The sequence below is a fragment of the Arvicanthis niloticus genome, chromosome 29, assembly GCF_011762505.2.
Source record: "Arvicanthis niloticus isolate mArvNil1 chromosome 29, mArvNil1.pat.X, whole genome shotgun sequence".
Taxonomy (NCBI): Eukaryota; Metazoa; Chordata; class Mammalia; order Rodentia; family Muridae; genus Arvicanthis; species Arvicanthis niloticus.
In genome coordinates, this window is record NC_133437.1 from 11,666,449 (window position 1) to 11,738,537 (window position 72,089).

Genomic DNA, 72,089 nt, shown 5'->3' on the forward strand with positions numbered 1-72,089 from the left:
GCCTAAGAACTTGAGACTAGACAAACCATAATTCTAGGGTAAGACATACTACCATTTTTCTGATAAGGGAGCATAGCATCAAAATGATTCATAATGATATTGTTATACTAATACAATTTTATATTGATTAACTGAAATCTAACAAAGCTTCTTATAGTAGAGGATAATTAACATCAAGACTCCAAATTAGATAACATTTATTGAGCAAGAGACTTTGAGAGTTCTCATCTTTGAATGGGATGTCTTTATCACTCTTCTCCCTTCAAGGTTCATGGACTATATGGAAGGTGGGACAGAAAGATTGCAGGATCCAGTGGTGGTGGGCAATTTTAATGAGATAGCGTTTTTTCAGACCCAGACATTAAAACGAAGAGATACATATGAACTCATAAACTGTGACAGAATACACAAAGCCTACAAAGGTTCAAACCAGGGAAAATCTCAGCATGAAGGAGGGGCATTACTAGAAAGTACCGCATCCATTGTACCTCAGTCAAGAATGTAATTTTTAGAATTCCTCTACATCATGTACTTTTCTTTAATAAAGTAAAAGAAATAAATCATGAAGTTAATTTTTTCAGCCAATCACTTCTTAGCACGTAGGCTGTATTGGAGTGTGTTTGATATAACATTGTCACTTTGTTGAAGAAAGCTGATTTTTTTTCCTCTCTCAATAGCTATTAGTTGGAAATAGCTTCTTGGCTAATGGTCAAATTCAGAGTTTCATGTATAGTTCACAAATATTCTACTGAATAAATTACTCAATTGAAAAAAATGTAATTTTCACCTATAATATTAACTGCTTGCATAGAGAAACATTTTATAATCTCTGCTCTATGTCAGAATTCTTTTCATCCCAATTGTAGTAACCTCATACAACTAATGCAATTCTACTAATGCCAAATGCAAAAAAAATGACAAATTTTTAAAGATAAACTTTTAAACCAAAACTTACAAAAATATTAAACAATATGCATACATATAAATCTTATTCAGTTTTAAGAAAAAGGTGAAACAAAATTTGCAGGTAATAGATGGATTTGAAAAGCATATTATAATGAGGTATCACAATATCAGAAAAAAATTAAATTAAATGTTCTCCATCATATGTGGATCCAAGTCTATAATATATACATGTAGATATATAACAGACTGAAGGCCAAAAATAGTTGATGAGAAAATATGAATTACAGGTAAAAAAAAAAAAAAAAGGAAGTCACCCAGGGACTAAACCACGAACCAAAGAGTACACAGGGGGTACTCATGGCTCCAGCTGGATATGTAGCAGACGACTGCCTTACCTGGCATCACTGGGAGGGGAGCCCCTTGGTTCTGTGGAAGCTTGATAACACAATATAGGGAAATGATAGGGCTCTGAGGCAGGAGTGGGTGGGCAGGTGGGAGAGTACCCTCAGAAACAGGGGAAAGGAGGAGGAACTAGGGGGCTTCTGGAGTTGAAATTGGGAAGGGGGATAACATTTGACATGTAAATAAATAAAATAACCAATAAAAAAGAAAGGAAGTTATGAAATAAAATGTACAACTAATTGTTTTTCTAGTTTTAAATCTGTCATAGATTTTTCTTATTTTTTAAAAACCTCAGATAAGTATATAAAAATAAAATTATTAAGAAATCTTGAAACCTCATGGCATCAATATGGTTATTCTAACTGCACAGAAGTTCACTGACCTGTAGAGTATGACATTGGCTACATGTTTGAGTGACTACCTTATAGCTGTTCAATAGTTTTATTTGTAAGGGCATTACAATACACCAAAACAACTTAATCAAATAATAACAAAATATTTATATATTATCCATTTTCTTTCACTGTTCAATAGAGTGTGAATTATTCTCATGATTTTATCTTCTCTACAGGTTGGCTTGAGTCTATGTTTTGTTTTTACAATTGATAACAGAACTCTATCTTATGTAAAAATCTTTTTTTGATGATTTATTTATTACTAGGTCTATGTATAGATATCTCACTTTACAACTGTTTATGTCTGAAATTCTTAATCTTCTATTAAAAATGAAAATGTTGGCTGCAATCAAGAGATTATACTTCATTACAAAATCAAATCCTTCTTTACTATCTTTTGCATATTTCTCTCATTTGCATTTCCTCTGCCCCTATAAAGACTGTGGTCCTTATATGTATTGCCTGTGGGTGATTTTTCAGAAGCAATTTCTATCAAAGTCAAAAGCAATTTATCTCTAAACAACTCCTGCCCCAAGTGGTTGCTTCATCCAGTGGTAGGACAGTGACTACCCAAAACTGCTTTGTCTGAAAATTATCAGTTTAAGCTCTAAACATAATGACAAAAAATTACATTATAATTATTTCTGCCAGAGAACTTAGCTGCCAGTTAAGTATATTTTTCACAGTCTACTTTCTACTGAAATGGAACAATTTTAGTCTCAAAGAATATCTAAGTGCCTTCATAACTGATTCTTAGTTTTTAAGTAACTGGACACAAATATAGCAAGAACTGCTTTTGAATATACACAGTTATATCTTTCCATATCATTACAAATGGATGTGCCTAACAATCAAACTGTGCAGCAAAGAAAATATAAACTAAGTTTTTTCAGCCTCCATTTGAAAAGTAGCTTACTTAAGTTTATTTTATGTACACTGGTATTTTGCCCATATGTGTGACAAAGTCAAATCCTTGGAATAGGTTTTACAGAGAGTTGTCAGCTGCCATGTGTGTGCTGGGAATTAAACCCCGGTCCTTTGGAAGAGCAGCCACTTAAACACTGATCTATTTCTCCAGCCTGCCTCCTCCTCCTTTTTTTTTTTTTTTAATAAATTAGATTATTTACTTTATATCTTGACCGCAGTTTACTCTCCCTCTTCTCATCACAGTCCTTGCTCTCCACATTCGTGCCTCTGAATCTTCCCCTACATTTACTTTCATAAAAGAGGAGGCCGCCCATAGATATCAAGCCAGCCTTGGCATATCAAGTTGTAGTAAGAATCTATTAAGACTGGAAGAGGCAGCCCAGTTATGGGGAAAGAGTCCCAAAGGCAGGCCAAAAAAGCAGAGACAGATCTTGCTACCTCTGTTAGGAATTCTACAATAAGACCAAGCTGCACAATATTTACATATATACAGAGAGCCAATGGAAGTCCCATGCAAGCTCCCGGGTTGGCAGTTCAGTTTTTGTGATCCCTTATGGGCCCAGTTTATTTGATTCTATGTAATTGTGTGTGTGTGTGTGTGTGTGTGATTTTGACTCCTCTGCTTCTTACAATCTTTGCTGCCCCTGTTCTACCCAAAATCTGTTAAATGTTTGGATGTGAGGTCTCTGCATCTTTTTCCATCAGTTTCAGAGTGAAGCCTTTCTGATGACAGTTATATAAGGATCTAGTTTGAAAGTACAGCAGAATATCATTAACAGTGTCAATGGTGGGCTACCTTTCATGACATGGCTCTCAAGCTAAATCAATCAATGTTTGGCTACTGGATTCCTTGTCTGTTGTGTTCAATAACCCGGAACAGAGATGTGGACTCGGCAAAAAGGAGTACTCTGACCACTATTTGTTTTTCATATAAGTGGCCTGGAACAGCTTGAGCCATCTTTATTTATACAGAATTTCGGAATATTCAAACACATATCATTTCAGATTGTTTTTAATTATTGTCTTAGAATATCAACAAATACTTATTGAAATTCATTTTAAGTTCCCCTTATTTCCTTGTAGGCAGTAATTAACCTTTCCCCACATCTAAGCAGTATAGTATTACAATCCAAATGATTATGTCATACTTAAACACACCTAAATATTGCAAGCTAAAGTGATTTGAATATTGTATTGCAAGCCAAATGACTATGTCTAGCTAGGCATTCTAGTTTGTTCACAATCTGGCAGCAAAGATGCAGTTTCAAAGTAAAAGACAACTAGAATCCAAACAAAATTTCAATAGGAATATTACCTTATATTTTATCACCTACTAATTCAATATGATTGTAATGTATTGTAAGATGTGTTTATGTCATGATCTGTCTTAATTGTACAGTATGTTTCTGCTCTAAACAACTTTTCTATAAAGAACAGAAACTAGCAATTAACACACTTTTCCATCAACTCATACTGTTTCTATCTTTTATATAAGCACTTGCCTAAGGCAAAGATGAATCTATCCAACTTATATTCTTTTAAGAGCATAGCAAATTTCATGTACTAACTCATTTTAAGAATAAACTAATTTGCCCCCAGAAAGAACTCTTTATTGTTGTTATTTAGACTCTGTCACTTTAAACCCTATCTTATCTAAGTAAATTATGAACTTCACTTCTCTTCAATGTATTGGCATGGCATGTTTCAGTCTTCAGAAGAAGTAGTTGATATTTCCAAGCCCCTCTTCTTTTCCTGATATATTCCTATCAATTTTGAGACCATCCAATGTGGGATGTCTTTAAAGGTATTAGTCATGCATATCTTTACTTAACCTTTTCAATTATCAGATATCAATGGCTCCATCTCCAAAGTGTTCCATCTCCAAAAAATTGACACAGTTGTTCTGGTTATCATTCCCACTGGCTTTGACAAATGGGAGAAAAAATCCAAGGGACCTTGTTCCATGGAGATAATTCACAGAACATTCATGAACCTTTCCCTGAAGAGACAACATGGATCCTGCCAGTTGGCCATCCCCTCGATTTCTGCTCTAGCTATACCCATGTATATCTTGTAAGCAGGAAAAAAAAAAATGTAGGTCAAAGATTTTGTGGCTGGGTTGTTGTTCCACATCCCTCCATTGGAAAACTTGCCTAGTTACAGGAAATTGCCGGTTCAAGCTCCATATCCTTCAGTTCTATTAGTATTAACTACTGTCACAGTCATAGATTCCTGAGAGTTTCCATTGCCCAAAGTTTATAGCTCATCCCAGAGATGCACCACTAGTTCCAGTTGTCTCCCACAGCACTCTCTTCTTCTGTCCTCCCATAACTGGATACTAGTTCTGAACCCCACTCTACTGCCCCATCCATGAACCTGCCCTAAGCAACCCACAAAGTCTACTCTATTTCCCTACTTTAATAAGATTCATGCATTTCTCTTGAGCCCCACTTGTTACTTAGTTTCATTGGGTCTGTGGATTATAGTACGCTTATCATTTACCTTACAGCCAATATTCATTTATACCTGAGAATACACTAATTTGTCTTTCTGGGTTTGGGTTACCTGCACAAGATGATCTTTCCTAGATACATCTATTTGCCTGGAAAATTCATGATGCCATTGTTTTTCATAGCTGAGTAAAATTCATTGTATAAATATACCATATTTTTTATTCATTCATTGGTTTAGGGACAGTTAGGTTGTTTCCAGTTTCTGGTTACTAAGAATAAAATTTCTATGAGCATTGCTGAGTAAGCAGCCTTGTGGTATGGTGGAGCATCTTTTGAGTATTTGCCCAAGAGTTTTATGGCTGGATTCTGAGGGAGATCTATTCCCAATTTTCTGTAAAACAACCAAGGTTACTTTCAAAGTGGCTGTGCATGCTTAAACTCCCACCAGCAATGGAGGGGTGTTCCCCTTGTTCCACATTACTTGCCATAAGGTACAGTTACATGAGCTTTTGATCTTAGTCATACATAAAAGTATGAAATACAATGTCAGAGTCATCTTGGTTCATACTATCCTAATGGCAAAGGATGTTTTTTTTTAAGTACCTCACAGTCATTACAGGTTCCTCTGTTGAGAATTCTTTGTATAGATCTGTCACCCATTTTTAAAATTGTGTTATTTGGTTTATTGATATCTACTTTCTTGAATACTTTATATGTTTTAGATATCAGCTCTCTGTTGGATGTGGGGTTAATGAAGACCTTTTTTTATTCTATAGGCTGTTATTTTGTCCTGTTAATGTTGTCCTTTGTCTTTCAAGAACTTTTCAGTCTCATGAAGTCCCATTTACTAATTGGTGATTTTAGTCCTGAGCTAATGAAGTTTTACTCAGAAGGTTGTCTTCTCTGCCATTGATTTCAAGTCTATTACCCACCTTCTTTTCCATAAGTTTAGTACATCTGATTTTGTGTTGATATCTTTTATTCTTGAGCTGTGTGCAGGGTCATATATAACAATTTATTTGTATTCTTTTACAGGCATTTAGAACAGAACATTTTGTTGAAGATACTTTCTTTTTTTCCACTGAATAATTTTGGCTTCTTTGTCAAAAATCAATTATCCATAGGTATGTGGATTTATGAAACTTCATTTGATTCAGTTTATCAACTTATCTGTTTTTTATGCCAATACCATGTGAGTTTTTCTACTTTTTCTGTAATACAGCTTGAAATCAGGGATGGTGATAAACATCCTGAAATTGTTTTATGGTTCAAGATTGATTTTAGTGAAATTATTTTAACTTTCTCTCTGTTTAACTTGATGTTGCCTATCTGCTTATCGTACATTGACTTTATTATGTTGAGGTTTGTAGATGTCTTCAAGAATTTTGTCATAAAAGTGAGGTGGATTTTATGAAATGTTTCTCAGTATCTAATATGACACAATGTTATTTTCTTTCAGTTTGTGTATATGGTGAATTACACTGATATATTTTATATGTTGAACTATTTATGTATCTCTGGGATGAAGACTACTTGATCATGGGGGGAGATGTTTTGGTGGGTTGTTGCATTCAGTTTGATAATAGTTTATCGAGTATTTTTACAATAATATTCATGAGAAAACGGTCTATAATACTCTTTCCTTTTGAATCTTGTATGTTTTGGGTATCAGGTTAACTTGCCTCATAAAATGAATTTGGCAATGTTATTTTTATTTCTTTTTTGTTGAATAATTTGTGGAGTACTGATATTAAGTTTTCTTTGAAAGTCTTGTAGAATTCTGTAATACAAACCATTTCTTTGTCTTAGGTTTTTGTTGTTTGTTTGTTTTGCTTTCATTGGAGAAGAATTTTAATTATTGCTTCTATTTCCATAGGGGTTGTAGGTCTATTTATATTGTTTATCTGATCATGATTTAGCTTTGATAATAGTGTCTATCAAGACAATTGTCCATTTCTTTTAGTTTTCCAATTTTATAGAGTAGAAGTTGAAGTAAGATCTAATGTTTCTTTGGCTTTCCATGTTGTCTGTTGTTAATTTCCCTTATTTATTTCTGATTTTGTTAATTTGAAAAGTATCTCTCTGCCTTTTAATTCTTTTGACTAAGTAAGGGTTTATCTATCTCATTTTTGTCAAAAAAGCAACTTCTTTTTTCTTAATTCTTGGTACTGTTCTATTTGTACATATTTTACTGATTTCAGCTACTTCTCTTGGTTATGCTTGCTTTCTTTTTGATATGTTTTATTTTGTTATTCTGTTTTTCTTTCCTTTTACTTTTGTTATAGAGCTTTTATGTGTGTTTTTATGTTGTGTTTATGAGATCTATTAACCTCTTTGTAAATCTACTTAGTCCTCTGAACTTTCCTGCTTTTATTGTGTCCCATAAATTTGTGAATGCTGTACATTTACTTTCATTGAAGTCTAGAAAGTCTTTAATGTCTTCATTTCTTATTGAGTAGAGATGTTCAGTTTTTATGTGTTTTGAGGCTATGTGTTTTATATGTTGTTATTGAAGTTAGGATCTAATCCATGATATGGATATAGGTATGATAAGCTGAAGATTGTTGTTTAAGTTTAATATAGACTTTGTGACCAAATATATTGTCAGTTTTGGAGAATGTTCTGTGAGGTACTGAGAAGGTATAGTCTTTTTTGGTTTGGTGAAATGTTCTGTAGATATATGTTAGTCCCAATATTTCTCTACATATTTTCTGTCTGAATTACCTATCCATTGGTGAGAACAGCATGTTGAAATATTACACTATTAATGTGTGGAGGTTTGATGTGTGATTTACGCTGTATTAATGTTTCTTTTATAAATGTGGTTGCCCTTGCAGAGATACTCAGATATTCCTACTTTAAGCTTTTAATGTTATTCTTTTTTTCTGTGCATTTAGTATTTTGATTATTATATCATGGTAGGATTTTCTTTTCTGGTCCAATCTATTTGGTGTTCTGTAAGCTTCTTGTACATTTACAGGAAACTCTATTTTTTGTTGAGGTACATTTTCTTCTGTGATTTTGTTGAAAATATTTTCTATGTCTTTGAGCTGAAAATCTATTCTTTCTATTGGTCTTACTCTTATTTTGTCTTTTCATAGTGTGCCAGTTATATAGGATTTGTTTGTTTGTTTTGTCACAAACTTTTTGTACTTAGCATTTCTTTTGATGAATTGATTTGATTGAAATTGATTTGATGTATCCATTTCTTCTATTGTATCTTCTGTGTTTGAGATACTCTATTACATCTCTTGTATTGTGTTAGTGACATTTAACATCAAATGTTCCTTTTTGCTTACCTGAATTTTGTAGCTTCAGGATTGCCTCAGTTTGTGGTTTGTTTGGTTTTTTTTTATTCCTACCATTTCCATTTTCAGGTTGTGAATAATTTTTATTCATTTTTTTCATTTGTTTGATTGTATTTTTCTGTATTTCTTTATAGGATATATTGTTTTCCCTATAAAGGCCTGTATTATCTTCATAAGATTGTATTTAAGGTTATTTTCTACTGTTTCAGCTATTTTGGATTATCCAGGGCTTGTTCAAGTGAACAATTCAGTTCTGGAGGTGCAATATCCCCCTGGATGTTGATGGTTATGTTCTTAACCTGGTTCCTATTCATCCAGGTTTTGGGGTTTATATGTTTACATGCTGATTTGTGAGTTTATTTTGGTTAGAAGGGTGTTATCTGGACCTTTTCCCCTTTGGTTTCTGTTTCCTCTCTGGTCTTCTGGCCTGAGTTCCTAGTGTTCTGCCTGTCCAGTAGGGCATCTCAAATGGTATTATTTTGACATGTGACCTCTAGGGATTTGGGTGCCAATATTGCCTCTGGGTTCCCTAGAACTAGTATGGACTCCAGGAAAGCAGGCTGAATTATGGACCAGAAAAATAATATCCATGGGATGGAGTGGAATTCATTACCCTTGGGTAGCTTTATGAGTAGTTGGCAGGCAAAGGGCATGGGACATGGAGCAGGACCTTACCTGGGATCCCACAAGCCAGTAGCGCTGGTGTGGCCTCTAGGAAAACAGACTCCCTCCTTTCTTTTTAAAACTAGAATGTTAATAACCTATTTCTAATGTTACGTTTTTGTTTCCGTAATTTATTTCAACCATGTAGTTTATCCAGTTGAATTTGTTGATACCAAAACCAATGAAATCTATACAAGCTTAAAATATAAAGTATACATAAGGTAAGAATAAAATAAATAAGTCAGTATAACTTGAAAAACCTATTGTATTTTTAGAATTACATTAAATTGAGTTCATTCTTATTTAGAAAATACAATGATTAGTATAACACCTATAAATATGAATTATTTATAATTATATTTATCAAATTAATCTTTCTTTAAAGTTTTAATTTGTAAAAAATGATAGTAGATGTATCAAATATAAATTTATATTCCTATGTGAAGCAAAGTTCTTTTTAAAAAAGCATATTATTTCTGAATTTTTAATTTCATTTGCATATATTTTCCATAAATCAAAATGTACATATTTTCAATTACAAGGACATGGTGTCAAAATATTACATATTTTTTTTCTAAGTCCAGCATGACTTTCCTAGGAAATTAAGAGTTCTATGATTATAAAACTAAATTAGGTCTTTGTAACACACTTAGGAGAACTTTATTATAGTTTTCTATGTAAGATACTGAATTCACAATTAAATATAGAACAAGACAATATATTAGGAATTAGGGCTTTTGTGATCAGATGTTGAGTTTACATGGAATCAATTATATTACTTTATATATTTTCTCAATTTCTTGTGTCTGTAACAATGCAAACTGAAATGATAGCATTTCTAAAAGTCTTCTTACATTTAATTCTTTTCAGCAATAAGAAAAATATCTAAAATATAAAAAGAAAAGCTCTGAAACAAATCAAAGCACTCTAATCTATGTATCTGGAAACTTCCATAATTCTCATATTTAGAAGATTATGACAGGTTGTGTGGCTGTTTTAATAATTGATTCAGTCATCATCACTTAACGTTTATATGCAGTTAAGAATTGAAATTGACATGTCTGAAACTACTTACTATAAAAGCAGGATCTCAGTTCTACATCATTAGTGTTGGGGCCCATGAGTCACCCCACAAACCACACAAATATGTAGCTCAATCAGATAGGCATGGTTTATTGAACACATACTTTAATACTGGTCAGATCAAGGACATAGCTGAAGCTCTAATAAACAACTTTCTCTGTCAGTTTATAAAAAGAAAAAAAAAAAAACACAAAACCTAGAATGAACTTCTGCACATGAGCAAGAAGTGTTGATTGGTGATAAGCTCTGTCTCAAGTCATTTTAGATATAACAATTCATATTGACATTTTATTTGATGTGTCTTATGTAACAAAGCTTTGTGGAATTTCATAAGATCAACAAACCTCATAGTATACAGCACATCACCTTGCTCTGAGTCAGGTTATTTTTCTGTGTCAATGACTGGCAAGCATGGTACTGCAATAATAGGAAATAACTGACAGGCATGGAACAAGATGGCTATAGTTAGGCTGGGGCTAGTGTGTACGGCAGACCTCAACAATTAGATATCCTTTATTTACAATGGCTAGGAGAATATCTCATTCTTGTGAAAAAGTACTTGTGGTGTCTGAATGGTTATTAAAAATTGTTATATTTTAAGCAAGTTTTTGCAATATGTGTGTGTATGTGTGTGTGTGTGTGTTTACGTGTGTGTGTGTGAAAGGTAAATCAGCCTTATGTATATCAAAGAAATCTCTCAAACAAATAAAGTAAATTTACTTTTCTGGCACTTTTGGATGATGAAAACCAATAATATAGATAGTATTAGTATTCTTTAGTGTAATTTTTTAGTGTGTTATGGTAAAATTTTTTGAAATTATTTTCTTCTGGTAAAAATGAAAATTCTTAATATTGTTCAATTTTTCTAATCAAGAAGTTTTACTTCTAGAGTGTAAATGTATTTTTTCATTCATCTTATATAAATGTTTTCATGAAGGCCAAACTAGACCTAGTCTTAGAAGCTTCTATCCTCCTCACAATCTATTCCTGGACTAGAATATATTTAGCCTCTGAGACTGCTGAGTATAATCACCCTTTCCAGTTCTTGACTGCAAAGTGCAGATCAAATGAAGGTCTTAGACCATGAGTCAGGAGTCTAGAATCCAAGGATGTGGTAAGATACGTGCCGTTCCTACCCAGGTAATGGACACCTCTTGGGTCTCCAGCTATCTCAAAGCCAGTGGTCTAATGGAGACAAAATCATCCTATCACAGTCTTACAGATGGGTGCTAAGGGCTGAGGTACATTATAACTAGAAACAGGTTTTTTTTTGTTTGTTTGTTTTTGTTTTTTGTAAATAACACCATGTTGTGGATCAAAGTGTGATCAAATACCCTGTAATACTAAAATTTACCATAAGCAATAATTGAGTAAGTGAATTATTGTTACAGAAGAAGTAAATGAGTTAAATATTCATAGTGAAAAATATTACATAAATATACAATTACAGTCTTACATATCTAAAATGTGGCTAAATTTATATAGCCACATTTAATCATTTATGTGTAACATATAAAAATTAATTTTATGCTACTAGCAAAAGTATTCTAATATAGAAACAGAACCAAACACTATAAAGATCATGAAAATTAGAAACAATGACATAGAGAATTTACTACTGCCTTCATATAAGTTACATTTATATACCTAAGAGATGGTGAAAGAAAACAATACATAGATTTATTTCATAGTACCATATAATTTTAAGTGACATATTTAGGTAAAGTAATTCTTAATGGACATATATGAAAGAAATTAAAAGTAAATACTATGACATTCTGAGTTATGAAATCTTAAACCAGCAGACCCAGTACACATTTAGTTAAGGTACAAGGATCACTTCTAATATGAAGGCAGTCTGTGCCATACAGTGAGATATTATTTAAATCTGAAAAATTACTAGTATAACCTAACTAGAACTCTCTCCTACCAAAGACTTGGCATTTGCGATTTTATAGTTTTCTCAATGTCTTTAAACAGTGACAATTTGTAACATATTTTGATAGCCTAAAATACTTGTTGATGACCACTCTGTCAATGTTGGAACCTGCACTGCCAAAAGCCTTGGGGGCTAAATTGTTAGAGCCCATACTGTCCAAGCTGCTTTGGTACATGGGTTGGGGTTCAGCAAGAGAGAGAGAGTGAGGACAGACATAAAGAATGGAGACCAGACAAAGTGTGATTCAATCCTGTTTTATTCTTCTGTCTCTCTTCTTCTCTCTTTCCAAGTCCCTAGTTTCTACCACCAGGTCTCAGGTCCTAATTCCTAGTTCTAGTTGCTAGTCACTTTCCCAGTTCCAAGTTCTTTCTTCCAAGTGCTAAGTGCCTAATCCCTAGTTGCCTGTCTTGAGTCTCAAGTGCCTACTCCCTGTGCCTAATACTTAATAATAATCTCTTCTGTCTGCCTCTTGCCTTTTATATGTCTCACTTGTAAGCCACACCTCTAAGTCACGCCTTTAAGCTCTTAGGCCTTGTCTCTAAATCTGATCTCCAAGTCACACCCTTAAGTCACACACCTTTAAGTCTCACACACCCAAGGGAAAATCCTGGGTATCTAAAACAAGATGAGTGTGCTCAGCTGTTGCAGGCTATTGTAATCAAGTCTCTTGTCAGGATATATGGCTCAAGAGGGCTACAAGGATGATAACAGCCTACTGTCGGCTCCCCACAAATACTGTTAAGTCCTTGAGTGTACTACATGTCAACAAATCTCTTTCTATATCTTGTGTCACTAAGTTTAAGCCTAATTACTAATTTTGGCATTTAGATTTTACCGATTAATTTTATATAATGTATAAAAACCTGAAAACATAATACTCTGTTAACAATATTCTTGCAAACATTTAGAAATGTATATAGTATGAATAAAACATTTAATGTTTTATTTGTTTGAATGTGCATACATGTGTGAGCATTCTTGGATATATGTACATGTGTTATCACATGTGCTTTTCTGTTTCCCTAAAAAAATGTATTTGTAAAAGAATGGAAAAAATGACATTCCTATTAGTGCTTGTTGTTCAGACTTCATCAAGTATTCACACTTCTACCTGATAATGGATCACTTGTATGAAAGCCCAACATTATCACCTAGTAAGACATGTAACATCTGCCTCATAATAATAAGCTCATGACTCATGGTAACTTAAGAGTAGTTCATTGTCAAATATCCAATTTCCAGTAAGGCTCAATTGTAAACTAAAGGCTTTTTTCCCAAAGGATTAATATTCATCTTCAGAGAATGGTAGATCCAAGAATCTTTGCTGTGTTTCACATGGGAGGTCGTGAAATGCTCCAAGCAGCTTTTATATCCACCATTGATAATTTATATACCACCAAGTTCAATGGATCATATGGTATAACATGCAGAGCAACAATACAGCAGACTGAACTTATAAATAGCATACTAGGTACCTGAAGATGTATTAGTAAGTTCACATAAGGAAACATCATCTGCTACAGCATCTGAAATTGAAGTAACAACTTGATTTAATTTTTCTAGATTCTTTTGTAAAAAGATTTTATTCATTTTATGTACATGAGTACACTGTAGCTGACTTAAGACACACCAGAAGAGGCATCAGATCCCATTATAGATAGTCACCATGTGGTTGCTGGGAATTGAACACAGGACCTCAGGAAAAAGAATCAGTGCTCTTAACCATGGAGTCATTTCTCCAGCTCCCTGATTTAATTTTTGATAACCAACAGTCATTAGTTATGATCCATTTGTCTTCTGAAAAAGACAATTAGGAAAGTTAAATGGAGATGTGTAGAAACTACCACTCTTTCTTCTTTCCTTAACATTGGTAAAAACTCTTTGATCCCTCAAATGATGAGATAATTAATTTTGGTTGAGATTTCCTGATAAAGTCATATTATGAGATTAGAGAAATGAATAGATTAGAACAACAGGAACCCACCACAAACAAGACTTGTCTAAAATTCAACTGATTCAAGTGAACTTCATAACCCCCTACTTTAAGTTTATGGAGCAATGCTTATTCAAATATTCCAGAATCAATGTCAGTTTGGAGTCAGTGTGAAGTAGTCTCCAAATCTGATTACTCTTCCAGAAATTATAGCTATTCCTGTGTAAGACAATATTTTCCTTTGAAGAAGGATAAAAGAAAGATTAATAGTAAACCTTACTAAGAAAATATTCAATATAAATCAGACTGTAATTTCTAGCTTTCATGGCACTTACATGTTTAGGTTAAAAAATTTGTAAACTTTTTCAATATTTTTATATATTATATTAGCAAACATTTTAAAGTATTTGTGCATGATTTATAATTTTTCTTCCATTCAAAAAATTATTTTATAAGATTATATTTTTTCAATAGTTTTCAGTTATCTTTATCTATATAGTTAATTCAAAATACCTGATTCTTAAAACTTTTTAGATCTTGTAAGAAACATAAATAAAATGTGAATGAAGTAATAAAAGCAGAAGTATTAATTATTAATCACACAATATTAAGAAAATTCCCAAGCATACTGTTCATTAGAATGAACATACATTTAAGCTTACATGGTTCTTTATGTCTGATTATCTGAGATTATTTTAATTGTAAACACCCTCTTCCTTTTATAAAAAAAAAATGAGTATCTAGATTTGAGGGTGAAGCTAAACAATAGAGTAAGTCAAATGATGTATTTCTATTTCTTCCCAAAGATAAAACTAAATGTCTTATATTAAATATAACATAAATATAAAGAATCTGCAGAATGAATATATATATATATATATATATATATATATATATCTCCTATTTACAGTTGAATAATTATGGAGTGTTTATAAAGATATGAAAAATACATCACAAATAAATAGTTTATGAAGTAATACTGGCAATATTTGTTATGCAGTGTGATTTTGTGAAGGGAACATGATTTATTCATATTGAAATAGTATCATTACAAAATAGTAAATCTAAGTTTTATCAAAATACATTATGTTCAAACACAATGTGTTGCCTCATTAATAGGTCAACAAGAAAATTATAGCTTTCCCAAAAATAATGCTATTATGTCACAGGCAGTATATATATATATATATATATATATATATATATATATATATGCCTCATGTTGAATATAATCTGCTTTTGATTATTTCAATGGTCTTTGTAATAATGCTCACCTAGTAAACTATTCAAATTGAACCAGTACACAAAACAATTTTGTGTTTTGCTGAAGTCATAATGAATGTTTTATATCAAAGCAATGTATACATATAGTTTTGAACATCACCATCACTTTCAGCTCTCTGGCTTAATAATGCATGTTAACCAATTTTGGAAACTTTTGTTCTTTTTTTTTTAATTATTATTCATTCCATTTTTTTACATCACGAATGACATTCCCTCCCAGTCCCTCCCCACCTCCCACAACCCTGCCCATCTCATCTGCTCTCTTCCCCTCCCCTTTGCCTCTATGAGGGTGCTCCCGCAACCACCCACCCTCTTGCACCCCACCACTCTAGCGTTCTCCTACACTGGATCATCAAACTTCCACAGGACCAAGGACCTTCCCTCTCACTGATGTCAGTGAGATCTCAATGCTATCCTCTGCTACATATATATCTGGAGCCATGGATCCTTCCCTATAAACTCCTTGGTTGGTTGTCTAGTCCCTGGGAACTCTGGCCAACAGACATTTTTCTTCCTATAGGATTGTAATCCTCCTCTGCTTCTCCAATCCTTCATCTATGTCCACCACTGGAGTACCTTGAGCTCAGTCTGATGGTTGGCTGCAAGCATCCACATATGCATTGGTCAGGTGCTGGCAGAACATCCACACCAAGTTCCTATCAGCAATGACATTTTCTGGCAAATGTATGAAACTAGAAAATATCATCCTGAGTAAGGTAACCCAGATACAAAAGAAAACATATGGGATATACTCACTGATAAATGAATATTAGCCCAAAAGCACAGGATGCTCACGATAGAACCCTCAGACCATGTGGAGCTTAGGAGGAAAAAAGACTAGTGTGTGGATGCTTCAGTCCTATCCTGGGGAACAGGATGATCATGATAGGTGGAGGGAGGTGGGGACCTGGGAAGGAGAGAGGAGGAACAAGGAAAAAAGGGGGGAGCAGTATAAGGTATTGGAGGGGATGAAAGAGAGGTAAAAAAAGGTCAGGAAATTGAAGAAAAATATGTTGCAGTGAGGAGGAGGAACTGGGGTTAGCCCCTGGAGGGTCCCAGACGTCCCAGAAGCAAGCGGCTCCCAGGACCAAACAGGGGTAACTTTAACTGAAATGTCCAGCAAAAAGGAGAATGTGACTACCTCCATTAGATATGTATGGCCCCCGGTCGAGGGAAGAGGCCATCCATTCATTTCAAAAGTTTTTAACCAAGAAACGTTCCAAAGGAAATATAGAAACAAACAAACAAACAAACAAAAAATGGAGCAGAGAGTTAAGGAAGGGCCATCGAGGGACCACCCTACCTGGGGATCCATCCAGTCTACAGACAGCAAACTTTTGTTCTTTTTATACATTTGTCTCATCTAGGCTTCCATAGTGGGAAGGTGGGTACAAGTTCCATTATACTTTGTGTTTCCACATCTACCTCTCATTAAGAGGATACTGTTGTTTAGTTCATAGTCAAGGAGAGATAAAAATCAGAAATAAGGACTATGTACATGCTGTTCCCACAACATGGCTTTCGATTTTGGGCCTCCTTCAGGCACTTTGGGCACTTCTGCAACCACTGCAGCACCAGCGGGTAGGTCTGGAGGATTTGGAACAACGACAAATGCAGGCTCTGCTTTAAGCTTTTCTGCCCCAATAAACACAGGCAGTACAGGCCTTCTTGGTGGCATTCAGAACAAAGGTTTTGGTTTTGGTAGAGGTTTTGGCAAAACTACAGGAACTGGCACTGGTTTAGGCACTGGTTTGGGAACTAGACTTTCATTTGGAGGATTTAACACACAGCAACAGCAGCAGCAGGCTTCTTTAGGTGGTCTCTTCAGTCAGTACACACAGGTTCCTGCAAAATTCAACCAGCTCATCAACACTGCCAGTGCTCTGTCAGCTCCAACGTTTACGGGGGATGAAAGAGATGCCATTTTGGCAAAGTGGACCCAGTTGCAGGCTTTCTGGTGAGCAGGAAAAATGTATTTTAATAATATTCCTTCAGTGGAATTTACAAAGTAAAATCCTTTTTTTGCCAATTTAAGGCTGTAGGTTATACTTGTATACATAATAATAAATATGAAGATGGTCTAGTAGTTTTAATTTTCAACAAAAAAGAAATAGATATTAGAAGCCAACAACAGCAATGGGTAGAATCATTGCATAAAGTTTTGGGAGGAAACCAGGCTCTTACTGTCAATGTGGAGGGCTGTTAGGAGCCCTGTGACCGTGACAACATTCGCCATTACAAGATGGCGAGGGTATCCTGTGCTCCCACAAGTAAACACTAACTGTGCAGGTGCAAAAGGCAAAAAGCATGCCAAAGTCACTGCCCATCTCCCGGGGCATATTATTGGTAATGAGTAAGCAGCCAATCAGAAGTGAACACACCACTCTAGGGTGTATATAAGCAGTGCCTTTTTCAGGCTTGGCGTCTTTCCGCTTCTGCTGATACAAGAATAAAGCCTCGCTGTGGTAACCACCCGAACACTGCCTCACGTGTCTCTTTCGCAGGCGAAGGGGACACAGAAGGGGCTCGGAACAGAGGGCATTAATACTCTGCCTGATGAGAACACAAAGGCTCCACCTGTATAGGTGGTTGAGGATGGCTTTGCCTGGCATCAGTGGAAGTGGAGGGCCTTGGTGCCTCAAAGTTTGGATTCCCTAGTGCTGGGGAATTTGAAAGCAGGGAGGCAGGAATGGGAGGATGGTGGGAGCAGACCCTCATAGTAATAGGAGAAGGGAGGATGGGGTAAGGGATTTTGTGGGGGAATGAGAGAGGAGGTAACATTGAAAGGTTAATAAATAAAATATCCCAATTAAAAAAAAAAAAACAGATAATGGATCTGGCAATTGTAGGTAAGCAGTCGAGACCTTTTGTCAATAATTTATTACAGAGATTTTGTATAATCCTCAAGGACAAGGTATTGTGGAAGAGGCCCATGGAACTTTAAAAAGATTGGTGAGACATACTGTTGCTGAGACAAAGAATGATGCCAACATATGAATTTGCTGAGTGCCCTGACAAGGGTGACTGGAGAGCTGTATTAGATATATGTTCCTGACCCACCTTTGCTTGACTATATCCCAGATGGAACAAACTGCCTTGCCTCAAGATTTTAGACCTTGTGGGATAGAGAATCAAAAAGGGAAACTATGTACCTTGTATTCTTCTTAGAGGTGCCTAGCTATTAGTACTCAATCATGAATGAAAAAGGCTGAGAGGTGGAGAGACTTTGGGGCTGCTTGGCAAGAAGCTGACATGGACCAAGGACAAGGAAAGGGGCTGCTTGGCAGGAATATGACATTGGCCAAGGACAAAGAAGTAGGCTTAAAGCAGGAATCTGGCATTAGACTAAAACAAAGAAATAATTTCAGGTAGGAGTTTAAATCGTATACTATAACAAAGAAGTAATCTCAGGCAGGATTCTAAATTTTAGATTAGAACAAGAAAGTAGGCTTCAAACATGAAAATGACTTTGGGCTAGGACAGGGAAGTAGGCTCAGATACTTTGGTCATCCTGATAAACCTTTAGAAACTGTGATCATGGGAGTGTTCATGACTTGTTTTTTTCTTTGACTATTTGTGTTTATTGTCTTGCTTGTTCCTCGACTATTTGTATCTATTGTATTGCTAGACCTTCAGCCTAGAACTGACCTTATTACATGCATGTAATCAAAATGTTATAAAAGCATAAAGGAAGAGGGGGTATAGGATAGGGGGTTCTAGGGAGGGGAAATGGGGAAAGGGGATGACATCTGTACTGTAAATAAAATATCAAAAAAAAAAAAAAAAAAAAAACCCATACAATAGGATATAAACTTAACAAAGAAAGACTCTGTCTAATGATCAAACTGAAGTTGCCATTTACGTTGTTGAGCATTCTCTAAATGGCAACTGGAGAAGAGTTTCAGCAACAACACTGTATACGCACTTTGAGCAAGCCAACATTAAGATATAGCTGCAGCAGCTTGGTGTGACCCTTTCTATTACCAGGACAGAGCTGTCTCCTGCTCAGATCAAGCAGCTCTTACAGAAACCTCCTGCTGGTGTTGATCCTATTATTTGGGAGCAGGCCAAGGTGAATAACCTGGATTCTGAAAAGTTAATTCTTGTACCAATGGTGAGTTTCAAAGAATGATTTGAAGACGGAAGGTTCAAGATACAGATTAGATATTGTATCTGAAGGTATTAGTGAACTGCAAAAGAATCAAACTACAACTATGGTCAAAATAGTACAATAGGAAATTGATGGATCTCTCCCACAGAACCTTCCTAATCAAACAGGAAATCCAAAGGAAGAGTGGCTATGCGATCCAGGCTGATGAAGAACAGTTGCAGGTTTAGCTAGATACTGTTCAAGCGGAACCGAATGCGCCTACTCAGTTCAAAGGTTGACTGGATAAACTGATGTCCTAGATCATGATGCAGAATCATTTTGGAATTGTGAAATCTGAAGAAAATTATTACATAGACGCAAACCTATTACTAGAAATCAAGCAGCATTTGAAACAACAACAGGGAGGCCTTAGCCAGTTGATTAGCATTATAAAAGTTGACCTAGAAGATACAAAACTGGTAGAACATGGATTGAATGAAACCATTTATAGCAGAGGCAGTGTCTTTAGCCAACCACTTACAGATTTGTTCCAGAGGTTTATAAAATGTGTCTTCTTGCTACATCAGGCCTTCTTTATGATGACCACATGAACAGGGAAAAAAAAAAAAAAAAGGATCCTTTTCCTCACTGGGATGTTTCAGGCTCCTCAGAAATTACTGTATATTAACTCTGAAACGACCATTACAAAGCACTTCATAGAGAATCTTTGAAAAGTTTATATTGAAAGGTGTATTTACTCATAAAACATGATTATCCAAAGCATATACACTGTTGTTCATTTTCTAATAGTGTTAAGAGTAGTCACAGAGCCTGATGGTTATTCTCCATCCTCTTTTCCATAGCACAGACTGAGACAGAGCTACTTCCTACATAATACAACAAAGTGAAATCCATACCTGTTGGAGACTATGCTTCAGAGTATAAATGCCTTTCAGCTTTTATATCTGTGAAATCAGCTGCAGGGAGTAAAGAAAATCCCACAGTTAAAAAAAAATCAGAAATAATGTCAAAAGATGCAGGCAGTATTTTTCAGCAGTTGGGTGCTGTTTCCTCTTGTCAACTGACAGATACTCAATATTCCACTTCCATATTGGAATCCAGTTTTGTTCCCTCTCAAGTTATTTGTATGGAGTCACTGGATATTTGGGTGCCCATTTCCTGTCAGCCTAACCATGTCTGTGGACTGTACTTGTGTACTTTACTATTTTGTTACCTTCACAGGAAGTTCTCTGCTTCCCTCCAACTTTTTTAAAGAGCTTCTTTGACTAAAATAAGAGGTTATTCTGTGAACGATCATTTCAAGACAAGCCCAGTTATATTCCAGGATGCAGTTTGAACATGAAAAACCTCATTATATTACAATCCCCTGGGAAGTTGCAAGTGCTTCTAACTAGCTGTCATTCTGATTCCTGTCTATGCTTGAAATGTGTGGTTTCTGCTAATCTTTTTCAAGAAGTCCCTCCAGGTTATAAGAATTTATGTAAAAATCATATGTAAATTTTCTAATGGGTACTTCTGTGTCTCTGATATGCTCTTGGTGTTTTACTGTGCTCTTACAGTGTTTGAGAAGGAAAGTACAATTTATCACTCCACACTCAGAGAAATAGACAAAAGATGCATGCTGTATTTGTGGAGGGAATTCTTAGGGATGTCTTTTTTTTTTTTTAATACTTTTGTTATCAGTTGGCTACTTTCTCTTCTTTTCTCATGTAGATCAGATGGAACATCTAAATTAATTCGAGTTACGTGATAGTTATTTCAATAACATTTTATCATATGTTGGAAAAAAATCTAGCATTGCCACATATCACATTTTCATTATTAACTCATTATCCCTATAATAATGACTCTACATAAACACAGAGACTTTAATAATTATTGATCTCTCTGGATATTTACTTGTTAGTATTAACAATATTTTTCTATAAGTTAGAAAAAATAGTTATTTAAACTATATCTCTTTCATATTGAAGAAACATTTTTATGGTTATATATCTCATCATGAATGTTGACTGCCTATAGATAAAACTCATAAACATTCTATATTCTGTATATTTGTTTTACAGAGCTATGTTATGAAAATAATTTCATCATAATTAATGTTTTGATACATATTTTTTATATTTTAACTAATGTTTAATATCCAAAGGAGTAATATTTATAAAACAAGTGTTTTAAAACTTACCAAGTGATATTAATTTTTTGGAAAATATATGGTTATTTTAAAATATCTGTAACTATCAAATTGCTTTTGTTTGTGACTTAAGTAATGTATACAACACAGTTATGATATAGTCATGTTGTGTTTTAATGAAATAGGCTATTAAGCCCAGATGTTCATCAAGTATAGATCTAGAGATTCTACACAAATGTATTAATTTGATTAGGCTTCATCATGAAGAGATATCAAATAAGGTAATATGCCTTCTGTGATGCAAGATCAAAAACAATAAAGAAAATGGATTGCCTTACAAATGAGTAGCTTATTGCTTCAATTTCACTCTATTTGCACTGTCCTGTGAGTTTCTAATTGACCTAACCTCAGAAAAAAAAATTCGTGTATTTATCATCTAAATGATAATACTAAAGTCTTCCTTATGTATTTGTTTCTATTCTATGGTTGTGTTTATCTGGAGAACCTGCTTGATGGAACAGTTATAGCTTCCACACAGCTCTAAACTTTTGTTACTAAGTTCTATGCTGCTTCTGACCTGGGCTGTTGTAACCACACTTCTGGAGTTTACCCTCTCAATAAACTTAATATGCAGTTTATTTTATTTGGTAATTTTATGGTGTTCCTTGGTTCCTAAATGCCAGAATTTCTTTCCCTTCATAGCTACAACACTTGTATTGGGGAAACTTTTCCCGCAGCGCTATAACATTTCCACTGGGGAAGCCTTTCTTCTGCTCAGAGCTATAACATTTATATTACTGAATTAGGTTATCTGCCTCTGGAATTTGCTTTTTCAGTTTGAAAGAGTTTTCCAGGTAGCTTAAAAAATGTGATTGCATTGTCTTCACCTTCTAAATAGCTGGAATTATATGTTATTATATATATATTATATGTGCCTGCCATAAGACCTGGTTTTCTTTTCATTTATAAGACTTATATTTATTTCTTTTTTCAATTTTGTTATTTATTTATTTATTTGTTTATTTATTTATTTACATGGTACATTTTATTCTCCCATGTCTGCCCTCTAATTGTTCCACATCTTATGCTTTCTCCCCAACCCCCTGTCTCCACAAGAATGTCCTCACTCTCTACCCTCCTGACTTATAAACTCCCTGGGGCCTCCAGTCTCTTAAAAGTTAGGTGCATCATCTTTGGTTAAACACAGACTTAATAGTTCTCTGCTGTATATGTGTTGGGGGCCTCATATCAGCTAATTTCTGCTGCCTTTTTGGTGGTCGAGTGTTTGAGAGATATCAGGGTCCAGATTAATTGAGACTTCTGGTCCTCCTACAGGGTTCACCTTTTCCTCAGCTTCTTTCAGCCTTTCCCTAATTCAACCTAATTCATCCTGAGTTTTGCAGGTAAATGGATGGAACTAGAAAATATCATCCTGAGTGAGGTAACTCAGTCCCAAAATGACATGCATGGTATACACTCACTAATTAGTGGATTTTACCCGCGCCGCCCCCCAAAATGTAAGAATTTCCAAGATACATTCCATAGAATTCAAAAAACATCAACAAGCTGAAGAGCCCTAGTGAGGATGCCTCAGTCCCACCTGGGAAAGAAAAAAAAGCAATCACAACTGGGGAGGGAGGGACCTGGAAGAGAAAGTGGATCAGGGGTTGGAGGGGTCAGCAGCTTCTGTATATTGGTTGGGTGCAAATATCTGTATCTGACTCTTTCAGTTGTTTGTTGGGTCTTCTGGAAGGCAGTCAGGATAGGTTCCTTTTTGAGAGCACTCTGCGGCCTCAATAACAGTGTCAGTCCTTAGGACGTCCCCTTGTCCTAGATCCCACTTTGGACCTGTAGCTGGACCTTCTTTTCCTCAGGCACCTCTCCATTTCTATCCCTGTAGTTCTTTCAGATAAGAACAATTCTGGGTCAGAGTTTTGCCTGTGAGATGGCAACCCCCTCCATCATTTGATGTCCTGTTTTCCTGCTGGAGGTGGGCTCCATAAGTTCCTTCTCCCTACTGTAGGGCATTTCATCTAAGGTTCCTCCCTTTGAGTCCTGAGTGTCTCTCATCTCCCAGGTCTCTGGAGAATTCTGGAGGGTCTTTCCAACCTCCTCTCTCTCTGGGTTGTCTGTTTCCATTCTATATGCTGTACTTAAGGCTTCAATCCTTTTTCCTCATCCAATAGCAGATCAGGTTCCCATCTCCCTCCAACCCCCCCATCCACTTTCTCTTCCAGGTCCCTCCCTCCCCAGTTGTGATTGCTTTTTTTTCTTTCCCACGTGGGATTGAGGCATCCTCACTAGGGCTCTTCAGCTTGTGATGTTTTTTGAATTCTATGGAATGTATCTTGGAAATTCTTACATTTTGGGGGGGCAGGTAATATCCACTTATTAGTGAGTGTATACCATGCATGTCCTTTTGGGACTGAGTTACCTCACTCAGGATGATATTTTCTAGTTCCATCCATTTACCTGCAAAACTCAGGATGTCCTCCTTCTTAGTAGCTGAGTAGTATTCCATTGTGTAAGTGAACCACATTTTCTGTATCCATACTCTGTCTTCTGACATCTGGGCTGTTTCCAGATTCTGGCTATCACAAACAGGGCTGCTATAAACATAGTGGAATACGTGCTCCTGTGGCATGGTGGGGCATCTTTTGGGTCCCAAGAGTAGTATTGCTGGGTCTTCAGGTAGATCTATTTCCAATTTTCTGAGGAACATCCAGATGAATTTTCAGAGAGATTATACCAGTTTACAATCCCAGCCACAATGGAAGAGTATTCCTCTTTCTTCACATCCTCGCCAACATATGTTGTCACCTGAGATTTTGATCATACATAAAGACAAGCTTTAACATGATGGCCAGGAATAAAAGTATACCCAGGACAAAAAGGGCTAGCATGATCATAGTATCTATGCCATTCTTGAAGCCTGACCAAAATAGAAATACTGACCTGAGGCCATGAGTATTTTTATCAGCAGTATCTACAGCATCAACACTCAGCCGAGCAGCACTTTTGAAATTCATAACCTCACTATGTAAAGTTAAGATATCCAGAGAGGTGTTAGAATTTTCCCAAATACACTGCAAGTGTCTTTGAACTTTTTTCTAATTATGACTATCACTGTAAATTTTAGAACTAACATGAATTTAATGGTATTTGGCATGACACTCAAGATGGCTCCTTATCCTTAAACTCTGAACATCCTCCCAATAATTTGAATAGGATAAAGAGCATTAATCCATTTTTCCAAATGCTTATCTAAATCCTTTTGTATATTTTACACATTAGTAATATTATTTTTACAAAATGATTAACAAAAGTAGCTGTGTTAACTTCTTGTGTCAAAGCAATTGCAGAAGCTCTGTGGCACAGTGGGTAGTACATTGGACTTCTAGACAAATTAATCCATTCTTATGTACTTGTACACAGCTCAAATCCAAGTGGATTAAGGACCTTCTTATAAAACCAGATACACTAAAACTAATAGAATAGAAAGTTGGAAAGAGTATCCAATATATTATCACAGGGGAAATGTTCTGAACAGAGCACCAATGACTCATGCTCTAAGATCAAGAATTGACAAATGAGACCTTATAAAATTGCAAAGTTTTTGTAATGGAAAGGACACTGTCATTAGGACAAAATGGCCACCAACAGACTGGGAAAAGATTTTTACCGATTCTACATCCCATAGAGGGATAATATCCAATGCATACAAGGAACTCAAGAAGTTAGACTTTAGACAATCAAATAATCCTATTAAAAATTCAGTACAGAGCTAAACAAAGAATTCTCAACTGAGGAATCTCAAATGGTCATAAAGAACCTAAAGAAATGTTCAACATCCTTAGTCATCAGGGAAATTAAATCAAAACAACCCTGAGATTCCACCTCACACCAGTTAGAATTGCTAAGATCAAAATTTCAGGTGATTTCAAATGCTGGTGAGGATGTGGAGAAAGAAGAACACTCCTCCAGTGTTGGGATTTTAAGCTGAGACAAAACCTCTGGAAAGCTGTCTGGCAGTTTCTCAAAAAATTAGATATAGTATTACCTGAGGATTCAGCTATACTACTCCTGTTAAGATACTCAAACAATGTTCTAACATATAACAAGGAGAAATGCTCCACTATGTTCATAGCAGCCTTATTTATAATAACCTGAATTTGGAGAGAACCAAGATATTTTTCAAGAGAGGAATAGATAAAGAAAATGTGGTACATTTATAAAATGGAGTACTACTCAGGCATTAAAAACAGTGAATTCATTAAATTCTTAGGCAAATTGATGAAACTGGAAAATTTCATCCTGAGTGAGGTAACCTGTTGTGTCCCGAGCTGCCCCACGCTTGGGGGCCAAAAATGTTGTGGACCACTCTATCAATGTTGAAACCCACACTGCCAAAAGCCTTGGGAGCTAAACTGTTAGAGCCTGCACTGCCCCAAGCTGCTCCAGTCCGAGGGTCGGGGTTCAGCAATAGAGAGAGTAAGGATGGACACAAAGAATGGAGACCAGACAGAGTGTGATTCAATCCCGTTTATTTGTTAGTCTCTCTTCCTCGTCCAAGTCCCAAGTCTTGAGTTCCTAGTCCCTAGTTCCTAGTCCTTAGTGCCTCCAAGTTCCAAGTTACTTCTTCCAAGTTCTAAGTGCCTAATGTCTAATTCCAAGTTCTTTCTCTAAGTGCCTAGTGCCTATTACCTAATAATTCTTCTTCTGAGTTCTCTAGTCCAAGTGTCTTCTTCCTCAATGCCTAATTCCTACTAATCATATGTTGCTTGTCTTGAGTCTCAAGTGCCTACTCCAAGTGTCTAATACTTAATAATAATAATGACTAACTTCTTCTGTCTGCCTCTCATCTTTTATATGTCTCACTTTTAAGCCACGCCTTTAAATCACACCTTTAAGTCATGCCCTTAGGTCTTGTCTCTAAATCTGATCTCTAAGTCACGCCCTTAAGTCACACACTTTTAAGTCTCACATACCCAAGAGAAGATCCTGGGTATCTAAAACAGGATGTTATTAGAGTGTGCTCAGCTGTTGTAGGCTATGGTAATCAAATATTTTGTCAGGGTATATGGCTCAAGATGGCTGCAAGGATGATAGCCGCCTTCTGTTGGCTCCCACAGTAACCCAATAACAAAAGAATACACATAATATGCACTCACTGATAAGTGGATATTAGCCCAAAAGCTCACAATACCTAAGATACAATTCACAGACCACATGAAGGTCAAAAAGAAAGAAGACCAAAATATGGGTACTTCGGTCCTTCTTGGATAGAGTAACAAAATACTCATGGGAGCAAATATGGAGACAAAGTGTGGGGCAGAGACTGAAGGAGAGACCACCTGGAGACTGCCCCACCTGGGGATCCATTCCATGGGCACCAAATTCAGACACTGTTATGGACGCTAGGAAGTATATGCTGACAGGAGCCTGATATACCTGTCACCTGAGAGGTTCTTCCAGAACTTGACATATAGAGAGGCAGATGCTCACAGCTAACCATTGAACTGATCATGGGGCCCCTAATGGAGGAGTCAGAGAGAAGACTGAAGGAGATGAAGGGCCTGGTGGCCCCATGGAGAGAGCAAAAATTCAAACCAACCTGAGCTCCCAAGTTCTAAACTGCCAGTCTGGAGACACACATAGAGGAAACACATGGCTCCAGCTCTCTATGTAATTGAGGATGGCTTTGTTGGGTGTCAGTGGTTCTTTTGTCCCAGGAAGGCTGGATGCCCTAGTGTGGGGCAATTTGGGGGCAGGGAGGAGGGAATGGGTAGATGGGTGAGAGCATACTTTCATAGAAATATGAGGAGGGAGATGGGATAAGGGGTTGGGGAAATGGGAAAACAGAATAACATCTGGCAGGTAAATAAATAAAATATCCAATAAAAACAAAAGAACAAATAATAGAACTGGCTATTGCAGTGGAACATTTGAGATTTTTGTCAACAATTTAATTTTACACATACTAATGAGATTCCTTATAATTCTCAAGAACAAGGTATTGTGAGAGGGGCCCATGGAAGTTTAAAACAATATGTTCATAAAATAGAAAAGGAGGAGATGTATCCCCATACAACACACATTTATTTAAATCATGCTATATTTATTTTAAGTTTCTAAAAATTTTGGATATCAAGGAACTTTCTGCTGAGTGTCTATGGCACCCTACAGTTAAGCATACTTATACCTATGTGAAAAGGAAGGATCCACTTACTGGCATTTGACATGATCTGGATCAGGTATTTAATACTGGGAAGAGGGCATTTTGTATATTTTTTCTGCAGGATACTGTAGGAGCATGGTGGCTTCCACAGTGGTTGGTGAGACATGCTGATGATGGGACGAAGAATGATGCTGACCTGTGAGCTTGCTGAGTGCCCTGACAATGGTGATTGGGAAGCTGTATTGGACATATATTCCTGACCCATCTTTGCTTTCCTATATCCCAGATGGGGCAAGATACTTTGCCTCAAATTTTTAGACCTTGTGTGACAGAGAATCAAAAAGAGAACTTATAATGACTCTTGTATATTTCTTACATGTGATCAGATATTCAGACTCAATCATGTATTGGTCTAGAAATCAATCCAATATTGGAAATAACAGTCTTCATTTGGAAGGCTGGATCTGGACAAATTTCAGAGACATGATGTTATGTTAGCAAGAGATAAAGTTGGGACAGGAGCTGGATTTCAAATAAGTATTAGTACATGTGTTAAGCCTCTTTTCACTGTCAAGTTAAAATTACTTTGGTTTCTTCTACAGTATTTACAGTAAGTTGCATTGATTGTATACTTTCTAATTGTGTTAGTGTGTTGAAACCTGGCATGTCTGTTATAGAGGTCTATCAACCAGCTTTTTTCTTATTGCTGTAAATATTACAGAACCTTGGTTTTCTGAAAAAAAAAAACTTGTAAGTACTGGAAGAAGTGAGTTAGGCATAAGCAGAAGCAAGACGGTAATGGGCTTTATTATTGCTGGTATAACAATTTTAATTCCATTAATTTCTAGTACCACTGCTTCTTCAATTGCTTTGACACAAGAAGTTAAGACAGCTACTTTTTTTTAATTAATTAGCAAAAATATGTTACTAATGTGTTGAGTTTACAAGAGGATTTAGATAGAAATTTGGAACATTGGATTGATGCTCTTTATCCTATTCAAATTACTGGAAAGAGGACCAGAGTTTAAGAGTAAGTATTGAGTGCCATGCCAAATACCAATGAAGTTGTGTTACTTCTAAAATTCACAATGATAGTCATTATAATTAGAGAAAAGTTTAAAGATTTGATGCTGCAGATAATGCTGACAAAATTATTCATGGCTTGAGGTCAGTATTTCCATTATGGTCAAGCATCAAGAATGGCATATATATCTTGATCATATTAGCTCTTTTTGTCCTGGGAATAATTTTATTCCTGCCCATTGTGTGAAAGCTTGTCTTTTACAACATCAACATGTTGGCAGCCAAAGTACATGGCTAGAACTTGAATATGGACTCCCAGACAGAGTTATTAAGTTAACAGGCTGGCAAGCCAAGGACTGGGAAATATTCTGCACAGCGCTTTACCAACAAAAGACATAAGTGAATTGTTTTGGTAATGCATATTCCACAATAGTTAAGGAAGGCATTCTTGACAGAATGACCTAAGACAATCTCAGGCTTATTTATGAAATAAAAAAATGGGAGATGTCGAGAGCTTTTGGGGCTGCTTGGCAGGAATCTGACATTGGGCAAGGACGAGGAAATGAGCTTCTTGGCAGGAATATGACAATGACCAAGAACAAGGAAGTGGGCTTCAGGCAGGAATCTGATATTAGACTAGAACAAAGAAGTAATTTCAAGGAGGAATCTAAATATTAGGCTAGAACAAAAATAATTTCAGGCAGAAATCTAAATCTTAGGATAGTACAAGGAAGTAGACTTCAGGCATGAAAATGACTTTGATTTAGAACAGAAAAATAGCCTCAGATATTTTGGTCATCCTGATAAGCTCTTACAAATAGTGATCATGGGAATGATTATAGAACTTTGTTTGCCTTGCTTGTCTTTTAACTATTTATGTTTATTGTCTTGCTTGTTCCTTGACTATTTGCATTTATTGCATTGCTAGTTCCTCAACCTAGAACTGACCTTAGTACTTGCATGTAAATAAAATGGTATAAAAGCAAAAAGTAGGAGAAGGAATAAGATAGGGGTTACGGGGAATGGGGAAAAGGGACAACATCTGAAAAGTGAATAAATAAAATATTCAATAGAAAAAGAAAATAAAGGAAAAAGAAAAATACTTGACAGAATATGCACACCTATGGCAATTAAATAATCATCATGGTAAATAAAATAATAATTAAAATAAATAAAATATCTTCTAAAATAAAGACAAAACCTTAACTTGGATGTGAGATATATCATAGAAAATGTGAGGGCAAAAAGAAAACACAATATAAAAGGCTAGATAATGCTAAGACCTGGCTAACATCTTTCCTAATTCATCTTTTTTTCATATTGATGTACACTTTAAGACATCTTAAAATTATTTTTAGGCATTATTTATGAGTTCTAGCAGACCTATTAAACTTTATTTCTGCATGACATAAGAATGAAGAAGTCTGCAAGACACAAAGCATTTCCATTGTAGAAAAGTCACTTTATTTCAGCATATTAACCTTATAGTATAGGTATTCTGATTATATTTTTTGGCATTTGTTATGCTTCAATATTTTACATGAATTATCATGTTTTAAATTAATACAAATTGAGAAATGAAAAAAAAATCTCATTTTTGCTTTAGTTCACTGATAATTAAAGTTGGAATTATCTAAATACTATTTTATTGAGAAAACAGAAAGCAAACATGACATGATTATAAATTAATAGTACTTTTGGGTAGGCCCGACTTTTTAAAATGAGAAGCAAATATATAATATATATTTTTATTTAATATTAATTATTTATACTATATGATATACAGTATATTATATTAAAGCCAGTATATTAAATGCTTATAAATTGATACAAGTCTCAGAAAGAAAACAACAGTCTAATTTCTAGTGTCATAACTAGAGAAGTGAGGGGTGCATTCTCTAATGCAAAGTGTGAAATATTAATATACATTCTATAAATGGAGAGAAAACATCTATGTGATTTGATTCATATATTGCCTAGGTAAAATCAGGTCTCTGATGTTTCTTGGTAAAAGTAAAATACTAATTATATTATTGCCAGCTAATTGGTAAAACTGAACAGCTTTTGTATGGTATATTTAGACCATAATTCAGCCTTATCTCTAAAATGTAATTAATTAATTAATTAATATTTGTAATTCCTGTAGATTTGGAACCAAGTTTCTCCATTTGTTTTATATCTACAAGCAAACTTTCACAGTATTCTATATTTGTCACATTTCTTTTCCTTACTAGTATATTTCCCATTCAATGCTCTGATGTGAATTCACATTCTCAGAATCACTTTTTTGGCCAGTATAAGGTTTATTCTCCTAATATTCCCTGATTAGTCTTTTCTCCACTCCTTCTGTACTGTTGAAAAATAGCTTTTACCTCTTTTGTAAATTTTGCTACTCCTCACTTTCAATAAATTGTTAGAATACTTACCATGGCATACAATGTTATTCACCATCTTTCATAAAATTTCAGAATTTACCAGTTTTTTAATTTTAGAAATCATGACTATGACAAATTGTAAATTATAAAAATCTTATTTTTTTTCCAGCAGAATACAATAGATATACTGTTCTTTAGAGCTTGATCTGGTTACTAGCATAGACTATACATCATTATGTCAGGCTATGATGAAAATTCTGGTTATAAATTAAAATACATTATGGAAAAGATATACTTATACTCCATAGTTATGTCTGCCTCTCAAAAGTCCATCTCTAACCTAAAACACACAGGTAAGACATCTGCCTGCCCTAATCTCTGCCTGCTGGGCTCTGCCCTGCCCTGTTGGAGCTCCATCTTCCTTCTGGTCTTCACCTACACCTACAGCAGTCAAGAAACAGCAAACTATGCCCCACCTCACAGCTCTGCCTGCCTCCCAGGAGGACAACTATAACCCAGCACACATATCTTTACATTCTTCCTAGGAGGCCTGATCAAATTTGAAACACACAGATCCACCTGCCTCCCACGTGGCCTGCTCCAACGGTGCACACCCAGGTCAACCAAAAACAGAGATAGTCAGATAGCAAAGGTAATTGCAGGAACATAACCAACAGAAACCAATACAATAGGTACAATCAGGACCCAGATCTCCTATTTCAGCAACCCCTAATATCCTAACAAAGCTGAAGAGCAAGACTGTGACCTTAAATACCATCTCATGAATGGTGTATACATGGCAGCTTTATTCATAATATCCAGAAACTGGAAACAATGCAGATTTGCCTCAAATGAAGATGGATACAGAAAATGGAACTATGGTTCATTTACACAGTGGAATACTATCCAGCTATTAAAAGACGAGGACGTCATGAATTTTGAAGGCAAATGTGTGGAACTAGAAAATATCATCCTGAGTGAGGTAAACCAGACCTAAAAGGACAGGAATGGTATGCACTTACGGATAAGTGGATATTAGTCATAAAGTACAGAAGATCCATGATACACGCCAGAGACACAAAGGAGTTAAACACAAAGGGAAGGTCCAAGCAAAAATGCTTAAGTCAAATTTAGAAGGAGAAACAATATGGTCATAGGAGGCAGAAGTAATGAGGGAAATGGGTGAGAGAAGGGATGGATGTGGAGGGGGTGGGAAGGCATCATCAGTTGTGGGTAGAAACAGGTGAGAGACACAGAGAGCCATGAAAATGAATGCAAACCTGTAACTGTCAAGGATTGGGGGGAGGTGAATATTTAGGAAGTTCTAGAGGTCTGGGGAAGCGCCCAGGTGTCAATGCCGGCAACCTTAGCAGAGATGCCCAACAGTGGGCACCTGGAAAGTGAAGAGGCCACTTCATGTAGCCAGGCTGGACTTGCAGTGTAGGGAGGGATAAAAACACCAATCCGTCCACAAAATTTCATCCCAAAATGTGTCCTCTCTAAAAGAAATTTGAGGACAAAGTTGGAGCATAAATTGAAGGAATAGCCAACCAATAACCGATCCAATGAGCAAGCACTAATCCCTGATGCTATTAATGATACTTACTCTGTTTTGCTTGCAGACAGGAGCTGAGCATAACTGTTATTAGAGAAAGTCTTTTCAACAGCAGCTTGAAACATGAGGATACTCACATGTTGCGCCCACCTCGTCCAGCAAGGAAGACACAACTCTGGAGCTCTTCCTCAAGCAGTTTATTCAGGAATTTTGTATCTTCTTCTGACCCCCCCTGGGAGAGCCCGCCCACAGGCTAAATACTCCTGGAGCAACCTACCCCGGCAAGCTACGTGGCAGCAGCAGATAGGCACATGTAAGGGGAAGCAGCACAGATCACCAGCCTTGTCCATATTAGGACTTGTTTTTCTTAGAGAGCACTCGCCATTGGGCAGGCGGGGGGGGGGGGGCGTGGGGGGTGGGAGCCAGCACCATCTTTACAGCACATTGCAGCTCTCTACAATTCCCCCTATTTTGTTTTAAAGATGAAACAGGTGAGAGTAGGGGTCTGATCTTTGAAGCAAACATAGAAGGACATTGTACAGGCTCTCCTATAGGCTTCATTAGCCCAATTCAAGCCTGACTTGTCCCATGTCAATTTTCTCAGGGGCAGGAAGAACACTGAAAAGTGCTGGAGTAAGGGTGGCACAAACCCCCATAAATCAGACATGCTCCCCAGCGGCAATCGGCATGCCTCAAGTGCAGTGCTTAGCCTCACAACCTGAACATGACAATCTTATTCTTTCATGGCAGCCAGCCATGCTTAGGGAGAAGATCCAACTCCTACAACTATAAAGGCTTGAATGATCATGGCCACATTCCGCCTCTGCATGGCTCTCATCTTGCACATGCACCACAGGCCTAAAACACTAACTAAACCCACTATAGGGCTCAAGGCCCCAAAATCTGCCCACTCTTTTATGTGGTCCACGGCTCTGATTATCCAAGCCGCGAACTGGGTCGTGAAACTGGGGACCAGGCATGTGGAATTAACTGCCACAATGGCTATCCGCAGGTGTTTCATCAGGCCTTCAAAATCCACAGCCCAGCTTCCTGTCAAATAAGCAGACAACTGACAAGAAAAGTTAGCAGCCTGGGTATAATTATGATATTGCATGGAGGTAACACATAACCCATGAAATTTCTACTCACAGCCAGCTTGGGCAAGCTGCTACAAGGTATCTACTTATTCTTGAACAAGGTCACCTCTTTTGTTAACCAACATAAGCCCTTCTTTCAATTGGGCATTCAAGGATGCTTGCAAATCTAAAGCAATGGCAAGTTTGCCCAATGCACTCCCCCTAGCCTGGCATCCTGTCCATGGAAACAAAAGACTCTCTACAGTATAGTCCATACAAAAGAGTGCCCAATGGGGTAGACTAGGAGGCCTGGAAAAATTCTGTATAGTACTCCAGCTTCAGTCTAACCATTCTTGGCCATAATTGGCAGGCCACTATCCCTCAATCCAAGTGCCCATCATATAAGCTGTTCCAGACATGGAACCATCTGGCACATCAAACCAGGCAGCAGTCTGGTTATAAAGCATAATACAATCACTCTTATCACTTATATTTCTAACTTTTACAATGCACAAACTACCTAATAAAACAAAGCTCCTATCTTGATTAGGGCTGGCTATCTCACTATCCTTAGGCAAAAAGGGCAAATCCAAACTTCTATTACTAATAAAAAGGTGGGGATAAACTTAAGCATTATGACATATTGGCATGGGTCTCGGGAGGAATGACAGGATCCCCCAACTTTGCTCTTCTTGACTCTTCATGATCATCGTTCCCAGCAGGAACATGAGTATTCAAGAAGTGACATTTGCACACCAGCCTTTCTGGTACCCAGAGCGGTCCATCTCAGTTCTGCAGGAAAACACAAACAGAACCTGGGCCCATGCCAACACTGGATCCGGTCCATTCCATTCTCCTGTCAACACATCTTTCCATTTGATATAACCTTTTAAGGATCCATGTCGAATACTATGTCTTTTAGCCACTGAACGGCCTTCCTCACCCATTTGCAAAAAATTTAAGGTAAATAAGGCAAGGGCTATTCTGTCTCTAGGGGTGCGGCCTTGGCTCATTCCCCCTTTTTGTTTCTGTAAACATTCCTTTAGGGTGCAATGTACTCGCTCCACCATACCTTGACCTTGTGGGTTATAGGGAAGGCCATGTTTAAGTATAACTTGCATTTGAGAACAAAAGGAAACAAAAGAGTGGGCTGTATAACCAGGACCATTATCAGTTTTTAATTGTAGAGGCTTGCCCCAAGCTCCCCAGGCTTCCAGGCAATGGGATATAACATTTCTTGCCTTTTCTCCACTCAGGGGAGTTGCAAAAATAAGACCTGAACATGTATCCACAGACACATGAACATACCTTAGCTTACCAAACTCAGGGAAATGTGTAACATCCATTTGCCAAAGTTGTAATGGCAAAAGTCCTTTAGGATTGACCCCTATAGAGAGAGGATGTTGAAAAACAATACAAGTAGGGCATTGCAACACAATGGAATGAGCAGCTTCTCTAGTTATTTTAAATTTAAACTGCAACGTTTGAGCATTAACATGAAACTGAGCATGAAAATCTTTTGCTTTGCAAACTGGACTCTCCTCTTGAAGAAAGATAAATTCTCTTCTGGTGGCTTGATCTACCTCATTATTATTGTTACTCAGGGGTCCAGGGAGACCAGTGTGTGCACGTACATGTTGTACATAAAACATGTCTTTTCTTTGCCAAATCAAGGTTTGCAATTTTGATAACAAGGGATAAATGGGACTATTACTTTTAATCTTTCCCACCACTTCTATAACCTTAATTAAATTAACAACATATAATGAATCTGAAAGCAAGTTGAAAGCATCCTTATAAACTTTAAAAACTTCCAATACAATTTTGAACTCAATAATCTGAGGTGATCCAGGGGAAAATTGTATAACCACAGGATCCATGCCTCCTAACTTATAAGAACCGCATCCTGTTTTGGATATATCAGTAAAGATGGTTACTGCCCCAGTAATAGGAGCTGCTTGGGTAATCTTTGGAAAAACAATGGGATGGGCGTGATAAAAATTCATTAGTGGATGCCTTAATTTCTCCTTTATATCGACACCTTAAGATAGCCCAATTGTCAACAGTTGTGCACAAGACTTTCACTTGGTCACTATTGTAAGGGACGACAATCGTCACCAGCTCTAGGCCAAAATGATGTAAACTTTGTTGAATTCCCTCCTCTGCCAAACCTGCCACAGTGGTAGGGTAATGTTTCACTGTTTTAGCTGCTGATATCTTTGGATGTATCCACATTAGCGGCCCAGCCGGCCACAGCAGTGCCATGGGTTGCGTCAGGGTAGAAAGGACGCATAACAAAATTGGTTGTCCCAATGTACAATGCTGTAGCATGGCTTCTTGTAGCCCATTCTCTACCCTATGAAGTGCTTTTCTCCCTTCAGGGGTCAACATCCATGGAGAATCTAATGCAGGACCCCCTACTAGAATGTCAAACAAAGGTTTCAATTCATAATTTGGGATCTTCAAATAGGGCCTAATCCAATTAATATCTCCTAATAATTTCTGAAAATCATTTAAAGTTTTAAGATGATCTACTCTCAATTCAATTTTCTGAGGACGGACTTCATTGGGCCCTATTCTTGCTCCCAGGTAACTTACTACCTGCTCTTGCTGTACTTTCTCTGGGGCTATATGGAGACCATGATCCTTTAACTTTTGCACCAGATCTTGATAGGCAGTATGTAAAATTTTCTCACTTTTATGTACTAAAAGGATATCATCCATGTAATACAAGCATTTCAGGGAAGGGAAAGAATCTCTCAATGGCTGAATAGCCTCTCCTACATAAAGTTGACACATTGTGGGGCTATTTGCAATCCCCTGTGGTAAAACTACACACTCAATTCTCTGATCTGGTTCTTCTTGATTAATGGATGGCAAAGTAAAAGCAAAGTGCTCACAATCTTTGGGATGTAGAGGGATGAAAAAGAAACAGTCCTTAATATCAATTATAATTGTTGGCCAATCCTTGGGTAAAGTGGTCAACAGAGGTAAGCCCCACTGCACCACCCCCATGACCTGCATCTGCGCATTAATAACCTGAAGGTCATGTAACAATCTCCATTTTCCAGATTTCTTCTACAAAAAGAGGAATATTCCAAGGGGATACTGAAGGTCGAATATGTTTAATGGCCAACTGCTCCTTTACAAGTTCTTGTGCAGCTTGAAGCTTTTCAGAGGATAAAGGCCACTGAGGAACCCAAACTGGATCCTCTATACTCCAGGAAATGGGAATTCCCTCCTCAGTGGCCCCTAAGAAAAACCCAAACTCTGTCTTGTTTTCCTTGGGGAAGGGTGTAATAGGGACATTATGGCCTTGGAGGTAATTCCCAACACCATGAGCGGGATGCCAGCCCATACCCCTCATCATCTCTTGTGAAGCTTTGGAATACTGTCCCTCATTGGTCAACCTGAGCCTCATGTCTCTCAAAAGATCTCTGCCCCACAAACTAACTGGGAGCTCCAGAACATAAGGTTGAAAACATCCCTGATGCCCTTCCTGATCCTTCCAGGGTAACTCCCGAGCACTCATATCTGGTGTTTTGGCATAGCCCAGCCCTTGAAGAGTCTGAGCTGATTGCTGTATGGGCCAATCAGAGGGCCAGTCTTTAATGGCTATAATACTCCTGTCAGCCCCAGTGTCTAGAAGTCCCATAATCTGTTTTCCATTTACATTCAACTCAATCAAGGGGCGCTGATCCAGATCCAAAGATAAGAAAACAGTAGGGTTCCCGGAAGAGCCAAAGCCCTTCCCTCCCCGTTTCTGCTTTTGTGCTGGAAACTGGGCATGCAAGCTGGGTAATTGCAGTAGTTGCACAATGCGGTCCCCAGGAGAGATAGCAACAATCCCTCAAGGGGATGAAGCCATGATCTTGACCACTCCTTCAAAATCTGAATCTATGACATAGTCATAGTCCAGGGTGAACTATTAAGCCCTTCAAAGCTGAAGAGGATTGGCCAATCAGAAGTCCTACAGTGTTAGGTGGTAAAGGACCCTGAAGATCTGTCTCCAACAGCTGCACCCCATCTGAGTGGTCAATATGACTCTGGTGGTGCAGCAGAGGTCCAGCCCTGCAGATCCTGGTGTCGCTCTCTGTGGCTGGGAGGTTGAAAGCTCGGCAAGACTCTCTGACTGTTCTCTACTGCCCCATATATTTGAGGGCCCTGAGGTCTGAGGCCCCTCTGCCCGTTTTTTGACCGAGTACCTCCAAAGGCTGGGGCTAAAGGCTGGCCATTGATATCCTTAACAGAACGACATTCGTTGGCCCAATGATTTCCCTTTTTACACCATGGGCAGAGACCTGGCCTGCTAGGGCGTGGCTCCTCCTTCCTTCCCTTTTCAGAACATTGTCTTTTAAGGTGTCCTGTCTTGCCACAGCAGAAACAGGCTCTGCCCGGGGTACTACCTTTTCCTCTGGATAGTTGCATAACAGCAGCAGCTAATCCTATTTCTCTGCATATTTTCATCCAGGCATCAAGTCCTTTAGACTTACATGGGGTAATAGTGTTGCGACACTCCTTGGTACACTGCTCAAAAATCAATTGTTGGATAAGTGGCATCTCAGTATTAGGATCCCAAAAAATGTGTCCCGCTGCCTCTACCATGGGGGCCATGAAGTCTGAGAATGGCTCAGTGGCCCCTTGAACAATTTTAGTCAGATTTCCACCCACTTCACCTCTATTAGGCAGGGCCTTCCAGGCACGTATGGCAATGGTGCTAATTTGCTCATAGACCTGGATGGGATACCCCGTCTGGGCGCCCGCATAGTGACCATGTCCCATTATCATGTCAAAATCCCAGGCAGCATTACCCGCCTACCTGTTTAATCCTGCTTGCTGGTGAGCAAATTCCTGATAAAAAACCTTCCAATCTAGATATTGTCCAGTAGTTAGACAAGCCTTAACTGTGCTAATCCAGTCAGACGGTGTCATGCAAATGTCGGGCCAAGACCTCCAGCTGGGCAACAGTAAAAGAGGCAGCTATGCCATATGTCCTTACTGATTCTGCAAGGTTTTTTAAAACCTTAAAATCTAGAGGCTCATGATATCTCTGGCCATTTGCATCTTGAAATACTGGGAAGACCATTCTAGCTTCCCTCCACACCTCAGGGCAAAAGGTATCTGACTCTCCTTTTCCTTCAGCTTCTGCACAAGGCGGTGGAGCCGAAGGGGGGACTGGCAATGGAGGCACTTCCTCATTTTTTCCTTCCTCTTTGTGCTCTTTATGCCTTTCCCTTTTCTTGTTCCTCTTCTCCTTTTTACAATTTATGGCCTCAATCCTGGCTATGACCTCTTCTAGGTCTTCCTCGAGACTCTCCAGGTCATCCTTGGAGCTCGAGCTACTACTGTCAGACTCTCCCCCTCCTGATGTTATGGATCGCTCTTCTTTAAGTTGTTCTAATGCCTCTGACCCCTTCTCTAGAGCTCGACAGCAGTGCTCATTGGTCAGACAACTCCTAACTAATCTCCACATCTCTCTTACTCCTCCTCTTCAGCAACCCTGTTACCATGCCAAGTTTAAGTCTTCTCCTAGCCTGTCCCAACTGGCCAATGTCAGATGTCCAGAAACCACAAACCATAGGGCCACAGTATCAACCTCTGAAAGGAAGGTGGCAAGTGTTTGCTTCTTCATTTTCAGCCCCTTAGCTGTCAACAGCTCCTGAAGAGTTATTAAAGGTGGGTGAGACAGAAAGTTTCCCATTTTACTTTCACTTTCATCTGGCACTAAGCAGAAACTTTAACTTAGTTTCACTTTTGTCTGGTACTAAGCCAAAACTTTACTGCTCCACGCTCTGGAGACATTATTGCTCTTTCTCCAGAAACCTTCTCACCTGTTCCCTGAGGACCTTCTTGCCTCTTCCCTGAGGACCTTCTCTATTGTCCCACCTAAACCTGGGAACATACAGGTCAACCACCCTGACTGCTTGAAGTTCTGAGCTTTGGTTCCCCGTACGGGCCACCATTTGTTGCGCCCACCTAGTCCAGCAAGGAAGACACAATGCCAGAGCTCTTTCTCAAGCAGTTTATTCAGGAACTTTTTATCTTCTTCTGACCCCCTGGGAAAGCCCGCCCACAGGCTAAATACTCCTGGAGCAACCTACCCCGGCAAGCTACGTGGCAGCAGCAGATAGGCACATGTAAAGGGAAGTAGCACAGATCACCAGCCTTGTTCATATTAGGACTTGTTTTTCTTAGAGAGCACTCGCCATTGGGCAGGCGGGGGCAGGGGTGGGAGCCAGCACCATCTTTACAGTGCAGCTCTCTACACCCACTGCCAATGATTAGACCAATATCTCAGACACTTATGGAAGTGCTGGAGAAAGAACTGAAGGCCCTGAAGGGGAACCCCTACAGGAAAACCAACACAGTCAACAAACCTGGACCTTTAGTGGCTCTCTAAAACCGAGCCACCAACCAAAGTATATACATGGGCTCAATAAGGTACCTGGTAAATATGTAGCAGACATGCAACTCTGGCTTCCTATTTTGGCCTCAGTGGAGAGGATATGCCTAATCTGGTAGAGATTTGATGTGCCAGAGTAGAGGGATCCTTCCCGGGGGCATCCTCTCAGAGGAGAATGGGAGGGGGCATCAGGTGTCATATCATGTGAGCAACAGACTGGGAGAGGGAACAATCTTTAAAGTCTAAATAAAAATAATGAATAAAGAAAGAAAGAAATTTAAAAAATATTTTTATATACATCATATATAACATATATTATACATGTTAAAATATATAAATATATTAATGTGTATTATTATATTACATTAATTATATTATTTTATATAATTATACAATTATATATTTATACATAAATATATATTTATAGTCATATCATATATTATAATTTACATTAAATAATTTTTATATTACATTATGTATTTATACTATATATTTATATAATATAACATAAATATATAAATGTATTATAATATAATTATATATCATTTAATTAATGTTAATTAATATATAAGATTTTATGTTTAATATATACTATACACTATATATGTGCACCAGGGTAATACTTTAGCAAACCAACAAGATTCAAACCAAAACATTTATTATTTAAGGATCATGTGGGATGCAAGCTGCACAACAAAACCTTATATGTCACATATGAAAAACAAAAGAAATTTTCTAAATAAACTGGGATATCTACTCTGGAAAGCAGTATAAAGAATTCTCACAGTACTAAAATTAGTTATATGATCTAGATCTGCCACTACTTGTCATATACCCAAAGGACTCAACGTTCTACCTTAAAGATACTTGCTGAACAAAGTCTATTACTGCTCTATTCACAGTAGCCTGAAAGAAAGAAAACACCTTCCAATAGATGAGTGGATACTGAAAATGCTGTATATATATACCATTCATCAAATTACAATAATTAACTTTCAATTTCAGGTCAATGAATGGATCTAGAAATGTTTATATTGATAAAATACCCCAAACTGCATCTGTGGTTCCTAGGTCAAAATTAAGACATAAGTACATTACATGTAGCAACCACTGAAACAATGAAAGTCTAAAGCGACCACAGAGAGTCACTGAGCTCAATATCAGGATCCATGTGAATAGGACATTTAACAACAGCAAGTGGCCCAAACTGGGAAGGTGGGAGAAAGTCAATACAGAGAAAAAAGTAACAAGAAACAACTAACCTGAGGGGATTTGGTAAAGCTAGAATAAATCATATCATTTAATATTCACCTAAAATTATGTATAAAACGTAGAAGTATTCCCAGTACTCATTTGGGGTACCTCCTATATAGTTCCAGCTCCAGGGTTACTGCACTCTTTTCTGGCTTCCATGGCCATTTGCACCCATAGGCACATAACTCCCTATCATTAATTCCTACACTTAGCACAATCACACGTGTAATTAAATAGAAATTCAGAAAAGATTTAATATAAAAAGAATGCAAAACCTAGAAATCTATACTATAAGGCTAATAATAAGAATTTCCCTCATTTAGACACCAGGACAGGACTGTGATTATATTATAGTATAATAATGTAATACTGAACAAAAGTAGCATCAGTTTACCTAAAATCAATGTGCCAGCATGCTCTATTTTGTGATTTCTCTAATTGTCAATGGAATGCAAGTACATTGTCATTGTCATAATAAAAAGTTTTCAGTTACTTCAGTTAGTCTCATTTTTAACATGCATCATGTATATATTTGCTCTTTTGTGCTTCTTACTCCCTCAGCTACAGAGAATTTAAACATGATTTTGCCATTTCTTAGCATTCCTTTATCCCACTCTGTTGAGCATATACAAACCTATATCTCATTAGTGAAATGTCTGTCACTTTATCAAGAAATCCATCTTTCACGCTACAGATTAGAGAATGTATGTACTCTTAGAGATCCCTTTACCATTTCTTTTTGCCTTTATCACAAGACATGACAAAGCACATATTGTTTTTATTATTTTAATCTATCTCCTACCTACCTTACTAAATGCTATGTTTCAGAGAAATTGTTTGGTTTTACAGTGCTAATTTTTCTATTACTAGTACTAATAATATGTTCCTATTTTGGAACTTACTCACTGACTGACAATTGAGTTATTGAGTGAGTTTTTACAAGAATAAAGAATGGATTAAAGTATAAATAATAATAAACATAAAATCTATAATCTTTCATTTGTAAATGGCATTGTAATATGTATTTTCCACAAACAAGGCTAAGGAATAGAAAAGTGTAATTTTTATGACAATCAAACAAAATAAATTTTGCCTTCATTTGCTTGATGATTTTTTTTTTTTTGCTGTGATCTGGTCCACTTTACTACTTACAATTAATTATATAGCTCCTTCTCAATAGATAGAAGGAATTTGTTTTTTTCTCTTCTTTTCCACAATTTCAGCACTTCTCATGTATGTTAGTAACTGGTGGTTTCTGATAAATTTGATTTTGAGTAATTTTTGTCTTCCCCAGTCTTTTATGATGGAACTAATTAAAAGAAATACCAAAATGTCTAGTAGTAGATTATAATTTCCACTTAGGAGTAGGTAAGTCAACAGACTAGTGCACTTATTAATGTCATTTTTGGCAATGCTTTTGAAATGTCCATCATTTTAAATGCTGGGGAGTGAAATGTGATGCACATAGATGGTAGGAACTAAACTAACTTCAAAAATGTATTTGTTGCAGCAATCATTTATCATTTTAGGAAAACCTGGGTTTAGGACAGCCATGTTGCCTAAATGTACCTTCTTCCTAGAGTAGTACTGGCTGAGGCTAGGGCAGGGTAAGATGAAGGGGAGGATATTTTTCTCTGACATGGGACAACACTAATAGGTTTTATTGCTCCTAGAACTGCTCCATTGTGAATCACTGTGTTATTGGTTATTCACTCTGGTTGTTTGCACTTCCAATGTCCCATAGCCCAAGTCTTATCTTCAGCCCCACTTTCTGCACTTAGTACCTGAATTGCTGTGAGACAAGAAGAGTCAGGTAATATGTGTGAGCCTAGCATATGTATGAGCCTAGCATGGTACAAAAAGGTCATCCCAACACTCAGAAGGCAAAGAGAGGAGAATCTCAAATCACAGTCATGTCCTGACTGCTATATGAGGCTATGTCTAAAAGAGAGAATGATGAGAGAGAGAGAGAGAGAGAGAGAGAGAGAGAGAGAGAGAGAATAGAAACAAAAGTGATTTTACAATATATTGTACCCCAGATCTGTTATCAGTATAATGCCATTATTAGTGGCTTAGGTCACCTGGCATTGTCTCTATGTTAACAATAAACAACGCTTGGTTGTTTAATATTCATAGTCATTCTGTAGAAAACACAGTTATCCTGATCTTTCTGATATGTAACTGGAGATACATGATGTCAGGATTTCTGTCCAAGGCCAAGAACTTAATAGAAATAGAAATATTAATCAATGCGTATAGATTCTTCTAATGTTCATAGTTTGTGATTTGAACAAGTAAACTAGTGTAGTGATATAAATAAATTACCCAACTGTGCTAAGTAAAAATCAGCAAAAACATAAAATCACTTCAGAAGTAAGAGATTTTTTATGAATAATACAAGTACATGTTGAGAAATTAATTTTAAACTTTTTCTTGATGTCATTGCTCATAGCTTATTAAAATACTAATGCAAAGTTTGACATCTATATTCCAGTACATGGTTAATTTTATTTCAGTGCAATAAATGTGCAAATCATCATTTTGACTTTCCAAATGACATTGGGTGGTATTTTGTTTTCAATTATGTTTTCAATTATGAACACTGTCTACCTCCTGAGGCTTCCAGTTAAGATAAAAGGAAATGTCACAGTTAGCAGTAGTCAACTCATCAAAAGTCATGGTGTGAAGTGGTTGTTAGGAATCCCTGCCAGATGGAGTTATTTGTAATGATGAATGACTCCAAGTTCTGTAGAAGTAATTTAAAATCCATTCTCAGTCATGAATGAATTTAGTATCATATAAGCAAGAATTAATTTCATGTGATATTTTTTTCTCAGAAACAGAAATATATTGAACTGCATTTTCTAGCATTAGATAACTATGCAGAATATTTAATGTAGCAAAGCCATACAGTCTTTGACTATGTGAGTATCAACCTTATTATTATGTGAGATGCTAGTGCAATTAAAAAGAAATTTTACTTTGTCAACAAGGATATTCTTTCCGTACAATGTTTATGAGCATTGCATGAAGAAATATCAATTTAGCATATTTTGGTATCTTTTGATCTTCCTGGATCTCATATAATATCACAGGTACTCAGGCTGAAATGGGTTTGAAAATATGTAATATTTTTATTAATTTAATTTTCCTTTCCTTCTGCCTTCCCGATTCATCTCAAATTCATACCTTCCTATTGTTTAATCATTATTACTACATATATATGCAAATGAACATGTCAACACAACAAGTTAAGTATGTTTACTGTTTCTTGTATATTTGTTTTTAGAGCTGAACATTTAAAATAAAATAAGCAAGCGCTTAAAGGGATAATCTTTGGGGAAAATTAATTCTTCCTCTATCAAGGGTTTGTAATTCTTTGTAGCTTTTTGCCTAGAAATGTGATATCATAAAGTCCATTATTCAATCTTTTATTTTATTTTATAATAATGTCTGCTCAATCAAGTACAAAGAAACTTAAAGCAAAATAAAAATGACTGGACCCTGAACCAGAAAAATTAATAAAGGTCAGTGGGTGAAAAAAATTATATTAGAGAAAAGGAATAATTACTGTCACTCTTAAAAATATATTTACTTTACTTTTATTTTCAGAATGAAATATCCATATTATGTAGAAGATGGTGATTTTTCACAGTATTGTCTTCTTATCATTAAGTGAAACTCAAGACTTTTTCTTTTTGATATGGAAAAACTCTAGATGGGTAACCTAGACCTCTTCTTAAGGCTGTTTAACTGTCTCTTTCTTCATGGATCTTTCCCACATCAAAAGAGTATGTCAAACAACAAACATTGGAATCTCTCCTCCAAATCTCTCCTCCTTTATTCTCCTAGTACTCAGCCTCATTTTTAGGACCAAGGGTCAAGTTCTCCTCTGTGCCTTCCAGCCTTTTAATCTAGTGGTCTTCTACTTCTTCATGACTCCATGCTGACCCACAGTACCACCTTTGATATCAGATGTACAGCTAACAAACTGGGTTGGAATTAAGAACAACTCTGTAACAGGGACTACACAATCAAAACACTTGGTTAGGACCAGATTATAGTAGGAGTAAATAAATATTTAACCCCAGTTGCCCAAATCCCTGTGCAAAATTCCTATGCAAAAGCATAACCATGAAAAATGAAGAACATATTTGAAGGGAAAAAAGTTCATAGAGGAATGTATGGTCTTGCAGACATTTACGATATTACACAGGGATGATCAGAAAACAAAATGTGCATAAGAATACTACTTTTTTATTTGTCTGTTTATTTTCTAAAGAATGGGGGGAAAGGTCATAGAATTGCCTGTGTTTGGAGGTAGAGGGGAATTGAATCTGAGAGGAGTTGGGTGAAGGCAAACAATGACATCAATATATTGTACAAAAATATTTTACTAAAAAAAAAACTGACAGAAAGTTAAGATATTACTCATTGATCTGTAAAACTGTTTTTTTTCCCATAAAGGTCTCTTCCTGTGACATTTCATATATTTGTATAGAATTATAAAAATTCTATTCAAATTTTAAGTGATATAATTATTTAAACAGGCCTACCCAGCTTCAATACCTATGAATCCCAAACATTACAAGCATAGCAAGTAATGCATAAAGAGTTAGTAAGGGTCACTCACATGGTGGTGGTAAACAACAGCTTTCTAATTGGACTTAAGGCCCACTCAACAGGAGGTATAGCATATCTAGTACTATATATATATATAGCATATCATATATATATGATAAATATATTTTATATGAAGTCACATATATCTAATAAATTGTATATTATATGTAATAAATAATATATTAATATAGATTTACATGAATATAATTTATTTATATACAGTTTTATATACAAACACACACACAATATAACAATCATAATCAGAAGAGGATTCAAAAATAATATAAAGTCCAGAGGGTCAGGATGTTTTCTCTTAGATTATGTTTCTATATATGAGAGCAAAGCTGCAGCCATAAAATCTCAACAATATGCTACAAGATTATTGCAATAACATTTCATCATAGATAGAAGTTTCACAAGGGTCTATCCCTAGATGGAAAACTGTAGGCAAAAGATCATCTGTAAAATATGGGGTTAACTGTGACACTAAAGAGATTCATTGTATTACGCATACATACACCCCCCCACACACAAACACACATGAGCGTGCAGAAAAATTATTAAAGGAAAAGATGACATTAATTTGAGAGTGAGCTAGGTGAGACACTTGAGTGTTTGGAGGGAAGAGTGAAAATGATGTAATTGCAGTAAAATATACTTTAAATGAAAATATATTTTAAATAGAGCCAAGTAGTTGAACATATACCATTAAGACCAGCATTTGGAAAGCAGAGCCAGGTGGATCTCTAATTTTAAAGCCATTCTACTCTGCAGTGTGAGTTCCAGGATAGCCAGGAATACACAGAGACTCCATGTCTCAAAAAATAAAAATAAAAATAAAAATAAAAATAAAAATAAAAATAAAAATAAAAATAAAAATAAAAACCAAATGAATATCACAATTCTATTTTCTCAATAAGTTATGTCTTTTTGATGTGATCCATTATGTTTCTTTGATACTAGATGTTAGGTTTAAGTAGTATACATATATGTATTACATCTATTTATCTCTTTATGCTCTGAATATTTTAATAATATATATTAATCATGATATCCTCTTTTAATTCTGACAGTTTGCACCTGTCCTTAAAAAATTTATTAATCATTCTACTAGTTTATATTTCAAATAATATTCCCTCCACAACCCCCCGATCCCATCTCCCCTCCCCTTTGCCTCTATGAGGGTGCCCCTCTATCCACTCATCCACTCCTGCCTCACTGCTCTAGCATCCCCATACACTAGGCATCAAGACTCCACAGGACCAAGGGTCTCCCTTCCCATTTATGTCAGATGAGGCCATCCTCTACTAAATATGTATCTGGAGACATGGATCCCTTCATGTATACTCTTTGGTTGGTGGTTTACTCCCTGGAAACACGGGGGGGGGGGGCGGTCAGTTAGTTGATATTGTTCTGGCTATGGTGTTGCAATTTTGTTCACCTTGTTCAGTCCTTCCCCTTGCTCTTCTATTGGGATCTTGTACTCAGTCCAATGGTTGACTGTGAGTATTTGCACCTGTATTGGTGCAAATACTCTAACCCTAACCCTAACCCTAACCCTAACCCTAACCCTAACCCTAACCCTGGCAGAGACTCTCAGAGAACAGCCATCCCAGGCTCCTGTCAGCAAGCACTTCTTGGCATCAGCAATAGTGTCTATCCCTTTATTATGCACTAAATGTATGTATTTCTTAGTTTCTTTTAATGCCAATGGCTATCTAGTACTTTCAAGTAAAAAAGCTAATGACCATTATAGAAATCGCATTGTATAAGAGAGAATTAATCCAAACAACAGAAATTAGTGTCAACAAGAAAATTTCACTTATAAAGTATTGGGAACCAGTCATGAATTTCTTCACATTTTAGTTCAAAATGAATGAAATTTTAGCTTGTATCTCACTTCATAACACTTGATACTTAGACATTCTCTTTGACATTTGTTATGAGATCTATGAATCCTGATATTTTGCATGAATAAAATCAAAATTATTTATACTTACTTAATAAATTCTCTTGTAATAATGAACCTGGCTTGTCTAGGCTAATATTTTAGACTTAACTAATGTATATCCATAGTAATAATTAATTTATATAAAACAAAGTATTAGATATATGCTATGGAAATTTAAAGCTCTCAAGCTAATAAGTATATCCTCTATATCTTCAACAAGAAGTTATGTTTAATTTCCATATATGTCTTTTAGTCATGGGCCACATACAATACTATTCAGTTCATTATACTAATATCTTTCCTGGAAATTGAAAAAGTGAAAAAATTTTCTTTTTACAAATCTACTTAGATGAAGTTTTACTTGTGCTGTTACAATGCTTGATGCTTTGACAGAATAAAAGAGAAAATCAAACTGGATTTTCACAAAGTCATGCAGGGTTTTAATTAAAACAATTATTTTGATAATTATAATAGCAGTGATAATAATAATAAAACTTGCTATTTACTTAGTACTCAGTGTGAGACTACATCCCATCAAATACCGATAACTAAATTTACAGAAAGCGTAGGAGAGTTGCAAATTGTCCTTATTTTTACATTCAGTCATGAGGCAATGAGGACTTTCTGTTAGTTTATATAAGCAATTTGGTCAGTAACTGTTTGCTTCAACTAAAAGTCAAAAAATAAGAATTTTATTTGTCAGTAAATGTCATTATCATAATGAACCCTTAGTTAAAGGACTAGGTAGAGTCTGTGTTGACGTTTTTCCTTCTTCTCATACCTAAATTATCAAACAGGGTAATTTATCTGGTAGTTAAAGAAATGTAAGCCAGGCGGTGGTGGCACACGCCTTTAATCCCAGCACTTGGGAGGCAGAGGCAGGCAGATTTCTGAGTTCGAGGCCAGCCTGGTCTACAGAGTAATTTCCAGGACGGCCATGGCTACTCAGAGAAACCCTGTCTTGAAAAATGAAAAAAAAAAAAAAGAAAAGAAATGTAACTAACACACACACACACACACACACACACACACACACACACACGCACAGGAGTCTTGTTTCTTATTTTTTTCTGTTTCTAAGCCCGATAAGACAATAGTTTTCAGTGTTCAAGATTTACTTAAACCCAAGGCATGAATACAGCCAACTTCATAAATAATTAAATCAAGTATGGTAAAATGTAGAATGGGGATAGAATGATGCAACTCTCTTCCTCATGTGTACAGTATCAGGAATAATAGTTTTAATAGAACTATGAACTCTGCCTGCAATATAAACCAACTCATTTAAGGTAGTTTGCTTAGGGAATATATTCTTGTTCCTTAAGGATCTTTGGTTCAGTAAAAGTTGATAAAAGGTGAAAGACATTAAGATTTTTATAATTCATAAGTACTAGAGTTGACTGGTTAAACTCTCTACTTAAATTCCACAAATAAGCTGACCCTGCAGCATTAAGAATCAAGACTGTATGAAAGCTTCATTCTCACCTAGTGGTTTTAAACACCATGTGAAATGCAGCAAAATTGGCTCACACTGAGCTCGGGCTCCCACTCTGTACCCTGCACTGACAGTCATTATTCCTGTAAGCCTTTCACTCCAGAATCCTCCATATCATCAGTGATAAGAAATAATTGTTACTCTCAGCAGAAACACACAGCACTGCACATGGTTGATATTCTTGTACTCCAAATAATTTTTCCCCAAATCAGGATTAAGTCACATTGATTAACAGGCCTGAGCTTCAATCTGATATTGCCATTGATTGCCTTGAGCTTGTCTAGGCTTTAGGAAAGGATTTCAATTTCCAGAATCTGTATTCCACTTTTCAAAAGCTGAAACCTCACTCCACTGGAGAAATAAAAATGACAACAGGGACTTTTCTCATTTCAATCCCTTATTTGACCATGTATTCACCACTGTGTTCTTCAATATCCAACTATGTAATCTCAGTTCTACTGGGAGGTTAGTCCTGCTGACTGTCTTTTTCTGTCCTTCAAATCTGAAACTAGTGCAGCTTGTTACTGTGTTCTTGCCTTTCCAAACCAATGGAATATTTCCTTTAAGTGTAGTTTTCTTTTGCTCAAATACCAGAATTGATTTTTAAAAAAATTCTCTAAATGCATTAACTATTCCATAGAATAGGACATTAATTTTTGAATAAAATGGTATAAATAAAATATAGTTTAACTTTGTAAGATTTGTAAATAAATCACAGTTAATTCACACATTATTCCATAAAGTCCATAGTTGACATTTTGATACGTCAATTTAAGGAAAAACAAAAGGCAGTTTCTAGCATTTTGTCTGTAAGTCAAATATTTAAAGAGCTTCTGGTGTAAACAAAATAGGTAGTTATTTTATAATTCTATGTTTAATACTGAACTGCCATATGCAAGATGCAAAAATACAGGATAACTTAAACCAATAAAAATTTAAGAACAACAACAAATATTATTTTATCATAAATGTTGGTTCTCTTCATACCAAACAATTTATAGGATATGCTGATAATAATATTAATTGCTGTTGAGAAACCAAAAATATTCAAAAGTATATTAATTTTATAATTTAGAGATTTCAGTTGCATAATTTGATATATATGATATCTACTTACTATGTAATGGTGAAATGAAAAAAAAAATAAACTTCTTGTTTCCTTAAGCATTTTTAAATATTTTGTAAGTTGTTAATTTATTTTACATCCTGATATCAGCTTTCCACTTTCTGTTCCTCAGAGTCCTTCCCTCTCACAACCCACTCCCAACATCCACCCATCCTTCCTTTGTTCTCAGAAAAGGGTAGGTCTCCCATGGATATTAACCAGCTTTAGCAAATTAAGGTGCATTAAGAGTAGGCCTGTCTTTTCCTATAGAGGCTGGATGAGGCATCCCAGTTAGGGAAAGGGATTGAAAACCAGGCAACAGTCAGAGTCTCTGAGTCAGACCCCTCCTTCCACGGTTAGGAGTCCCAAATGAAGAGCAAGCTACACAACCATAACATATATGCAGAGGACCTATATCAGTCCCATACATGTTCTTTGGTTGGTGGGTCAGTCTCTTTGAGTCCATGTGGGCCCAGATTACATGGTTCTGTAGGTTTACCTGAGAACTTCTTAACATTTTTAAGTATTATTAAAGCCTTGGAATTCAAATTTTTCCAGGCCTTGCATTTTTTCTTTAGTACTTTAGTTTACTATGTGAGGACTAACTAGAAACATGTCAGTATGAGGTTTATTTTTTTAATTTAACAAACAAAAGGTGTAAAAAATTAAAACTCCTTTACCTCTTTTATAAGTCAATATTAGTTGTCTCTTCCATTTTTGTGTGTATTCCTCAACAATTATAATCAATTTAATTTGACTTTCTGAGGATATTTATTTCACTAGTCATAAAGAACTGGAAGATAGAGAAGACAATGTAAATTGCCCTTTTCACTCATTTTTGTTGGTGTATTTTGAGTATGTTTATAAATTAAGCTTGATAATTTGAAATTCAAATCCAAATTGTTTTTTAATTATTATTGAGATTATACTTAACCTACACTATTTCTCCCATCTCTTTTCTCCCCTGAAACTCTCCCATATATCCCTATTCATTTTATTTCAAATTTAGGCCCCGTTTTTCATTGTTATTGCATAAATATATGTATTTGTATACACATATATACTACTAATAATTGTTTCTTGAAATCATTTAATATTACTTCTGTGAATGTTTTCAGAGCAATCATTGGGCACTTAGTCAATTTTAAATTGTTTGTCACTCAGACTATCAAACCAGGTTTATAACAGGTAGGAAGGAGTAATTTTAGGAATTATCAGGAAATACTTGCAATGTTCTTTTGATTTTGAAGTGGTGGTATTATTACAAAATTATTCCAAGTAAACAATCTTTAAAAACCTTCAAACTTGGTGTTGCTAGGTGCTATATAGAAAAGAAATATGGATAACACTTCTCAGGTTATAAAGAAGAGAATAAATAAACTCAAATGAAACTCAAGCACAAGAAGATGGCTTAAATTACAATTTTATAAAAAATGATAGGGGCCTTTAAAACAGAAATTAATGAATTCTTTAAAGAAATATGGGAAAATACAAACAGGTGAAAGATATCAATAAACCTGTGGAAGACCTAAAAGGGGAAATGTAAGCAATTAAAGAAACACAAGCCAAGGCAAAACTGGAGATGGAAAATCTAGGAAAAAGAAGAGTAGCTACAGATCTAAACATCACTAACAGAATACAGATGGAAGAGAAAATCTCAGGCATACTAGAAAAAATATTGATCAAAAAATGCAAAATCTAAAAGTTCATGATGCAAAACATCCAGGTAATTGCTGACACTGCAAAAAGAACAAACCTAAGAATAATAGGAATAGAATAAGAAGATTCTTAGTTCAAAAGTATAGAAATCATCATTATTAAAATAATAGAAGAAAATTTCCCTAACCTAAAGAGAGAGATGCCAATGAATATACAAGAAGTTTTCAGATCACCAGACATATTGAACCAGAAAGAAAAATCCTATTGCTGCATAATAATCCAAACATTAAATGTACAGAGCAAAGAAAGAATATTAAAGGCTGCAATGGAAAAAGGCCAGGTAACATAAGCCAGACGTATCAGAATTATTCCTAGTTACACAACTGAGACTTAAAAAATAGAAGGGCTTGGGCAGATGACTTGCAGACACTAAGAGACCAGAGATCTCAGCCCTGACTACTATACAAAGCAAAATTTTCAATTCCCATAGATAGAGAAACCAAGATGTTCCATGACACAATGAAATTTAAATAATACCTTTCCATTAAGCAGTCCTACAGCAGATATTAGAAGGAAAACTTTAACCCAGTGAAGCTGACTATACTCAGTAAAACACAAGAAAAAATTACACACCATTAAAACTAACAGAAAAGAAACACATACACATACTACCCACACTGACATCAAAATAAAGTAAGAATAATTAGTCATTAATTAATTAGTTATTAATATTAATTACCAATTAATATTAATAATTAACATTAATTATTATAATATTAATTATGACTGTTATATTAAAATCAATAGTAATTAATTAGTCATTAATATCTCTCAACATCAATGGACTCAATTACCCAACAAGAATACTGTTGCCAACAGAGTAGATGCATAAAGAGAATACATCACTCTGCTATATACAAGAAAGTCAACTCAACAACAAAGACAGACATTATCTCAAAATAAGGTAACTATTCTAGTATCTAATAAAGTAGACTTTTAATTTAAACTAATCAAAGAAGACAGGAAAATATACTTCACACACATCAGAGGAAAAATATACCAAAAGAATATATCAATTCTGAACAGTTATATTCCAAATATAATGGTATCCATATGTTTAAAAGAAACATTACTAAAGCTTATATTACATATCAAACCCCACACATTAATATGGAGAGATTTCAAGATTCCACTTTCACCAATGGATAGGTCATTGAGAGAAAAAGTAAACAAAGAAACAATAAAACTAACAGACGTAATGATTCAAATGAACCAAACACATATCTATAGAAAATTTCACCCAAACACAAAATTGATCATATAAAGCCTCAACAGACACAAGAAGACTGACACAATCCCATGTACTTTATCTGGTCACCATGGATTAAAGCCAGACTTTAAAAGCAACAGAAAAAACAGAAAGCCTATATACTTATGGAAAATGAATAATAGCCTACTCAAAAAACACTGTGTCAGGAAATAAATAAAAAAAATGACAGACTTTCTACAAGTCAATGAAAATGAGGGCCCAACATACCTAAACTCATAGGACATTAATAAGAAAACAATACTAAGAGGAAAGTTCATAGCACTACATGTTTTCATAAAGAAATTAGAGAGTTCTCAAATTAAAGAATAAAAAGTATACATGAAGGCTCTAGAAGAAAAGAAGAAGGAGGAGGAGGAGAAGGAGAAGAGGGGAGAGGAAGATGATGAAGAAGAAGAACAAGAAGGAGAAAGAAGAAAAGAAGGAAAAGGAGAAGAAGAAAAGCAGTAGCAGTAGTAGCAGCAGCAAACAACCAGAAGGGTTTACACCAAGAAATATTCAAACTCAGGGCTGAAACAAATCAATCAATTAGACCCAATGAGAACTATATAAAGAATCAAGTAAGAGTTAGTTTTTCTTTTTAGAAAATCAACACAGTAGAAAACCCCTTAAAAAAAACCTAAATTTCAAGGAGAGAGTACCCAAATTAACAAAATCAGAAACAAAAAATTGTACCTAGCAACAGATACTATAGAAATTCAACACATTGTTTGGTCAACTTTGTCTGTTAGGCCAATTTCTGTTAGACCACTGACACAATACTCAATAAAATATTTTAGTCCAAGAAGATTTCAGACTTTATCCTCCATGATACATGAAGTAGGCTTTCTCTCAGGGTTTGCAGGGGTGGTTTAATATACAAAAATCCACCAACTTCTTCTACACTATAAACAAACTGGAAGAAGGAAATCACATTATTATCTGATAGATGCCAAAAAAAATCTTTAGAAAAAAACTACAACACCCATTCACGTTACAACTCTTGGAGGCCTTAGGGATAGAAGGTGGATACAGAAGCACAATAAAGGCAATATACAGCAAGCCGATAGCCAACAACAAATTACATGGAAAGAAACTTAAAACAATTCGACTATAATCAGGGACAAGACAAGGCTGTCCACTCTTGCCCTATCTCCTCAACATAATACTTGATGTTCTAGGTAGATCAATAAGAGAACTAAAGTAGATCAAGGGGATAAAAACTGGAAAAAAAGGCAAAAAGACTTGATTCACAGATGATATGAGAGTTTACATAAATTCCTCCAAAAATTTTACCAGAGAAGCCCTACAGCTGATAATACTTTCAGCAAAATGGATAGATATAGATTTGCTGAAAGAAATCAGTAGCTTTTATTTATAGAAGTATATGTACAGAGAAGTATCTTAGGAAGATAATACCTTTCACAATAGTCATGAATAAGACTAAATAGACTATGATATCAAAGTAAAACCAGACACACTAAATCTAATAGTACAGAATGTGAGGGATAGCCTTGAACTTATCTGAACAGGAGACAACGTCCTGAACTCAACATCAATGGCTACGGCACTAAGGGCAATAATTAATAAATGTGACCTCCTGAAACTGAGAAGCTTCTGTATGTCTAAGGACAAAACAAGGACCTAAAAATTGGTAAAAGATATTCACTATCCCTAGATCTGACAGAGGTATAAAATCCAAAATATATAAAGAACTCAAGAAGTTAGAAACCAACAAACCAAGTAACCCAATTAAAAACTGGGAAATAGCTAAACAGAGAAATTTTAGCAGAAGAATCTTGACTGGCTGAGAAGCAGCTAAAGACATGTTCAACCTACTTAGTCATTATGGAAATGCAAATCAAAATAACACTGAAATTCCACTTTATACCCATTAGAATGGCTAAAACCAAAAGCTGAATGAACTGCACATGAGGTCAAGGTTGAGGAGCAAGGGAAACATTTCTATTTCTTTTGGGAATGAAAACTTGCACAACCACTCTGGAAATCAATTTGGCAGTGTCTCCAACAATTGGGAATAGTTCTATTCCAAGACCCTCCTGGGCATATAGTCAAAATATGTGCCATCATTCCACAAGGACACTTGCTCAACTATGTTCAGAGTTTTATTTATTTATATAGTGATAGCCAGAAACTAGATACAACCTATATGTACCCTCAATTGAAGAATGAATTTAAAAATGTGGCTCATTTATACAATGGAATACTATTCAGCCATTAAAAAAACATTATGAACCTTGCAGGCCACTGGATGGAACTAGAAAATATCATTCTGAAGTGAGGTAACCCAGACCCAAAAAAGACATGCATGCTATGTATTTATGTATAAGCAGATATTAGCCATAAAGTATGGGCTATTCATGCCACAATCAACAGATCCAAAATAAGCCAAATAACAAGGAAGGCTTAAAGGAGGATTGTTGAATTTTTCTAAGAAAGGGAATCAAAACAAATATTGGAGTCCAATAAAAGAAGGAAACTGAATTGTAGTGGGGGTGAGAAGGGAAGTTTAGTTGGGTAGGGAATGAGAATTAGACATAGGAATCTTGTAGTGGGGGACTCCTTAATTGTTTGATAGGGTAAATAAAGGCTGCAGAAGCTAATGCCTGGACAAAGATATAGAGGCAGGTTTTCCAGGTCCCAGGAGGAAGAGGAGGAGATGAGATTCAGAGACAGAGCTTTTTAGCCAGAATGTGGGTGGAGAAGATGGAAGTCACGTAGGCCTGGAGGATATAAGATCTGGTGGCTTCTGCCACCAGATGAATTCTAATATAGAATAGCTGATGAGTTTTGGAAAATGGATTCCAAGCTCAATGGTTGTGTCATTTGACTGATTTTCAAAATATTAAGATTGTCTGGTGTTTTCTGTTTGTGACAAATCAGGTGGGCAAGAGAGAGGGCAAAATAGCTGAGCAGTCATTGGTGGTCAGTGGTGCCAACTGCCCAGGAGGTCAGTAACTGCAGGTGTTCTCAGGAGGAACAGGCATTGGTTGGTTTAGCAAGCCAGTCATGGAACCTGGGTGAGACAGTTGTTGCTGGCATAGGGCAAGGAGAAAGTGGACAGCACTCTTGGGAATACAGGCAGCAGCTGTTCTCAGAGCATAGCTGGGATCTCAAGAAAGGTGATTCCAGAGCCTATCCAGAGCAAGCACACATTTCTAAATACTACACACAAGAGAAGCCTAAGGGAGAAAGAAGGGAAATCAGAAGAATGTGGGAAAATCTCTAGATGTGCCCGAGACCTGGAATGGGGGATGGCTCCAGAAGGTCTTGGAGGCAAGTAAAACTCTCACACTTATAGTAGTGGAGATATGAATCCTGAAGTGGCCACTTCCCATAGTCAAGCAGGACTCCCAGTGAAGGGCTAAGGAAAGCAACCCACCCATAAAGCCTTCAACCCAAAATATGTTCTGTCAATAAGATGTTTAGGGCAAAAGTTAGAGCAGATACAGAGGGAATGGCCAACCAATGACTTCCCCAAATTGAGGCCCACCCTATGGACACAAATCAGTCTCTACCACTATTAATAATCCTGTTATGCTTGCTGACGGGAATCTGGCATAAATGTCCTGTCAGAGGCTCTAGCCATCAGCCAATAGAAAGAGATTCAGAGACTCAAAGGGAAGCATTAAATGGAGCTCTGGGAGTATTGTGAAAAAGTTGGGAGAAGGATTAAAAGACCTGAAGTGGACAGGGATTCCATAGGAAGACCCACAGAGTCATCTAACCTGGACTCTTCGGGACTTCCAGAGATTGAATCTTCAATCAAATAACAAGAATGAGCTAGACCTAGGGTCCCTGCACATGTGTAGTTAAGAGCATCATGGTCCCCACCAAGAAGACTGAGGGCTTTCCCTGAATCTAATGCCTGCCTGCTTGTGTACCCTGTTCCCCTAAGTAGACTGCCTAGTCTGTTATCAGTGGGAGAGTTTTGCCTAGTCCTGCAGTGACTTGATATGAGGGTAGGGGTGGGTGAGTAAACTGGCAGGCAGTAGAAGGGAATGCTACCCTATACAGAGTGGATCTCCTTTCTTAAACTAGAAGGGGAGTAAGGGACAAAGGATGTTCTGTGTAAGGTGGTACTGAGAGTGTCTGGGAGCTGATATTGTGATGTAAAGTGAATAAATATAAAGAAGGGGGAATCCTCTACATTAATGGGGTTTATAAATGTCTCTTATAAGGCTGCAAACTCAATTGTCACTTAATTCTCAGTACTATGATGAATTAATTTTTTTGTGTTTATTTGTTACATCCTTAGCCTAGTGATTCTTTCAGTCTTCATCAGCGACATACCCCCACCTTCTTTTTAACAACAGGCTAAATAAATAACAAATAATGTAAGGGGTAGTTTAATAATATAGCTATTTTAGAAATAACAGTAGTACATTGATACCAAACCTTTTTCTTTTTATGACATTTACTGTACAAAGTATAAATCCCCTCTTATAGATCAGGGCTTAAGATCCAGCTGGCTGCCTCCATAACAAGCATGATATACAAATGGATGCATATTGCTCAACAGATTAGTACTGTAACATGCAGTATATAAAGATGTTGAAAATATTGTTGACTTTTTCATCTCTCCAACTTACATAGCATCACAGGAATTATATATGTAAACTAGCAGGAAGAATGTTTCTAATTCAGTTTCAGTATCATGTCTTCAAAAATAAAGTCTTACTGTCCAAATCTAGTAGGCTGAAGTGGTCAGAGACATCAAGGATGAACCAAATTCCTTTTCTTTTCAAAACTGGCATATTTTCAAAATGTTTTCTAAATATTTATATTTATATACTTAATAATGCCACCCTCATTTTTGATCAATGATTTTCATTGCATCTAATAATGGTTGTTATAGAGTCATTGTTTGATAAAATATGATGAAATAATGTTTTTTTTTGCCCAGCCTTAAATCATACGTCATAGTATTTACATAATATTCAAAGGCTCAAGAAACATAGTGGTAAATGGAAGGATGAAAGAAATCAAAGGTGGGGTTCAAGGTAAGAAACTCTGTTTTGAAGCATACTGTTATCATGGACCCATGAATGCGCAACAGCTGCAGTTTCCTACTTAAGATATGTATAAGACTGAGGGCCTAAATATTCAATTGTAGATGTTCTAAAGGCACATGAGGACCAACTTCGGAGGAAATGCCATTGTTTTGCATGAAATAGTCAATGATATATTACTTATCTTCCTCTAGATCTGTGGTTCTCAACATATAAGCCTATCAAGGAATCACATATCAGATGTTTTTCACATCAAATATTTATATTACTATTCATTTTTTTGTTTGTTTGTTTTTCGAGACAGGGTTTCTCTGTGTAGTCCTGGCTGTCCTGGAACTCACTCTGTAGACCAGGCTGGCTTCGAACTCAGAAATCCGCCTGCCTCTGCCTCCCAAGTGCTGGGATTAAAGGTGTGCGCCACCACTGCCCAGCTATATTACTATTCATAACAGTAGCAAAATTATAGTTTTGAAGTAGAAATGATAATTTTGTGTTGGTGGGTTGCCACAGCATGACAGTCTGTGTTAAAGTGTCATGTTGAACCCATTCCTGAGCCCCCAAAGACCACCAAGGAACCACATCTTTGCCTGGTGCTGGGAGCCAAACCATAAACTTAACTTTTGCCTTCCTCCTGATAGGTGGTTGTTAGAAAGCAATATTCCAGGAACAAGCTTGTTAGGGAACTATAAGTATGGAAACTGGTGCTAGACACAGGTTTGTTGAGGAGTAACTTAGAACCTGGTGCTAGGTGCTAGCTTGTTGGTTAACAGAAATTCAACTTTAGGTCAGGTTGTTTAAGATGGAGTCTGAATCCAAGATATGGTCTCTTGGTCATAGCACTAGTAAGATTGAAAATTGCTATTCTAGATAATAGCATACTCACGGGTAAGTTATTAGCCCTGGTTAAGTTAATTGTGTCTGTTGGTTTTCAGGAGTTGCCCCACAAAGCATAAGACTATTGATCTAAGTCAGACAGGGATGGTTTATTGAACATACACCTAAAGTCTAATCAGCCATGGCAACAGTTCAGGCTCCAGAGCTAAAAGCTGTGTGTTGGACATTTCTCACAGACAGCTTATAAAGGCCCAAACTGCAAAAACCACAATGAGCTCATATGTAGGTGCTTGAAGTGCTGTCCAGTTGTCATCCCTGACTCAAGGTTTTTATACATAACAGTTCATATTGACCTTTACTTTGATGGATCCTAAGTGAACTTATAGTTGAGGGATTTCTTAAGATTAACAAACCTCATAACAAACAGAACAAAACTGGGTATGTGGTGAGCATGATCTTGCTCTAAGTCAAGTTAATTTTCTGTATTAATGACTACCAGACATATTACAAAAATGATATGAAGTAGGTGTCAGGCATGGAACAAAATGGCTACAGGTATGTTGGGGGGCAGGGCTCAACAGTGTCATAAAGCAAATAAAGTGAAACGATATTGAAAGTGTGATGGGGATTTGATGGAGTAGAGGAGATTGTAATGTAATGAGGATATGGAAAAATAGGTAATGGGTATATCATAAAATACACTTGTATAAAATTATCAAAGGATATATTAATTTCCACATTATTTTTACAGAAACTTTTCTAAAAGATGCCATGGATTATTTTTATTTGTATGTTAGAACAGAACCTTTTGATAATTTTATTATACTTTTCTTTCTATTTGTTTTGCCTAACACACAACCATGTATGTACTTAAAACATAATTCAAATTCATATCGTAAGCATATACATTATGTCTATAATCTGTTGTAATAATTGTAATTTCAGCAGTACATCCACAGAGGCTGGAAGATATTGAGTTGAAGGGTAGACTGAGCTACAGAATGAAACAATGTCTCAGACTTATAGCCACTAAAATAAGAAATGGTATATATGGAACAATCAGCATTCAGATGTAGTAAACTTCAAGAGTAACAGCACATGTGATTAATATTGTTGAAAGTCTTATGTAAGAAGAACAGTATAATGTGCTACCAAAAACAAATATAATATAATTATCATCAAGGTCTATCATTGACAACAAAATGACAAAGCTAAAGAATTGGTATACTATTGAGTAATGTGGAAGTGAATCTGGTGGAGAAAGAAATGGTTTGAGAGCAAAGCACCATAGTATCCTGCAACTGCTCAAGGAAGACTCCTGACCTGCCAAAGCAGGCAAGCAATCTAAAGTGGCTAATGTCACATCAGTGAGACAGAACAAAGGACCCCAGACCAGGGCAATGGCCTCTTCCCATCTTCAGGGAAATCTCCCTTTATGAGAGACTCCTTCCTCTACAGAGTCACTGCAAGCAAATTTGATCCAGCAGGACAGCATGTGTAATGCCCTATTTGCCAGTTGATTATTTAACTGCACCCTGATTGCTGAAAAGGTGTGTATAAGTTTATTGTACTGATCATTGACATTAGATCTGCACATCTAGGCTGATCTCAGGATTGTGAACCCCAGGTATCATTGTGGACTCTGCCTCCATTTTCCCCATGTTTTCTGGTAGCACAGTATACACATTTAGTGCTCATTTTTGTCTTCTCTAGAACTTAAGCTAAGTATGTGTTTAAATGAGTGTCTTATCCTATGGAATTTTGGGAACAGTATGGAAATTTTATTTCAAAAGGTCCTTATGCATATCAAGTGTTCAGTTTGCCTCTTATTTTTTAATTGTTTGTTTATGAGTTTTCCATTTTTATTGGAAATGTATTCTTTTCTAATACAATGTATCCTGGTTGCAGTTTCCCTTCCTGTACTCCTCTTAGTTCCTCTGACCTCCCCTTCCATCCAGATCTAATCTTTTTCTGTCTGTCACTGAAAAAGTGTCTGGCATAGGTGGGTGAAGAAGTCCTTGGTCCAGTGAAGGCTGGACACTCCAGTGTAGGGGAACTCATAGGTGGGGAGGTGGGATGGTGGGTGGGAGCATATCCTCACAGAAGCAGGAAGGGGGGGTGGGATAGGGGGTTCCTGGGTGGGAGAAAATGGAGAAAGGGGATTACATCTGAAATGTAAATAAAATATCCAATAAAAAAAAGGAAAAGAAAAAATAAAAAACCTTCTTAGATATAATAACAAGACATAACAAAATAAAATATAATAAAAACCTAAAATCATCACAGTGAAGTTGAACAAGGCAAACCAATAGAAGGAAGAGATATCAAGAGAAGGTACCATTCATTGACCTACTCAAAAGTCTCATAAAATATTAAACTGCAAGCACTGTGTGTGTGTGTGTGTGTGTGTGTGTGTGTGTGTGTGTGTGTGTGTCTGTTTTGAAGAAATTTTAATCCAGAAATATGGCTGCTCTGGGAAAAGATTATATCCAAATGTTTTCTAGATCTGTGTGCAATACATATGTAGAAGAACTGGTGCAGTTCCTATGGTTGGTAGGTCAATCTATTTAAAGACATATGATCTTTTTCCAGTTGATCTAGAGGGCCTTGTTTTGCTGTTGTCTTCCATTCCCTGTGACTCTTATACTCTTTTTCCCCCCCTCATTTTCTGTGTATAACCCTGAATTTTGAATAAACAGATTTGAGCGAGACATTCCTATTTAGAGCTCTATGTTTCTACTGCCTCTCAATTTCTCTCTCTCTCTCTCTCTCTCTCTCTCTCTCTCTCTCTCTCTCTGTGTGTGTGTGTGTGTGTTTTGGAGAAATTTTAATCCAGAAATATGGCTGCTCTGGGAAAAGATTATACAAACACTTTCTAGGTCTAAGTGATCCAGCTAGAATAACACACCTTTAATCCTTCTAGATGGAATAAAGACACATCTTTAATCCCTCAGATAGAATATAGAAATGCCTTTAGTATACACATTTAATTCTCAACAATGCAGATAAGGTTAGTTTGTAGAGGAAGTAGCCATATTTGAAAAGTAAATGTAATTGAGGGAGAGATAAAGTGTTAGATCAGGATAGATTTGAGAGAATAAGTCAGAGATAGGATATGCCTAGGAAAGAGGCATGATTTAAGAGAACAGGACAGAGAGAGAGAGAGAAAGAGAAAGAGAGAGAGAGAGAGAGAGAGAGAGAGAGAGAGAGAGAGAGAGAGAGAGAGAGATTGTAAGAGACAGAAAGAGAGAGAGAATGCAGTTTTACTGGGAGTTTTTACAGAGACAGAGAGACAGAGACACAGGTTGCAGATGAAGACAGAAGGAGACAGAGAATGAGAATGAGACAGAACATTTAAAACAGATTGCCAAAGTAAGGTTGAGGCCAAGTGGAGATATTTAGTGAGAAGCAGAGAGAAAATAGTTTGAATTAGTCAGCTTTGAAGATTAGATTGCACAGAGGCTACAAGTTTCTAGGCCTAGGCCCAGTAATAGAACAAAGAAGATAACACTCTGTGCTTACCCCCAAGCTGTATTTATCCAGCTTATATACAGCTCTGAATGCATTCCATCATCTGAATAAGAAAAGATAGGTTTACCATTGGTATCCAAAATAGTTAGAAAAAACAAAAAAGAACCTGACAGGATTGGAGAAAAAGAAAGCCCACAAACATTGAAGAAGCTGAGAAGTACATCTAACAGAAACATCACAGATGATGGAAAACTTCTGACAGAAGGCCTCAGATAAAAAATTTGCCTGAGACAGTCTCCAAAAAATGCATCTTCATGTTTTGCTGATAGAGAAATTCTCTGGATAGAGAGACTTGTGAGACTAGAGTGTCACAGAAACCTTTAGCCAAGATCAAGGGCCAAGACAGAAGCCCCTAAGACAGTGAATCACAGTAAGCCACCACAAGACAACTGTAATTATAAAGACAGAATTTTCTTACATTAAAAGAATGGGAATATCTATTTAAGATATCTTAAGAACAAGAATAAGGGTTGAGGAGTTAGAAATGTTACTAGAAATAGTTATTGCAATATACATTGAAATTGTGACCATTGCTGTGAACCCTTCCCAATTTTAATTGTAATTTTTATATATTTTCTTTTTAAAAAGCTTCATAAAATAGCTGTACAACAAGAAAGATAGCTATAGTATTACAAAGGCTTGAGAAAAAAGAGAGAGGAAGTAAATGAACAGAAAGTATCTAATTGTGAACATACAATACTTATTGAAATTAAGAATCAAGATAGACAGACAATCGTATCTATTGTGATACCTCTTAATGGAATTGAGGAATGGTGAGCAACCCCATGGACTTTACAGTTACTTAGAAACAAATACCAGAAAATGATGAAAACTTAAAAACAAACTAACAAACAACACAACAACAAAACTAAAAAACAATGAGTCTTGAAACCTGTTAATATACAACATACAAGATGTTAAGCATCTTAAAGAATGAATAGTAACTTATGGAATTCACTCACCCTATGTGAGACAAATGTTAAATACCTGGGCTATCCAAAAGAGGAGTATTCCTGAAGACTGAAAAGATTTAGCAGAAGCTGTACTAGAATCTGGTTCTCATTTACAGTGGCTGATATGGTTGCAAGAAGAAGCTACAATTATAGTGAATGTTATTAGATGTAAAGGTACTAATATCTTGAAAGACCAATTGTTAGGTAAAGGTAAATTTTCTGATTTAAAACAGCAGATGCAATTTGTCGATTTTACTATTATACAATTTATTTTAGTAGCTTTAAGAGCCTGGGATAAGGTGTAGGACCAAGAAAAAAGGTAGTTGCCATTTACAAATATGTAAATTCTCAGAGAGGGTCTTAATTAGTTTTTCATATAAATTAATATTTGCTATAAATAGGGAAATAACAAATACAAATGGGAAATGGATATTAATTGAAATTTTAGCTTTTGAAACACAAATGCAGAATGTCCAAAAGTTCTTCAACCTTTAAAACCTCTAATGGTACCCGTGGATGAATGGATTAGACTACTTCTGATATTGACCCTAATGCCTATGTAATTGGACAAGCAATGTTGTATACTCCTACATATCAAAGTGCCTGTTGTTTTGACTATAGGAAATACATCATTGGAAAAAGGACTGTATACAAGGTGATCCTAGAGACTTCTCTAGAAAGCAACCTTCAGGGATTTGTAAAAAAAAAAAAAAAAAAAATTGGTTGGGATAAGCATTAGACTAATAAATGCAAATCAGAAATAAATAACCCCTCATCTAGAGGGAACTCCCTATGGTGTTAACTTATAGGTCAGCAAGAAACAACAAGAACCAAATTCTGTCAGCAATCTGCATAGCAACTAGAAAAATCCTGCCAAAACTAGGTATTGGCAGGATCTAATGCATGCTACAGAATGAGGCCATGCCCTAGATTCAATCATAAGTAAAAATCTCATACTATTTCCAAAAATTCCATGCTGTAAAATACCCACTGGGGTTCATGGACCTCCACAATCAAAGACAATAGGAGTAACCACTTGAGGAAGAAGTAGCCTAACATCTCAAAAATTTATTGTGCATCCAGGAATTATAGATAAATACTTCAATGGAGTGATTGAGATTATGGCTTACATAAAGAAAAATATAGTCTTTGTGTGTCTTAGGTATTGATGTAACTATTGCTTTATAGAATAAATATATAGAATATAAATATATAGAATATAGGTACCATTGGTATCAAGTCTTTGAAAGTCTGATAGAATTCTGCACTAAAACTATCTAGTCTTGGGGAGTTTTGTTTGGGAGACTTTTAATGCTTCTATTTCCTTAGGGGTTATGGCACTGTTTATCTGATACTGGTTTAACTTTGGTACTTGGCATCTGTCTAGAAAATCATTCATATAGATTTTACAGATTTGTTTGGTGTTGGGAGCCGACTTTTAGCAGAAAGCAGCTATCAGCTTTGCAGCCATCTTGAGCCATATATCCTGTCATGAGACTCGGATTACAATAGCCTACAACAGCTGAGCACACTCTGATAACATCTTGCTTTAGATACCCAGGACTTTCCTTGGGTGTGTGAGATTAAAGGTGTGTGAGATTAAAGGTGTGACTTAAGAGTGTGATTTAGAAATCAGATTTAGAGACAAAGCCTAAGGGCATGATTAAAGGCGTGACTTAGAGGAATGGCTTAGAAGTGAGACATACAAAAGACAAGATGCAGACAGGAGGCAGACAGGAGGCAGACAGGAGAGTTCAGAACAATTAGGACAGTACAAGAGAACAATTTAGAGATCAGAGAATCAGACACTTTAGGGAGAACAATTTGGAGGTGAGAGAATCAGACACTTTAGAGAGTACAACTTAGAGAACAATTTGGAGTAACAGTGAATCACACACTTTAAAGAGTACAACTTGGAGAACAATTTGGAGTAACAGAGACTCAGACACTAGGAGTAGGAGTAGACATTAGACACTCTGAAGAGAACGGATTGAGTACAACTAGGAACTAGGAACTCAAGACTTGGGACTTGGACTAGGAAGAGAGACTGAAGAATAAACGGGATTGAAACACACTCTGGTCTCCATTCTTCGAGTCCGTCCTCACTCTCTCTCTTACTGAACCCTGACCTGTGGACAGGAGCAGCTTGGGCCAGGATACAATGGTCCCCAAGTGCTGAGTGGAGAGGGCCTCAACATTTTTGGCCGCCCAAAGTAGGCCAGCTTAGGCCCCAACATTTTTTGGCACCCAACGTGGGGCACGTGCGGTTCTCAACAGTTTGGTATAGGGTTTTGTAGAAGGATCTGATATTTTTTTGAATTTCTTCAGTTTCTTTTGTTATGTGTCCCTTTTCATTTCTGATTGTGTTTATTTGGATATTATTTCTGTGCCCTCTTTTTAGTCTGGCTTAGGGTTTATCTAGCCTGGTTTTATTGATTCTTTGTATAGTTCTTTTTATTTTTATTTGGTTGATTTCAGCCTTGAGTTTGATTATTTTCTGCTGTCTACCCCTCTTGGGTATATTTTCTTTCTTTCTTTCTTTTTTTTTTTTTTTTTTGGTTCTAGAACTTAACAGATATGCTGTTAAGTTGCTAATGTATGTTCTCTCCAATGTCTTTATGGAAGTGCTGACAGCTATGAGTTTTCCTCTTAGCACTGCTTTCATTGTATCCCATAAGTTTGGGTATGTTGTGCCTTCAATTTAACTAAATTCTAAAATGGTTTTAATTTCTTTCTTTCTTTCTTCCTTGGCCAAGTTATCATTCAGTAGCATGTTCTTCAGCTTTTATATGTATGTGGGCTTTCTGCAGTTTTTTGCTGTTATTGAAGACCAGCCCTAGTCCATGGTGATCTTATAGGATGTATGAGATTATTTCAGTCTTCTTCTATCTGTTGAGGCCGGTTTTGTGACTGATTCATATGGTCAGTATTGGAGAAAGTACCATGAGGTGCTGAGAAGAAGGTATATTCTTTTGTTTTAGGGTGAAATGATCTGTAGATATCTGTTAAGTTTATTTGGTTCATAACTTCTGTTAGTTTCACTGTGTCTCTGTTTAGTTTTTGTTTCCATGATCACTGCATTGGTGAGAGTGGGGTGATAAAGTCACCTACTATTATTGTGTGAGGTTCAATGTGTACTTTGAGCTTCAGTAATGTTTCACTTACATATGTGGGTTTTCTTGCATTTGGAGCATAGATATTCAGAATTGAGAATTTCTTTTGGTGGATTTTTCCATGGATGAGTAGGTAGTGTCCTTTCTCATCTTTTTTGATAACTAGAGCTGAAGGGATTTGCAACCTCATAGGAAGAACAACAATATTAACCAACCAGATGCCCAAAATCTTCCAGAGACTAAACCACCAACCAAAGACTGTACAAGGGGTCCTTATCACTCCAGTTGGATATGTAGCAGAGGTTTGCCTTATTTGGCATCACTGGGAGGGGAGCCCCTTGGTCCTGTGGAGGCTTGATAACCCAGAAAAGGGGAACTCTGGGCCACTGAGACAGGACTGGATGAGCAGGTGGGAGAGCATCCTCATAGAGGCAGAGCAGAGGAAGGCGTATATTGGGGGCTTGTAGAAAGGAAACTGGGAAGGGGAATAACATTTGAAATGTAAATAATATAACCAATAATAAAAGAAAGAATTTGGAGATAGGAAAGAGAGAAATGTAATTATACTATAATCCCCAAAATAAAAAATACAAAGGAAAAAAATAAAGCGGCCATTTTTTGTTTGTTTATTTTTGGTTCTATAAAATAAAGTACATATTTACAATATAAAAAAGAGAAAAAATATGCAATTCAAATCAGGAAACAGGATTGGTCAGTGTCCACTTTTTCAGTATCTTAAAGTCAAAGCAGCTCCAATTGAAATAGGAAGATTTGGAAATAACCAGTCTTTAAGCAGGGGAAGAGGAACTATTATTACTGGCCAGAAACCAAAATTAAAGTTAAAACTATATGATATTGAAATTAAAAGTTTGGAAGACACAGTAGCTGATGAAACTATAATTCTATGAGAATCTTATAATCAGCATTGACCACTTTAAAAGGTATCTATACAGAAAGAAAAACAGTGGAAGACACCAGGGTTGAACCTTGACCTGAAGTTAGCATTTACACATGCCTGGGCATAAACTAGGCTATCCCTGAATTCAGGAATCTGTCTTCCTGTATAAACATAAATTAAAAAAATTAGCTGAGTGGAATTTCCTGGAATCACCACTTCCTAAATCTCTCTATCTTCCCCTTTAGTGATTTTCTAACAAGAGGGCTTACAGTGTGGCTTCTTTTGTTCTTTTTGTTTTGTGACACTCTTCATATAATTCCTATTGCATCCTTATTTTTTGCACGGTTGAGAAATTATATATTTTTGAATTCATGTATTTAGAGCTCTTTCCCAGAGCATTAAAGGCTTTCTTGAATTTTCCAGTGTTTATCATTTTGCTGAGACACAGCCACCCCCTCAACTTCTGGGCTTGTGCTGTTTCTAATTGTCATGAAATCATTAACCTTAACAGGGAGGACATTCGTCAGAAGGAAAGAGTCCTCCATTGCTATTACTGATACCTGAAAATATGTACATTACACAAACATGTCTTATACCCACAGTGGCTATCTACAATTGTGGATGCTCATATAAGGGCCCTGTCACAGGGGGAGGGACCATGTCAGTCTGTCCCCACCAAAGCAATACCAAGTTCAGCAGTTGGTATAGAGCTGGGCATAGAAAACAAGTGCCTAACTGTTCAGTTTAAAAAAATAAAAATATACTAGCTTTTGATATGCGTGTATTCAAAACATCTAATTATATCTTTATAACAGAAAAAGGGAATAAGTACTCTCAGAAATAAATTAAACAATGTTTATTAATTTTAAATATTTTGAATTCTAATGAATCATGAACAACAACTGCTAAAAAGACATCAGATTATAGAAAGAAAAAAGAAAAGTACTTAGATCAATTTGTATACTTTAAAGATGTTTTAACATCCAAACATAAGTCAGGGTATGTGCTATCTTGGCAAAGAGGCTTTGTGTATATTCTATACATAATGAAAGACTATGGGTTCCATCAAAAGTGATAAAGAGTCCATCTGAATAGGAGAAAATGCCACATGAAATACATGATTCAAGGAAGGAAGAGACACATAAATTTGACTTGCCCTACACGGGGAGCGCAACAAAGTGACTGAAAAAGAACCTATCTTTCATAAGTCTGGCAGAATATAAAACCTTGAAGCTGAAATGGACATTTACTGCAGGAAAGATGATCAAGACTGCAATTATGAAGGATCATTATATCAACAGATCTTCATAAGGGCATCCTGGCTGTTAAGTCATTGGGATTGATAATTGTTTGAGTTGTAATAATTAAATGAGGTATAATATTTGTCTTAAACAGAAAGGGGGAAGACCTAGAAAAATTTTAAGCCAGCAACATGGCTATTCTAGCAAGGAATCTCATCCAAAGACCTTCTAGGTCTCAGTCATCTCTATGGAATGCAGACACAAATTTAATCACTCTTACTGGAATACAGACATGCTCTTAGTGCACATCCTTAATCCCTAACAATGTAGGTAAGGTTAGTTTGTAGAAGGAAGAATCCAGTTTTAAAAGTGACTTCTAATTGAGCGACAGACAAAGAATCAGAGAAAGATTTGAAAAAAAATGAGTAAAATATGACTCATCTCTAGCTAGATACATAGAAATGATCTTGCATAATTTGAGTGTAATTAAATTTACATATATACACATCTGCATTTCCATAAAATGTGAAAATAAGTAGGATAACATGTGAGGCAGGATACTAGTATGATAAAAATATTTGTATTAATGTAGTAGTTTGCATATGCTACACCCAGCAAGAGACACTATTAGGAGATATGGCCTTGTGGGATTAGGTTTGACTTCATTAGAAAAAGTTTGCCACTGTAGGGTTGGGCTTTGAGACCCTTGTCCTCTTTGGCTGAAAGTGAATTTTTGTGCATTTCTCAGAACAAAATGGAGAACTCTCAGCCTGCCTGAATGGCTGCCATGTTTCCTGCCTTGATCATAATGGATCGAACCTATGAACCTGTGCAAGCTTTTAATTTTCTAGGGTTTTTGCAAGATATGCTATTCTTCAGAAAAATAATATTAGGTTTTGGGATTATATCAAGATACACTAATTTTTAAGTAAGTCATGGACTTTATTTCTTTTATACTGAGATCAAACCTATTATTTCCACAAAACTTTTGATTTATGATATTTTAGTAAAATACTTAACAGAATGATTAACTATATGTTCTATATCTTACTTTTCTCTCTTACTTAAGCCTAAAATTGTTTTCATTTTCCATAATGATATATCTAATTTACTGTTTTCATACTGTGATTATATATAGTAGCATGCTGTGTGTTTATAAAACTTACACCATCACATTCATTGTCTAAATATTTTTTGCAACATTTAAGTTTCACTCTGCATCTCTTGATCATTAGCCTTTTTGATATTTATACATACTATTCATTTTAAAAATTATTTTATAAATATAATTATATCAGAGTTTAGTGTTTTATTTACATGAATTTACAGATTTTTCCCAATGCTTTTGGCATTATAAACCATATAATCTTTGCATCTGACCTTCATTTAAGATTGAGAAGATATTAAACTTTTGAGAAGGATTAAAACTTTTGGATCCAACAAAATATAAAATTATTTTCTAATGTGGCCATTACAGTTTTAATTTATGAATTTTCATTTTTTCTCCCTACATCTTGACCTGTAACTAGTTTTAGTGGAATATCAATAATGGATATATAAGTCTCCATACAGACAATCCACAGTCATGTCTGATCTCTTATTCACAAAAATAGAAGCATTTTGGAGATTGGGGACATTGCTTAAAGAACTCTCCAGTGTGAATTCTATCAATGTCACAAGATATCTGTTATTGCTAAATGTTTCTTCTAACCTTTTCTCTGTTCTGGCTTATTTCCCATAGGAAATCTTCCCTCATTTGGTACTGTGGATGACAACTACATCTCTGTTAAGGTGGGAAATTTATTACTCTATATTTTATTTTTCCATATAGGGCATGAAATATCTTTTTTAAATTCTCACTCAAGTGACATATGAGAGAAATATTATGGATAATCTCCACAACCTTATAAATGCTCCCCTAGGAAAAGGACTAATTTGACAGATATCCCAGGAAGAAGGAGTCATGCATGCTCAATTCTACAACTTCCTCTTTCATATCTATGTGCCAGAGGGAAGATTCACTGGCATTTGCTTTTCTGTTTTGCAGCTATGATGATGATGGCTTACATACCTTTACAGGAATCCTGCTGTCTAGTCATACTAGGTGCCAATGCTTATACAGGAAAATATATCTAGTTATGAAACAGTACCAGCAGGACCATTTGCTGGTAGTGGGAACGTCATATATTCTAAAGCATACCTATTGGAATTTAATTTGGAATATTTACATTGATGAAACACTTCCTGTATTATTGTCTTCCTTTAATTTTAAAATACAAAGAATGAAACTACATTTTCTCTGTTGATTTTTAACATATCTCATAAGTTTTAACATTGATTTACATATTCATACCGAGTGATGATTACAGATTTTACATTTTTTTTAAAAAATGTTTCCACTCAAAAAAGTCAAATACATTTGTATTTTTCTAGTAACATAAACTGAATGTATTTATCTAATTTAATAACTACTAGAAATATTATCAATTAAAATATAAGGATACTTCATATGAACCAAGAGGCATGGTGTAGAAAAATAAGATTAATGAGAAGATTTAACATGTATGAGAACCACTTATATGGTACAGTTAATAATTGTTAGTACCTAAGCATGAACTGAAAGAAAGAAATAGAAGTTGTTATAGAAATATATTAGCCATCTTTCTATTACTTATAGAATACTATGACAAAAAGCAGTTTAAAGGAGAGTTTATCTTGGCTTATAGTTTCAGAGGAATAAGTATATCATGCATGGATAACATTCGTAAGAGCATACGATAAATCTAGCAATCTAGAAACACTGTGGCCATTCTTCATTCACACACAGAAAGTGGGAGTTGGGATGAAAAGTGAGAAACAGGAATTGAGCTCAGAATACTAGGCCAAAAAGCTCACAAACTATGATAAACCCCCTTCAACCTTTTAATGATTCCATAATATTCCAA

General features: G+C 36.1%; 1 pseudogene; it reads left to right on the plus strand.

The window, feature by feature from the left end:
• The first annotated feature begins 16,807 nt into the window (after window positions 1-16,807).
• Window positions 16,808-19,994, plus strand: LOC143440241 (nuclear pore complex protein Nup54 pseudogene; annotated as a pseudogene).
• Window positions 19,995-72,089: the final 52,095 nt, after the last annotated feature.